We start from the raw sequence: 63163 nt of genomic DNA, 5'->3' as shown, positions 1-63163 counted from the left end.
AGGGCCAGCTCCGGCGGCAGAGATCGGATGGGTGCAGGTGAAGGTCGGCATGAAGAGAGGAGATGGAAAGAGATCGGTTAAAAAGCGCTGTTCTGTGAAAAGTGCTGTTCTGTGAAAAGCAGTGACACCATTCACAAGAGTCACAAGTTAGTGACACAAGTGACTTCATTGTTGTAGTTAGTTTGGCAGCGCTTCAGCACAATAAAAGTTCACCTAAAGCTCATGAATACTGCAACACAATAACGCATTACTCAATTAAAATGACAAATGAATCATTAATAAGAACTTTGGCGAATAGCACGTCATTATATCTTTTCTAAATGTAAATAGATGTAAAGATAAACCCACACACTCCTCCTCCAGAGGCTTGAACTATTTATCCATTTACAGAACTATGTAATTTAGCTATTTCATCCATTTCTTACTTTTAAATAACCAATTCAAATATTTATTTACTTTAGATGACCATTTAAACCACTTATCTATCCGACCTTTAGCTAAACATTTAATCATTACTTTTAGCTCTCAGTTTTGAACGTTTTTCCATTTAAGCAAACAATTTCAATCATTTATGGATTAAATGGCTAACTTTTAGCCTTTAAATAGCTTTTAGATAACTATTTGCAGTATTTATTCATAACTCCCAGCTCCCTGTTCAGACTTCTCTCCACATTTAGCTTTCATGCGCTCTCAATTGCACCCTTTCGATTCCAGGAATATATTTTTTAATCAAATCATATTTTCTATTTTTCTAGTTGAGCTACTCCACGATCTTTCCACACACTAGTGTGCAACTGCAGAAGTACACAGGGTTACCAGGGAGTCACTTTCTTGACCTATTGCACTGCATATTATTTCCATTGTATGAATGAAACATTTGCAAGTTTTGTTTCTGTATGAGTGAGTTTTAAAGGAATTTATCAGGTCTCACTGTTTGCAGACCTGCAGCAACACAGAATGACAGTCAAGCTCCTTCAAGCAACAGTATTATATGAATTACACATTCTTATGAAATACATTCATTTAGTAACTTGTTTTACTCACTAGTTGTTAAGTATTGAATGCTCATTATACTGAAGATATATCCATATATTGAAAGTTAATGCACACACACACAAACACACACTTTGAATATACAAAATCCACAGCACCCCCTTTACAGCCCCTTGGTAATGTGTGTCTGGTGTATTCGCTAAGCTGCACAGAACATTACATTACACAATCTCATACCACCGTGTGACAGCGAGCCTCCTCTGCCCTCTTCTGCCTTTCCCCCAGACACACCAACATCACATCTGTCACCTTTATGCTCTAGTCAACCACACATACGCGCACACACGAACACACACACAGATCAGAGGGGGCACAGTAAATATGCATTTTGTCAATAGCTGTCCACCACAGCAGAGGCTCAGTAGTAGCATTTTTGCTGATGTGCTGACTTCAGGAATCAGTGCTTCACTTTTGCTGAGATAAAGGATTTGAGCCTGTTAAATCTTATCATAGTCTGTTATGTGTGTGTGAGTTCATTCATGCAGCAATACATAAAAAGTAACAGTGTGCTTTGTCTTCAGAGGCTGCAGACAGTTTGGAAGGTGCTGCTATTTTCACCTGATATTACCTTTTCGTTCGGCAGATGGGGTTCACAAATTTGGACATGCAAACACACAGAAACACACACACACATGCACCCACACACACGCCTCCAGTGGAACAAAAGCACATTAGTGCTGTCGAGCACACTTCCTCTTTTATCAGGCTGAAGAAGCCTTTCTCGTACACTCACGCAGACACACAACCACCAGAATGTCCATTAATAGGACGTGACCTGTCTGTGGATCCAACCTTTGTCCTCTTCGGATAGATCAACCGACCCGAGTGAAGGTTTAAAAAGGGTTTTAATTGTTGTGTGTGCGTGCGTGCGTGTGTGTGTATACTTTCTCACACACACAAAAAGTCTACAAAAATTGTTTTTACAAAATCATGTTCATTTCATCTCACCAATAACACTCGCAGAACAAGCAATCATCAAATTTTAAACAGGACAAATCTGTGTCATCTGAATATGTGTTTCTTTAGCAGAGCACTCACACACACATCACTAGACCTCACATACACACGCACACACACACACACACACACACACACACACACACACACCACAGACAGCTGTTTGAGTCTTCTGGTGCCATTTGATCAAGAAAACAAGTTTGTGAAAAGTTCAAAAGAGTCCAGATGAAACAGATGTCAGAAATGACACGTAAGTGTCATTATACCAACTTTTGAAAAGAATAGAAATACTTATATCACTTTCTAACCCCGTCTGCCTCCTTCTGGGTATTTAACACCTCCTTTTTATCCCATGCTGGCAGGACTCAGCTGAGTCTTTTCACAATGTTATCTCCTCCACAAAAGCAATAAATGATTTCTCTTCCACTCATAGTTATTCCCTCTCCTCTCTCTGACTGAGAGAGCGATTCAACTACATTTACCATCAGAACTCCTGCTGTCGCTTTCTGTTCGGAGTCTGACCAGACAGCTGGATGTTTTTCCACACAGTCTCGCCCTCCGGTATAACAGGTAGACTAAGAGCTTCTGACCATGTAAACTGACAGTGCTGATGGTGACAGTTTGTGGTTATTTATCATCATCTGTGAGCCTGTGGAAAAATGTGCGAGATATTTATGCTAAAACGTCACATAAAATCTATTTATTTGAAGTCATTCTTAATTTCTAAATGTTGTTTTCTATTTTTTTTCTGTGGTGACACAAATAATTTGAGGCCTTTATGCACTCTGAAGTTTTTTTTAATATAAAGTTGCTCATAACTTTGGTGGTTTATGTGAATTTTTGCTTTTCCAAGTGTGACACATATTGCTCATTGCTTTAAGGATTACACTGACATTATTCATGTTTTATTATATACATTTCATATTTAAAGACCAAAACCAACAATGCACGAGTTTGTCTGTCTATCTTTTCTAACTTTCCCTGTCGGTGGAAGTCCACGTCCATTTTTTTGGACTGAGGTTGTAAATCTCTTAAACAGGTCACAGATGTAATTTTCTGAAAAAGCCCATAATGCTCTGAAACGGCTGGGCACTGTAAGTTTTATCACACGTTACTCAAAAAGGGATTTGTTGGGGACTGCTTTCAGCTGTGGATTGATACACATTTGGTGCACCAGTGTTATTTACAGCAGCAGGAGGGAGTTTGTGGGATTGAGTCAAAAGACGACAGTTGCCGTGCTCAAGGTTACAAAGGAACATCACCAGTGCTGCTCACTAATGTATTTTTAATAGCTTTAATAGACAACAATGGAGCTCTATGGAACAGAGGAATAAGATATATCAAGCTTTGGCTACACAGAAAATACTTGTTAGTAGGATCAATTCATTGTTGGTTTTAGTGGCTTCATGAGATTTATTGGCAATAAGAAAAACACAGAACATGTTTCATAATATAAAGCAGCTATATTCATGAGTTTAACCTTGACTCAAAGGACCATGCCACTGGTTTTTGATCTTGAACCACTGTCACTTACATTAGACTGACTGTGTCGGTCATTTCCCAAAGCATGCAGCCATATTTTAGCTCTTGTAACATTTTGCAGAGTTGTTTAAAACTACCAAATGAAATGTTCAGGCACTCCTTCAAAAGCTGCCGTGTGTTTGTTCCAGGGGTTGGTGATGTAGCGATGGTGTCCCTTCTTCTTCTAACTAGTTAACCATTTTGAGGCACTTACTGGACAATCAATTTTGTACCATAAGTACATCCAAAAGGGCACCGTTGCCGTATTGTTTTGAACATGGGGCACCAGGGGGGAGATAGGAAGAAAAATTGTAGCTGTGTTTGCATCCATTGGGTAATGGTTGTCAGCAAGTTGTAAACACACAGGATTTACTGGCTTCACTACACAAAACCACTGATATGGTCCTTTAAGAAAATAAATCCCAGACAAAATGTGAAGAAAACTGGGGAACATGTGACTAAGGGACCAGCACTGGCCAAACATATAAAATTCACAGCTTTTTATTCAACATGTAAGAGAATACAGTCAGTGTCATATTTATTCTTAATACTGATGTAAAGTGGTGCTGCTACAACCATGACACGATATGGCAAACATAAAAAGGAGAGAAAATAAAACACTAACCTAGCAAGTGTGAGAAAGACAGAAAGAGGAAGCAAGAGGACAGTGCACATTCTTCAAAATAAGACGAGGCATTAATAATTACAACACTGCTTGGAAGGTGGATGGTGGAGATGAGGCCCAAAGCTCTGAAGCAGAACAAGAGAAGGACGGAGCGAGAGAGGCGATGCATTAATATTTTTATGAAGAGAAAAGGTGGTTCGGACAAAGTGTCCTTCCATTGTTACAATAAAGTAGCTTGAGAAGGGTAGAGAAATGAGAAGTCATGGTCCATTGTACTGTGCCAACATGAACAATTGGTTTAATGTCTTAAAATGTCTTATTTTTCACATCAACAATGCTGCAGAGGAGAGCAGACATCATGGTCTTCTTGGAGCTGTAATGTGTAATGAACCATCATGCCTCCATTGCAAAGAGCTCCAACTGTTCCATCAGCAGCGCAGCCAGTCCAAAGTGAAACAAAGGCGACAAATTACCAGCATTTTTCACCAGCTCTGTGGTTTGTGGTTTTTCTTTACGTTGGGAAAGTTAAACGCTGGCAAAAAATAGTCTGCAACCGTGTTGTATGTTGTGTCAGAAACTGTGTGTGGGCATCATCTTGACTCTATGACAGTGTCATCTCGTTAGAAGAAGCATGTCAAGATTGCCTATGGTGATGGCGGAGCTCATAATCAGAAGCCATGCAGTAAGAAAAAGGAAAAGAAAGTGTTCCAGGATGATTCTGTCTTTGTTTAAAGTCCGCTGTGGCAAACACTACCAGCTGTCAGCATTGGTTAAGGCTGGTTATGTATCAGATCCAATCAAAAAAAGACAGATCAGAGCCAGACCTGGTGCAGCTTCTCGGCTGCACTTTCTATGAGAGACGCTTGTTCGACAGTTTTCTTTCTCATGTCACATAAATCCTAGAAATCTCCATACCTATGAAAAGAAAAGCACACAATAATAAATATATATATGAATACTATTTCAAACAAGCATTTCTCAAAGCTATTAGTATGAGCAGAAACACACTGACACAGAGCTGCTTCACAATTAAAGCTTTCTACTGGCCAGCAAAGCTTTTATTGTGACGCAGCTATAGCGTTGTGTAGCTTTAGGCACAGATCTTAGCGACTCCTCACTCTGGTGTGCATAAAAATAGGCCTCCATGATATAGACATTTTGCAGCGCTTTTTCTGCCAGCAGATTATTTAAATGGCATTTAAATGGCAGTTGTTGCCAAGCTAAGAGGTGTGCTGTGATATATTTGAATGTGTGCGTATATGACTCACTCTGTGTCATCAGCAGTGGGTGTGTTATAGCTCTGGAACAGCGGCTGCATGAAGAGGCCCAGAGTTCCCACCACACACACCAGGATGAAGATCCACAGGAACAAACGGTCTATCACCATGGCCACGTACTTCCAGTCCTCTATGATCTGCAACCAAACCAACAAGTTCAGATGATTACAGCTTGTTAAGACAGAACAAACCATGACTGTAAAGTATGTGTGTGTATAGGAGCAGACCTGCAGGGGAAAAAATCATGTTTTAATTCATAATAATTCATTCTAGGACTAACTTACACTTCAAGTAAGAGCAATGCTGCGACTGTTGGTGGTAATGGTGAGGATGCTGACATTACATCTGGGACATGTAGCTTTAACCTCAGTCTTTTAGCATGATATCATGCATGTAGCCACCAAGTGCATAAGACCTTTTATTATGTTCCTCTTTTTAGATACAAGTCAGCTGGAGACAGCACCCTCAGCCAATGCCTAACAAGCTCATGGAGCTTAATAAGCTAATGTTAGGTATCATTAGTAACCAGTGGCAGGACTAAGCGAAGAGTCAATTACACTCTTCTCAGAAAGCGTATTGGTGATCAGAAGCCGTGTTTTATTGACTGCTGCTGTAGCTATGAAGCTTCTAGGACACCTAATGCATACCAGGGTATAATTTTAACCGCAGTGCAGCCGGCAGTGTCGAGAGCACGAGAGGCAGCTTGATGAAAAATTTGCCATGAGCAATTACAGCTGCAAAACTTAATATACTACTGGAATATTTATTAGGTGTGGGAGTTTTGTGGAAGTTTAGAGGCCAAACCTGGGGTTAGGGCTAGTGCTGAGTTCAAAGTCTCAAAGTTTTCTGAGACTGTCTGATATCTTCAGAAAAAAGAGATGATTGACAGGTTGGAATAATGTCACAGAAGGACAAATAATGAAGGATTAGGCATGTTCCATTAGCCATCTGGCCCCGAGAACATCCTCATTTCTTTAACATATCTCCTCATTCTTCGCTGTTGCATCTTTGTCTACACACATCTCCATAATCCGCTTTACTTCCCTCAGCCTGTCTCGCTTTTCTTTTTTAAACCGTTGATCCTATCTCTTCCTGCTCGTCATCATTGTTCTGTTCATTTAACCCCGGCTCTGTCTCCTCACCCCTTCATCGTCGTCTTCTGTCTTCATGTGTTCAGCGATGTATTTCACCCCATCCACTGCCTCCTCCAGGTCTGCATCCCACTGGACAGCCAAACGCCTCCGGAAGTCTGAAAACCCGCCGCCCCCATCTGGGATGTCGCCCACCTTCCAGCAAAACTTGTGTGCCAAGTCCTCATTCACGTAGAAAGAGTCGGCGTCTGTTCGGATGCCACCGAGTCTGATGTTGGAGTACTGCTTCTTGTCTGTGCCGGTCTGGGAGTAGCTTTTCCCGACGGTACTCCGGTTGGCGTACTTCTGGCGGAGTTTATCGCGGACGCTGGACGAGCCTGGACGCCTCATGAGGAGGAAGGTGGGCAGGCGGACTAAGAAGAGGCGTTTGACCCAGTCGGGCATATGGTGGGTGGACGGGGAGCGGTGGTGCACGTTGAGGACGCAGACGGTGCTCACAATGGAGAACGTGACCAGCACCATGGTGAACATCAAGTATTTACCTTAGAAAGAGTGACAGAGCGACAGAAAGGGAAAAGACGAGACTCCACCATGAACAAATAAATGTTACTGCAGCCTGTAATCACACTGCTGTCAGTCAGGCTGTTGTTATGCACTATTGGACTCATGGCATCTAAAATAATAGCTGGCAGCTAAAAGTTAGTGATCACTAATTCCATCAGTACAACAACAGAACCTTGTCGAACTCACCAGCTTGCAGCTCTGAGGCTCCACTTTCAACAGAAATACTGTTTTCATAGACTAAGCAATTCCAGTGGCTTCTACTTTGCTGCAAAGTTGCTGTCAATAATAGTCAGCACTTCCTGCACATGTTTCACATTAAAAGCCTGCCTGGAAAAGATGGGATAATGCCCTTTCAGGAAGCGCTTAGTCTGATTGAACGCTATTTCTGTTAAAAAGAGAGCAACCGAGTAGCAAATGTGACATGAGTCTGTTGTAAGAATGGACGTGAGAGTTTAATCTAAGTCTCAGCTAGAAAGAATCATTATGTAAAACCTCAAGGGTTGAAAAAATCCTACCTAATTATGAATTATTACTTTTAATCCAGGTCATAACAATAGATTAACAGACTTAATTAATTTGAGCAAAATCTGTCTTAAGTATATGTTTATTTTGTTTGGTTTAACTTAAATAGTGTCTTTGATGAAGACATCAAAAGTTATGTATTATTTGTTCATTCAGAATTTTATTCAAACATGTCTTAAATTTGGTTTGTGCTTTTTCCACTTTATGTTATTGCTAATAAGTCATGACTCATCTGCTCACATCCCTAATTTTCTCAAGTCTACACACTGTTGCACGCAAACACACAAAACTACTGACCTATGAGCGGCACGGCAAGAGAGGTGGGCGGCACTATCTTCGATATCAGCAGCAGGAACACAGTGAGCGCCAGCAGCACTGAGATACACAGCGTCATCTTCTCCCCGCAGTCTGACGGCAGGTAGAACACCAGGATAGCCAGCGACGTGATCAGCACACACGGGATGATCAGATTAATGGTGTAAAACAGCGGCTTCCTCTGGATCACGAAGTCGTAGGTGATGTCCAGGTAGGTGATGTCATTGGGGTCCTCGTTTTTGCGTGCCGGGAGCGAGACGATGTCCCACTCCCCGCTGGGCGTGAAGTCATCGCGGCTGGCGAAGTCGCTTGTGAGGATGAGATCCACTTCCGTGTGGTCGTAGGTCCAAGAGCGGAACTTCAGAGTGCAGTTCTGCTGGTCGAAGGGGAAGTTCTGCACCTCGATGGCACAGGCCGACTTGTAGATGGCCGGGGGGAGCCAGAAGATGTCTCCTGTGTTGGAGACCACAGCGTTGCAATAGAAGGAAACCTCGTACACGCCGTCAGCACTGTGAGAGGTTGCGGGTGAGATGTAAGATTAGCGGGAGTATGGTTCCAGAGTTCATGCTTACAATCAACACTTAAAAAAAGACATAACTGAAGTCAGCTAACTCTTGAGGCAGCACTGCAGACCACGTTTCCCTTCATTGCAATGATGAGGAGGAGAAAGAGTGCAGATCAATTGAATTGAATGAACAATATACTGATTTTAAGACAGCATAATAGAACCAGATCCCCTAAATCAGACACTGAAAAACTGGTCCACTCTCTGGGAGGGTGACATGCACATACTTACTTGTTGTAGAGCACTATATCAGGCAGCCAGATGCGTTTGGATGGTATTCGCAGTTTCTTGATGCCTTCGTACTTTTCTGGGTCCCATCTCAGCCTGTAGTCATTCCACTCCTGCAGAAAGAGCGATTGTGAACTCCTTTAATGACAAACACACCCAGATACTGTAAATATTGTACACAGAAAGAGTGCATGGTACCTGAAACAGCCACAAATTGGTCGTCATTATCTGCTCTCTCTCATTCTGCAAGAAACAGTCGTAAACTCGTCACACTCTGAGCGTCATTTCCATAAAAGTTCAGTTTGCAATATAAATGGTTGAATTGTTATTACAATCTCCTGCTCACTGCTCTTTTGCATCACAACCAACATTCTGCAGGCAGTGGTGTAAGCAAGACACACATAAGGTCAAACCCTAATAACAAAGCACATCCAAGGTAGTGGACACATAACCAGAAACATTTGGGGGCTAAAAAAACCACACTTGAGATCCACACTTGAGATGAATGAGTGCCTGAATTGTGATGGCTGTTTCAAAACTCCTCTAACACTTTATATCTTGTACATCTTGTTTGAGGGCCACCAATTTGCCACAGCACAGCCTTTGAAAACCTTAGCTGAAGTAAATTAAAGCGTGTTAGTTCAGAATTTTCATGGCCCACAGTGCATAACAGTCTTCATTCAATAGACCCAAAACAAAGATAATCCTGAGATGGATTGCTTTTTTTTTTATTATTTTTAAACCAAATGTCTAAAATTATCCATCTTCTAAGTTGTTTTTCCTGTGCAGGGTTGAGGGTGGCCTGCAGCCAATCCCAGCATGCACTGGGCATGAGGTGGCGTACATCCTGGAATGGTCACCTGTCTATCACAGGTCTAATTCAAAGAGACAGACAAGCAGAGCCAGACTCATTCACACCTACAGGCAATTTAAAGTTGCCAGTTCACCTAACCTGCATGTCTCTGGACTGTGGCAGCATGATGTATTATAATATTTTTATTATAGCATGTATACTAATGTCAGGCCAAGTTACTGTCCTGAAGCAGTTACCAAGTTACCAAGGTGTAATCATAAAATCTTAAAGCAGAATTTTGCTGCTATTTGACCTTAAAATAACAGCTTCAAAATCATTTTAAGGACACTGACTTTTAATAGAGGCGATGCTGCCTCTGTCATTCCAACTCTGTGCCCCAAAAGCCTGTTTTCACACTACGTAACATGGGTTGAGTGGGTACGATCTTCTGCAAGAACACTTTCCAGCACTATATCACACCAGCTATCACTGACTTTGGTGAAAGTGGATCATATTTTATGTTTTCCCTCTGACATCCTCCGGCTGCTCTGCCTCAACCCTCATTTATTTATCCAGCTTCCTGGTGGACAGGTAGCTTTACTTGTTGCTAAAATAACTGGAAACAGATGTTAACTGTAGCTGCTGTTAGCAAGTTAGCTCAGTTAGCCGGGCAGCTAAATGACTGTCCAGCTACTGGGACCGGACAAGAGTGGATCTCAGACTGGCTTTGAGTTGTTGGCAAGAGCTTTGCATAATAAAAGTAAGTTATGTAAGTTATGTCTTGCATTGTTGCACTCGCTTAATGTTAGGCTGTACTAGCAAAGTTATCAACTCAGCATTTTTTAGTAACAAATGCATGTGTGCAGCTGTCCATATTTAGTGAATTGCAAGAAACTGTAGGGGCGCCCAATTGCAAATGACACCGATTCTTGAAAAATGTTGATTTAAGCAATTAAACACCTTAGTTGCAGTTTTTTGTTTTTTGTTTTTTTTGTTTTTGTTTTTTTGAAAGAGGACTTTGGACTGCTGATAGAGAAACAAGCGTGTTTTCAAATACTCTGACTGATGAGACAGGTTGAAATATCCTTTTTCACATAAGACATTTTGACATGTAACGGTAGAAAAAGCACAGGTGTAAATACTAAAATGAATGATGTCTGAATTCCATTTGGCAACTTCAGTTCGATGGTATTTGTGCACGTGTACAAACTACTTACTACACTGATGAGCTGAGACAGAGACACCTGTATGGAGATGGTGACCTGCTGGCTCTTATTGACAGCTGGTCTGATCAGTTTATTGTAGCGCTCTGGACCCAACAGGTAGTTCACCAGCCGCTCCTCTGCATTCTCTGCCCTGCTACCTGCAGACAATTCACAACACAGGGAGTGGGAAAACATTACATTTCCAAAGTGTACATTTTGAAAGCGCAATAAACCCTAGGAAGCATCTCCATCTAAAATCTTTGCTGTTAATAGGGGCAGTGTATCTCCCTTTTATGGCAATACTGAGTACATAAATGTCACCACATTGTGTGTGTGTGTGTGTGTGTGTGTGTGTGTGTGTGCACGTGTGTGCGTGTGGGCTGCAGTTCCAAGCATGAAATTGTCTCTATCACAGTCTGTTTTCAGTCCAGTGTCATCATGAATGATGAACAATAAACAAGCTGGCTGGAAGTGAACTGAATTTACCAAAAGGCAACACAGCTGAATCACGTGTTCTCTTTAATGTGTGTGTGTGTGTGTGTGTGTGTGTGTGTGTGTGTGTGTGTGCGGCTGTGCATCTTGCAGTCTCACGCTGTACTGCAGCATTTTAGAGCCAAAGAACAAACAAAAATCCAGTCATGCATCCATCCCTGTGCGAGGATCCCTGAAGCTTTGTGTTTCCTCAGCCCTAAATTATTGGTTATGTAAAAGTGATCGTATGAATAAGTCAGAAGCGAAATGCTTTGGACCCACTCTCCTGGCTTCCACAGCCGTTATGTCTACATTGTCAAACAAAGTGACAACATTGCGCAAAGCGTTTACTATCTGGAATGCTTCAGCCCCTCTGTGCCACATGAATTGTCTGTTTTTGTAAGATCCCATGCAGGGAAGGCTGAGTGAGCATGGATGTCCCTTTTTTCAGCAGCCCCCCGCTGTTTCAAGCTTTCATGTCACAGTGAGCGCCAGTGTTTTAAGCTGTTTCAAAGCAGCAGAGGTATGGGAACTTTTGGCAAGTTACAACTTAATGGAACCTCAGTCTACAGTTTATTTTGGCTTCAGACAATAAATTATTTGCCATCAAATAAGAACCGAAATAGTCTACTTGTGTGAGTGCAAGTTAAATTGGAATGATTTACAGAGTATATACAGGGTATCAATAAAATACTTACTGCAAACCAATACCAGGAAACAATGTGAATGTAAATGTGATGTTTTAAGTGACTTAAAAAAAGACAATTAAACAAAACACAAGATGAGCATATCTAGTGCATAATAAGAGGAAAAATGGGGAAGTGAAAGCAGGGCAAGTGTTGATGTTGAAGTGAAATTGTGACGGATATTTACAGTCGCTGCAGCAGAACCAGAGATATCACCTCTTTTGTTCCTGGAGCCCACATTACCCACAATGCAACGCAACCGCTTGTAGACCCCCTGTAGTGCAGTCAGAGGTTTGAGCGTGTTACGCTGGTTAACGCAGCCTCAAGCCGCTGGTCTCAAGCAGAGATGAGGTGAATTTTTTTTTTTTTTTTTTTTTTTTTTTTCAGACTTGGCGCTGTTTCAGGTGACATCACTTGATGTGTAAAATCCCTTTAAGCGACAGTACACTACCTTTGGGTCAAGGCACAGGAAATGTGGGACAAAGCTCACTGTAGCACAAGTGTGGAGTGGACTGTAAAATAAAGTAGTGGCTTGTCCACCGAGGACAGAGCAGCTTCCCGTCAGGATTTCACTGGCACCCCGTATGTAAATCACATTTACACCGTAATTTACAGGCTGTATTATTGATGTCTGAAAGAAACATGCTTGGAAAATTAAAATTATTGTTCACTATATTTGAACTGGTGTATTTTTTTTCTTTTTTTTAAATCTCCATGCTTTACGACAGCTTCAGTCAACACACGGATGCTGGACTGCAGGATGGTGCTGAACATCGTTGTGCAGTACGAGGCCGTCAAGTCTTCCGGCCTTCTGGGAAATAAAACACTCACAACAACATGCTGGAACACACGGAAGAAGTGCTATGTGCCTTCTTGGTGTATTACATCATTTGAATAATTTAAACCAAGATTCCAGGGTATCTTTGCCTTGATGGATGTTACAGAGTAGTGCTCGACTATTCTGCCTGTCATACCTGATCTTTGTCAGAGTCCAGTTGCTTTTGTGGAGCAGATGTGAACATTGATGGCATAGATATATTGTTTTTGTTTTTTAAAGGCCTACTGACAGATCAATCTAGGCTACGAGCTGAAGCTAAAGCCCACACAATAATCTAATTCATATTTCAGGGGCAAAAGACGTAAAAGACAGCAGTCCATAGAAGAAAAGCTGAATGAAGGTTGGTTAATAAAAGGAAGTTCTTCTTTTAGGACGGCGGAGGAGACACCCGAGTGTTCTGCCTAAAAGACAGGAGATGGTGCTTTCTTGGCGGCGGGTATAAAATAACCCTCTGTAAATTATTCAAAGAGCCCGTCTGCTCTTACTTACAAGTGTTTTAAGAGTATGAACACTACACACAGTTTTTACAACCCTGTCTCTGAGGGAAAAGTTGTTGCAAGGAGTGTTGTGGCTGCTTTTAACTCAAAAACTCGAAGACATGGCAAAGACATTCTGTATCCTCCCTGTCTGTGACGCACAGGAGTCCTCTGAGGTTTCGCCTCTGTCTTTAGTTTTAAAGGGCCCAGATTGATCATCAAATTCAGCACCGACAACGTACAGCAGGTGGCACAGAACACGAATGAAGGCAAGACAGATTGTGCAGGATGAGTTCCACAATGCTTTTCTAGGCAACATGAACTAAACCCGTGCACACATCAGAAACTGTATGTTGGTGCTACTCACACAGACATTACAATAAAAAACAATAAGTGCAAAGCATAGCTAAGCCTCGCTCCGGGCCGGAGCTGTTATTAAGTACACTGAGGTCATGTCCTCGATATTCTCGCCAGAAATTTGGGGATTTTAGCAGCCTGAAGTTATTTCTACAAATACACACAAACTGCACATGATGGCTTATTTAACACTGATTTTGACGTCCTTTGGCACTCACATTATATTTCATACTGTTGATGGTAATGATATTCAGGGCTTGTGGAGAACATTTCACCATCATAGAGAGATAAATGTGGACAAATGAATAATTAAATGTAAAAAGTAAAGAATAATTTTTTAACAACAGTCAAACACTTCGGAGAGAGGTTGGTCTCGCTGGCAGGGCTTCAAATCATGACTTCAGTCATTTTAAAGTCCAAAACCCCGGCCCGGCCCAGGTTGCACAACGACATGGTGAGATGTGTCTCTAGTAAAAGTGCAGAGAGCATGAGGTTAGTGCTCGTGCTTCAGAGTCCGTCAGACACTTCCTACAATTTAGTCCCTCTGCTTGTAGAACAGCGTAACTCTTTGACCCATACGGCCACATTGCACCCCCACCCGTTTATTTTAAGTAGCAGTAAGAGGAGGAGTATGAGAAGTGTTTGGAATAATAGCTCTGAATTTGATTAAAAGTCAGTATCAGGTTATCTCATGCCACCTTTAATGTGACGTGCACGATTATCTACAGGACGCCACATTCACTCAGCTCTGAGTAACTTTTACCCTCTAAAATTTATTCTGTGTGTGTGTGTGTGTGTGTGTGTGTGTGTGTGTGTGCGCGCGCGCGCGCGTGTGTGTGTGTGTGTGTGTGTGCGTGTGTGTGTGCAATCAATCAATAAAGTTTTTCAGGATCCTGGATTTGGAAAGTGAGAACCACTTTCAGACAGACTTTCAAAGAGCTGTGTGGGTTAAGGCTTGGTTTTAAGGGTGAGGTTAGAGTTAGGCTTAGGTTTAGGTTAGGGTTTGGCATTTAGCTGTGATGGCTAAGGTTTGAGTAAGGGGCTAGGGAATGCATCATATCAATAGGGGTCTTCACAAGGACAAAAGTACAAACGTGCGTGTGTGTGAGAGAGAGAGATACAGAGTTCATGTGTACCGTCATCTTAAAACATTTTTGCTTGGTGGCAAAGTTGAGCGCACACCAGCACCGTGCTCAGCGTCATGTTGTCTCAGCTGAAGCTGATGAAAGCTCACAGAAAAGGCTACAACTGCTCGCCTTGATAAAAGCACATCGAAACACCCGCTTAGACACACATCCGTGCTACAGGATGATCTGAGAGAACAGTAAAGAACTCACTTGTGAGAGAGAGAATGAAGAGCAGGAGAGCGGTGTTGGCAGTCATCTCCTCTCTGCTTCTGGACTAACTTACTACTTTCTTATGTTGCCCTTCCAGGAAAAGAAGCGCCTCGGAGGTGAGCAGCGGGAATACTCAGAGTTTGTATAACGTCGTGATACAGTAAGCCTTCTCTCTTACATCCCCCTTCTTCTCTGCGCTGGTTGGCACACACCTGCTCCGGCTGGTCCGGCCGGTTGGCACAAAAAGAAAAACTTTGGCTAATATGATAAACAGGTCATTTGAAGAAAATGTTTATTTGCCAAAGACAACATGTTGGTCCTTTGTTTTATAGCCTTCCGCTGGAGGAGCTGGGCTGCCCATTGTGCGCCGCCGCCTCAGCCACAAACCAGCCGCGCCGACATGTAAACCGCTCCCGACCCAGATCCAGATGTCCAAATGCGCGCAAGGCTGATGTCGCCGTCCAAAAACAAATAAATCCTCTTTTAACTTCTTCCTCCGTGTGTGAACGTGTGAACCAGCGCTCACCTGCATGAAGTTCGCTCTCCTCTGACGCGGCGCAGACAAGTTCTAGTGCGTCAAGAAACTGGCGCAGCTGCGGAAAGTGCGGGACGCGCAGCCGAGGCGCTTGTTGTACATCGGTTCCTCGGGGCAATTACTTGCAGTCGAAGTCCCCGAAGAGGCCGTGAAGGATTTTCCATGAAAGTCTGCGTTGCCCGGAGGAGAAGCGGGCGGGTGGAGGAGGGGGCCGGGCAGGGGAGGTGTGTCTGTGCGCGCGCTCCTCGAGCTTCGGACCGGAGTGGAAAAGATTCACGTCACGGCTTTAAGTGATGTTCAGCTGCCAGTCCGCTCTGGATGGCCTCTGTTCCGCCGGTGGTGCTTTCATAGCCTACTTTCCACGGCACTAAGTGAACCCAAACTTCAGCAGCACAGAAGAAAACCGAGGTCGTGCCCTCATCTGAGCTGTTCACACGTGCACATTTACATAAGAGCCATTACAAGACACATATGTTCTTTTAAGATGGTTGTTCGGCCATACGTTTACGCAAAGTGGGCTTACACTTTGAAGATTAGCCTTACCATCACTGGGATGTGTTTTTTTTTTAAATGGTATAAGCGGACAGTGATTGAGTGCCAGCTGTGAGCAGATGTTGCCAACGTGAGTGGAGGAGGGGTGGGGGAGGATTTCTGTCCGCTGCGCTGTGAATAAAGCGCTGAGAATCGACTAAAAGACAAAAACACCATGAAGGGCTGTTCTGTTTTTTCAGCTGAGCCAGTAAGAATCATGACATTTCCTGGATAACTGGATGCTCCGCGCCAGCATCATTCCCTGCCATAGTGTCGCTGAGCAAGACATCAGCATCTGTCAGCCCCAGAGGCGCTGCAAGTGGAAGCTGCATACTGGACCATGACTGGTTTTCAAACTGGTTGTGATGTCACAAAATCACCTTGTTCATACACGTCTTTAACTGAGATTTAAGTTGAACACTGGAAACTTTCCCTCTTCAGCAGATGAAGGTGAAAACAGCCTTTTAGTGCCAACCTCTGCACACACATCATTCTGTGCAGTGAAGGTCAAACATCACACTCACTAAACCAAAAGCAAAACATGAAAAACATGAAAACATGTGAATAGTGGAAATTGCGGCTACCAGCATTGCCAATCTTCTTTCACTCAGAGTAACACACTGCTCATTATTTTCATGCTTTAAAACTTATTGTATGGATTCTGTGATGAGGCACTCCTCTACAGAGGAGTTAATGTGTGCAGGTCGTCTTACCATCACAGCCACTATACAGACTGCTAAGCTATGTTGCATGTGCGCTTTAATACCCAAGCCAGGAGTATTTTTAACAGCTGGACTGGGTGCACATGGCTATGATTCGCCATCACACTAAGAGGAGAGGCATGTCGCGGGCCACTCAGCTGCAGAAGTCACAGTGCAAAGAGAGAAAGGTTTGGGTGTGAAAGCAATAAAGAGGAGAAGACACGACACAGCAGCGCCTCTTTCAGACATTTCTGCACATGAATAAACCATTCCAGATTCAGTGCAAGCGTGGGTTCCTCTTGGTCAGAGGGATTGAGAGGTTTTTCAAGTACAACACACAAGAAAGAAAGGCCCTATAAAAAAAAAACCACCAAACATATTTTCATAATTTTTTTCCATTCATTTCACATATTTTTGATGCAAATGCATGTGAATCCCCCTCACACACACACACACGCACAAGCATGTGCATCACCTGACCTCCTAAAACAGAAATAATAATGTCAAAACAAAAACTGACGAAGGATTTACTCCTGTGCTATTATTCATGAGGGCAGCGTGTGCATAAATCCCTCACAGGCCAGGCCATATAACTAACATATTACTCCCTTACATGGCCCATTGGAGATTTCAATCTGCCATAATGGAAGTGTGTGTCTGCTCCAGCCAAGTTAACTGGCACGAGCACGCCACAGCTCGCGGCAATTCATAACACCCTCCCTGTCTAACTCCAGTGCTCCATCACTGCCTTTCTCTCTCACACAGGCAGGCTCAGGCTGCCAAATAAAAGTGTCAAGATGATACCCGTCATATTAGGTATTTATAGTCAGGACACACCATGTTTGGTGGGACCAATATATCAACATATTACACTGCGGAGGAGTTACACTCTATACTTGTAGGTGTTTAATCTTTATTTATCCAGATAAGGTCTGCTGAGTGTGCATGTTGGAAAGGTTGCTGAGCCTGCAGCAAACAGCCTGCCCTCCCATTCATAAGCGCACGGACGTGTGCGCACGCGCGCGCACACACACACACACACACACCTGGGTGCTACTATTAGCCAACAGTTCCAGTGGAGGATTGTGATTATCTGTCAGGAAAAGTGAGACCAGCTGGACCAGCAGCAGCCTTGTCACAGAGAATCTTTACATTGGTTCCGTTTTTCTGATGCATTGTTTGCTTCACTGGAAAGACAGAAGAGACCTACTGACACGTCAGACAAGAGTGTACTGCAAGAAATATATGTTATATATATATTATAGCCAAATCCCTATGCAAAAATCTGTATTTCAAGTAAAAAAATGTAGCTAGTCGACTAAACGCCTGGACGGAAACTCTTCTCTAACCTAGTACGTTAAACAGAATATCATCTTAACAAATACCAACGTCAGCAGTTTATTATCACACTGCCTTAAATTTGTTGTACAGGCCAGAGACAGATTAAAAAATAATGGTTGCAGTGGAAGCAGCGGAGGCCGAGATATCCTGACTTTTAGGTCACTAGTAGGGGTAAAGCCACCAGGGATCCTACATTTCCCATAATGCATCATTTGTTTTGAAATCACTGTCTGCGAGAGTGCTACAGCCTTTAGGGTTTTGCCAGGCTTGGTAAAGTCAGCAGAAGGAGGTGGCGTTAGGTTAACTTTTAACTTGCTGGTGGGATCTTTTTCTCAAGAATGTGGTCGCGCTGCACAGAGCGCAGTCACACCTGGATGATCCCTGATCACAGTGTGAGCCTGACCACCTCCAAATGTGCTCTCTCTGATCCCATTGCACTTCGACCCCAATGCATTCTACACACACTTCACCTGCATTTTATTCCCTACCCAGGTTACATATCCAGACACAGGTCACATTTTAATGCCAGGTGTAAATGGGGTATATGACATCATCTCCTTCACAGTGCTCCTCACGACCATCTTTTTTTGGCATTTAGGATGAGCCTCCTGGTGGCAGGGATGGGGCGGCAGAGCAGCATAGAAATATGCAGCCCAATCAGAGGAGTGGGTGAGGCTGAGGGTGGATCTGATGCATGAGTACAGAAATAGAGCAGACAGCAAGGAGGCAGGGAACAAGCAAGGGTGGGCATTAAAGCATGACATGTAACAATGAGCCAGCAGAGAGACTCATAAGGGTCATACGGGGGAATGTCTTCCAACAGCGAGGCACTGCATGATGGTTTTCTAGAGTGTCACTAAGATCCTGAACAGAAGTCACTGTGGCTTCATGAGTGTTAGTGCAATGCAATCGTGTGCGGGGCGGACTGTTCTAGGTGTCACTTCATCTTCCTCAGAGTGAATCAGAGCTTGAGGTGGATGAGATATGTGTACATCTCAGCCTGAGGGCGTGAGGCTGGTGAAGAAGAATAGATCTGAGTCTCACTTGCATAGTAATGGTAGGTGTGGGATGTTTGTGATGGAGGAAATTAGCTGGAGTGAGAAAGATAGATGTTGGACTGAAGCCTGCAGGAATCCAGCGCTCTCCTCCACATGCCTGATAAGCATCGCAATGCAGATCAAACACAAAACATCAGACCCAAGGCCATCAGTTCACTACACCCTGCATCTGATGTTGTTTGTCAACAAAAAAACGTGCCAATCTGGCTCCTATTTTGTGTTGCAGGGTTCAGTTGCGGTTGATGAGCGTGAGGAAAAAATCACTGGTGTCCAGCCAAGCCTCTATATTCAAAACTCTGGTTTTATCATGCATCTCCAATTTTCTGTATTTCCAATTATTCACATCACTGCAGTTTGACCTAATTAAAAAAATTAAAAATAACATATGTAATAGACAAGTATTCTGAACTAAATGCAAATATCAGATAATTTTTTCTTGTAGCCACAGGTACTGTTGGTACACTTTTGTAATAACACAAGTCCAGTTAAAGAAGCAGATAAGTTGGCAAAGGCCCACACATTCTCTCTCTCTCACACACACACACACACACACACACACACACACACACACACACACACACACACACACACACAGGGGTAACAGGTGTGATATGTCACAGTCATCAAAGCCCCAGAGCTTTTACCCTGCAGTTAGTCCTCCTCCTGTGCTCTTACATCATCACATTAACCTAGGTTTTATTATGAGTGCATGTGCATCCAAATGTGATGCGTGTGTGTGTGTGTGAGAGAGAGAGAGAGAAAGAGAGTGAGTGAGTGCGTCTCACTGTCTGTGACCTTTTATGTGACTATTTTTGCAAAAAGTGCTTACTATAGTTTTAGGGTTGGAAAATAAAATGCTTTGTAATAGCTGAACAATTGTAAAATATAAAAAGACACAAATTCTTTACAAGCAGTATGTTCAACATAAATTTGTTTTATTTACACTATATGTCATGAACATCATGTCATCCTGTTCACTCAGCATTGATCATTTTTTTACTCCAAGCTGAAAAACTGTATCTTTCTGGAGATGTACTTGCTTATAGCAATGCAACAAAAAGTACATTTGCATCTGATGAGATTTACAGTCATATATAATCTCTTTTCTTGACTGGCACGATTTCCTCAGTTAAACCGATCACATCTCATAATGCTTTGGAGGTGTTAACTGAGTTTGGGTGGATGAGCTGACTCTCAATGCAAACAACACACACCACTTTACCACTTTACCGATACATGATGACAGCAGCCTGGATCTGTTTCAAACAACCAGTCAAACAATTCTTTCGTTCTTTTTATGGCACAGCAGGTGGAATTTTACCCACACTTCCCCCTATGTCCAGGAAAATTACTTTTTGTATGCTTTGAAAAATAGTTCCCTCAATTTAAAGCTCAATAAAGCCAACTCAATCCTGAAAACATGATGAGAGAACTGGATGGATGGAGTTCATCTGGTCGTCTGTGTACTGTATTATATTCACCACTAGAGGGCAACAACGAGCTAAAGAGTTGAACACATATTAATGTTGTATCCCCACAGTCTGAGTTCAGATCATGATTTGACGTGACAAACAAAGGAACAATTATGAAACACTCTCAGTGGAAGCTCATCGCCAGATCAACCAATCACTCTGTGCACTGTGTACACCAATGCTAAACTGGATTATTACATGGCGCCAGGTTCATTGTGTGGTAAATAACTTGAAATAGATAAACATAAGCAAGCACAGTATCAAGAAATAAGAAATTAAGTTTTTTTTAACTATGTTTGGAAACAAAGGCCACATCCCATTTCCACACAAAGTATTTCATCTCACAGGATTCATTCAATTCACCTTCGACTCAGTCGTCGCACCCTACCCATCTCAAACCCCTTCCTCTTTTCCTCTCTCCCTTGTCTCTTGTTCGAATACTTCAAGAGAGTCATATGCTAGCAAGTTAACATTAGCTTCACCTGGCAGTTACGGGCTGTAAATATTATAATAAGAACTAGTTTTTGTGGTGCAACCTGTGTCAATTTAGAGATGTGTAAATCTCTGCTTAGTAAACACGTGCTTTTTAACATGATATGTTTGAACTCATGAAGAGCTGGTGGAACAACTTTCTTGGCCAGTTGGGTCACTAAGGGGCCCACAGGTCTGTGAATCAGTCCAGAAACTGAGATTCCAGTGAGATCCTGTAAAGTAGCGCAACAGTACTTTGCTCCCCCTGCTGGAGGCCTCTGGTAACTACCACCAATCTGACCACTGCTGCTTTCACAATAACACTTTCAACTACAACATGGACATTCTCATATATCACAATGAGAAGGCTTCCATAAAAGGTCAGTAAGTGTCAGCGTGCTACTTGCTGTGATTTGCTGATAATGCACATTATTCCATCCGTCACACCTTCAAATACAACGGTGGTACAGAGCAGTACAGCAATATGTTTGATATCCAGTACATTGAAGATATCACTTGTTGGGGAAGGCAGACACCAGAAAGTGTCAGAGGGGAGACGAAAACATGGCAAGTGAAACAGTGTCTTGAAAGGCCAGAAGTGAATACTGATGGGAAACGGCCTTTGATTGAATCTTCACGTTAGGAGGAGTTAGAAGTGTGAATAATGGGTGTGATTTCTGTTTCTGATTGATTCTGTTGACTGCTGGTAATTACTAAAGTGTTTCAGAGTAACGTGAACTCATCAGGCCCAGGCTTGGGTCTGTATCCCCACACTGGTGCAGCCGGTTCCAGGGACAGTTGTCTTCTTTGGTAATCCAGTTGTGTGAAAGTTACACCGATAACAGGGCCGGAGGTTAAGAGAGCTTTGAATTCCCAACAATCAGGCGACGCACCATGCCCAGATGGCTAATATCAGCCTTAGTTTTAAAAAGGGGGAGGTTGAGGATGATTGTGCTTCCTACAGGCCAATAAAAACCTGCTGAGGACAGGTTGTAAATTGCTTTCAAGACCCTTGCTTTGTGTTTAGAAACAGTCCTTCCCTTCTTTATCAATAACGATCAAACAGGATTTGTTACTGGCAGATATTCATGCAGTAATATGAGGAGGCTTCTCAGTGAGATTCTGCTTTCTCAGTGTGGCAAAGTAGACTGTGTCGTTGTTAGTCTGGACCCAGAAAAAGCTTTGATTGGGTCGAATGGCCCCATCTCTTTGCCTCTCTGGGGGTACTGGGATTTTCTTACTAATCCTCCAGAGGTCCTAATACTGGCAGGTCTAGATCCGATTAGTTGCTTCAGTCAATTTTTGGGATACAAAATACATTTTTCTAAGTGAGAATCTCTTCCTTTAGGTGGTCTCTGTGAAGTTCAAAACAAGATCAAAACTTTGATTGGTGACAAAATGATCATAAATTCAACTATTAAAGCCTGGTGGGATATAAGAAGTTTGGAAGGACTAGTATGGGGTAACATAGACTTTTATCCTGCGACCACAGACAGGAGTTTTGACTTATGGGACAGTAAAGTTACTATTGGGCATTCAAATGAAAAGGAATCACTCCTTTCATTTGACCAATTATGGAAGAAATATACCACAAAAAGAGTGTTTAGATATCTCCAGATACAAAGTTTTTTGAATGACTTGTATATTTATTGATGAATACTGGAAAAATATAGTGGATGCCTAATTCTTGACCTTAAACTGAAAAAGGAAACTATATGTCCATGCACAGAGTAGAGTATATACAAGTGCTTAAATGTTAGTGATGCTGTACAGGAATGCAACACTTGGTTGCTGTCTCAGATAGGGGTTTTGGATTTTTATGTTTGCATATTAGAAAGTTCAATAAAGATATTGACCAAAAACAAACAAACAAGCAAAAACCCATAAATACTGACAGTGATGTCAAAGAATCCCAGATATACAGGCAGAGACCTGCAGAGCACTTCAGTGTTTCAACCCAAAACACACACAGACTCAAAGTAAACACAGAAACTTTTTGTCATTTCATTCAGATTTCAACGTTCACATCAATTTAGCTTGAAACACATCCATTTCACTGAGGAACATGTCAGGTAAGATGAGAAAAGAAAAGCCAGATATACTGAACTGTAAACGACTGAGGAGCACAGAAAACTCTTCAAGTCTGTTCATGAATTTATGCAAATGTATGTGGTAAAGTAAAACTAAGAGTTTCCCTCTTTCTCCCTCTTCTTCCTGAGGGCCAATCCAAAAATAATGGACCAGACGATCAGGCCCAAAGTATTGAGACCATATACATGTTCACCCACTGGATGCACTTCTGTGCTCTTCTGAAACAATGTGAGAAAATCAACGAGAACATCAGTCTGATGGCAAGATCGTGTATCACTGATCATCTCTGTGAATGCAAACCACACAAAAGAATGTCCAGAAAGACAATGAGAAAAATGTTTATCGTTTCCAGGCTAGACTTTTGATTGTCTGCTTCAGTTTCATACTCCACCCTACATTTTTGAATATTACATTGTCTCCATCATGGGTTGTATATCTGAGTAATAAAACATACCTGCTGAAAGTTTGCCAGAGCCAGATTTTGTGGCACCAGGTTCCTATAAAGAAAAACCAAACACATCTACCATTATGAAAGTGTTGACTAAAAGTATTTGTGTGCTTGTAAATCGACACATCTGAAAAAAAATCTAAGACATAATGTGAACTTTTGCATGACGTTTACCGAGCTCTATACAGCATACATACATTCATTATTTCTGCTTGAGAAAACAATGATCGATGCAATTCTAAAGGAATAGGAGTGATTTGAATTCTCTGAATATACACTTTCTTCTTACCTTATTAGATCCAACAAGGCATCGTCTGTGGAGACTTCATCATCATCTGTTGCAGCATTATGACCAACCCCAGGCTTGATCAACAGCACCACTACTAATCCTACAACACATAATCGAAGGCTGAGCACAGGGAGGAAAGACATATATTCTATAGCTGTTCTGAATGTACTGAATACAGTACAATACAAGATTTTCAGCTATTAGGTGGCTAAACAAACACTCATTTTAAATCAATAAAATATGTTTTAATCAGTATTTTGAGTCACACTATTGAATGCTTTAGAAGTAAGCCGTGTTCTAAGCGGGATAACGTATAGTGAGCAGTTTCCTACGGAGAAGCGTCGCGTCGGGCTTCTATGTCATCCTGAAGGAAGATACATGATCCCTTACTTAGACTTATCTATGTAAACAAACTGAAGAAGGGCAGTCCATAGTAAGCGAAGAACCATCACGTCCATGATTAAATCTTCAATAACCTGAGCCCGTGGGTCATCTTTGGCAAATTTCTTGGACTTTTCGAAAGCCTCGCCGTCGCGTAAGTCCCGGTGGCTTCTTTGCGGCTGGCTTGCTAACGTGAGTGTCTTTAGCAGGCCGGCCGTCCTCATACACTTTCCAAACTCCGTCAAAGCGGTGGTTATGTTTCAGGTGACTGATCAGGTATTAAAGCTCGTGCAATTTCTCGCTCCTAGTGGAACTCGCTTGGATCATTTGTTACGAATAACCAGCCAACAATCTTCTTCGAAAACTTTGAAAGAAGTCTGAACTCTGTTTTCATAAGCACGCTGTGCCGCATGCTGCATTCAAGGTGTAACGTACATCCCCCCGTTCCCTCGTTTGCCAGTCGTTCTTTTGGCCTATTTAAGTTCATGTTTCTATTTTTTGTGTGTAACATGTGAAAAAATACTGCGAATATTTCTGGCATGAGGGGGTATTCTTGATTTTTCCCAGTGAGAGAGTTTTTCTCATTATTCCAACGTCACTTGAACACAGCATTCACTGCAGGCCATTCGGGTCTCATAGTGGGAGCGAGGCACTGCCGTGCTGACAAAAACATATATGTTATCGGGGCTATTCGTGATGACATCGGACTTATCGGAATGACGTCATAATTTCTTGTTATCGGCCCGATAATTATCGTGCATCCCTACAAACGATGATTTTAATATCTCAGAATGATATAATTAGAAATGACCATCACAGTGACATCACACGGTGACATCAAACTGTGACATCACACACTGACATCACACACTGACATCAGAGATCACACAGTGACGTCACACAGGGACGTCACAGTGACGTCGTGTGATGTCAGTGACGTCACGCGGTGACGTCACGCGGTGACATGACATCACACGCTGACATCACACACTGACATCACACTGTGACATCACATCACACGCTGACATCACACGGTGACATCACACACTGACATCACACACTTACATCACACTGTGACAGCTGGCCAAAACAACAACAAACGGCTGCGCATCCACAAGTAGACGGCAACTGGTTGTGTTCTTGTGGACAATGTTCATCAATGACAACAGAGGAGGAATGCGTCTGTTGCTCAGAGTGGGACTTGCGGCCAGGAGATACGGGTTTGTTGTTGTTTGGCCAGCTGTTCTTCTCTCTGCCTCCACATCCTCCTTTCAACGAGCTCCTCGTCCGTGTACTCTGGCTCAAAACGGTAAGGACGTCCATCGTAAACAAAGTCATCATCCACCACCTCAGAGTCGGAAAAATATTCATCCATTTTGTGAAAAATAACAGTCGCAAACTACAGCTAAACTAGCCGACCACCGCAGAGTTAGCCGGCTGTGGCTGGTTGCTCACAGCGCGCAGTGCTCAAAAATGACATCATCCACGTCAGAAGTAGTTAGACGCTGGATGTTGATAACATGCCACCACGGGCTCAGAGGGGAATAGCACCAGCATATCATAACAAAATATTGGAATATGAACGAGTTTCGCCGCAGATTATGCGTTTATAGAGGCTACGCACGGGTGCCCCATTACTCGCATTATACGGATATATGCGCCGCTCCTCTGGGGCTAATTTCTTCAAAACAACTCCAAATGCCACCAAAGTTGTCTGGGTGTCTAAATGGTCGTATTTAATGCTACAAATAAAGTCCAAGTTGTAAAAAACGAAAGTTATAATTTAAGTTTATGTTTCTATTTTTTGTGTGTAGCATGTGAAAAAATACTGCGAATGTTAATTCAAGTCAGCAACTAGCAAAATTATAACCAAGTTAACGAGTTGTTTTCTGGCATGAGGGGGTATTCTTGATTTTTCCCAGTGAGAAGGAGTTTTTCTGATTATGCTAACGTCACTTGAACGCAGCATTCACTGCAGGCCATTCGGGTCTCATAGTAGGAGCGAGGCACTGCCATGCTGACAAAAACACATAAGGACTTATTGGATGAGCACAAGTAAAGCATAATGTAACAACATGACAAAACTAACCTGAATGTCAAACTAAAGTGCAATAGGCTACAAAATATAGTAACAGACTAATGCATACATTTATGCTGATGAACATATGAACAGCACTATAACGTCTTTGCATGCACAATATCATCTCATGGTTACATTTTAGGTGAGTGCATACTGCTCTTTTTATACCATAGCACAGGTAAGCAGTACCGCGGGATATTCAGTAACACCTGAGCAGCCTGACCTTAATAGCGACTTGCTTTTGTCAGGTCCAAATAACAAAGATATTCAGTTTATGATGACATAAAGACAAAGAAAAGTGTCAATCTTAAAGTTTTGTGTCTGATGAAGGAATGCTTGACTTTGGGATAGACATGATCTTCTATGATCTTTTGAACCCGATTATAACATCGATCACGGCTGACATGTGGGTCATTTAATGTGTTTCCTCCGTTGGATCAAATGCAATGGTATGAACTGTCCACTGGATGGTGCTGTTTGACCTGGTGTAATTAGGCACAGTTATCTATCTTTGAGTTACCCGCGCGCCATATTCAAGTGTGCAGGAAAGAAAACATAGCTAAAGTGGTTGCCCTGACAACAGGATGTATTTTCAATCATCACTATACAGAACATGGCCTCAGACGTACATTTCTCTATGCTGTGAATGAAATATTTGTGATTTATCTTGAAAAGAACAGGAAATTTTAGTCAGGACTGGAACATTAAGTTAGATTAATATCACCTACGAACTCTAGCCAATACATTCGCATCTTCTAAATACACCACAGTTAACCTGCTGACAGTTTCTATTTGTTTGTATTAACTCATTAACAAAGTGTTTGTGTCCTTTAAATATATTTTTATAGTGTGTTAACATTTAGCTAATGTTCGTTCTTATTCAGTTACAAACAATATGGAGAAATGAGTCTACAGAGATAAATATGGCGTTAAAGCTGCCCAGTCAGTTCGAGCAGGTAGCTAGCCTTAATTACCTTCAGACAAAGCTATCATCACTTACCCAGAGCAACAGCAGTCGGCCTCCATAAGGTCAACATATTCATATGTGGATACAGTAAGGTGCACTGCTGCCACAGTCTTTGGTGAAATCCTTAATTTCCATGCCTAAAAGGCAAATGGCTACACCGGCTAACGTTGCTAGCTATCGAATATTACTAAAACACTTAGCTTAACAGCTACCATGACCAATTATTCAATTAACTAAGCACTGGCTACATTTGAACAGAACATATGCAGAGTAAACAGATTATTTTGAGTCAGTAGTCACAGAGATAGATCAGCCCGGGTCTCTGTGCTCCTGTTTTGGTTCAAAGTCAGTCGACAGTTGGTGATAGGGCATATGTCGTGCGACTTACAACAATAAGCACAATATCGGATGTATGAAAATAAATGAATAATAGTCGGTGTGGGACACATGTTACAACTGTATTGGAGTTCACAGAAGTGGTGTTTTACTGGGCAAAGATGACTAAAAGACTCGGCAAGCAGGGTAGTTTCGAAGTGAAAGTAGCACAGACAGACCGGTGTGAGGCGGGCAGGGCAGCTCCAGCAGCACTCTGCTCACCTCAATCATTCAGCCACGGAGTCATTGACTTCAAAACCTTCTGCTGCCCCTCTGATTATCATGTGTCCTGCTCTCAGACCCGTGACACACAAACAGTGAGCATTTAAAGTCCTCAAGGTTTGAAAAATATCCTACAATATCAGCCTCCCCTGGTGTTATTTTTTTTTACTTATTATTTTATTTTTATTTTTTATGTACAGCACTTTGGAAACCTTGAGTTTATTTAAACTGTGCTTTATAAATAAAGATGGATTGGATTGGATTTCTGTGCACTTGTAGGGTAGTGAGCTGAGTATGACCCTGCAGTCGTGCCCATCCTGTAGATCAAGTATCTAAATCTCATTAAAATCAAACACAAATGTATAAAAAATATACTGCGTTGTCAGAGGAAGGCTGAGAAGTAAATGAAGGATTTTGTCAGTGTGAATAAACGCCATGTGAGCTGGTGCATGTGTTAAGAGTGCGCCTCTTAGATAACAGAACTACACTGCCACCTAGTGGACTTTCCAAAAACACATGACTCACCTGCGGCCCTGTGGAGGGAAAACAATGGTTGATGATGGTGAGGATTCCTCAAAGATGAGAAAGAATAACTGGAAAACACAATGTTTTAGAAGAGGATGTTATACATTTATTATTGAACCAGCTTTTGAAATCCAAAAGACGGGGTAAGGGATTAAAAAAATCATTGCACTACTTAATAAAGTATTACTAGTAATAACTCTCATACAAAATGTACAAATGTTTGTTAAAAATTTCATTATCATCATAACAGGCCTTCAAATGATTTTGGTTACAGATATAGTACATAATGAAACTACTATGACACCATTTTAATGACAGAGTTTCATAGAGTTTAAAGGAAAAGTATTCAAACAACCCAACAACTTGCATGGAAAAGATTAGCAAAATAAATTGATAAGCACTAATCATACTGGTTGCGCCATTTTCTGAAAAGACATAAATAATGGGACTGAGGTAATTGCTAGTGTACCAAGCAACAACAACAAAAAAAACTGCCCAACATAAAACAATCCTAAGACAAAAAATGGATGCATAGTCACAAATATGACCTTTCACCCCAAAGGAAAAAAGATGACAGAAAACATAATTTCCTCCATTCCCATGGATATAACATGACTTTACACACTGACAACGCTAAAGAAGGGTTTTACAAAATGATGAGATAATCTTCTGGACGCTGATACACGGTTGGTTTTGCAAAACTCAGGTTTGAACAAATGTATTGGTCTGATGTGGTGCCACTGGTTAGAGACTGGTTGTACTTCCATGGAGAAAATGAAGGTTTATAGAAGGCATCTCAGATGTAAGACACTGCAGGTGCCCGGCAGAACTTTCGTCTCAGCAATCTCTATAAGGCCTATGTTAGGTTGTACTCTTGACACAAAACACCAACTGTGATAAATAGTGATAAATTACATAAGAAAGTCTACTCTGTGCATGAGGTGAACATCTCTGAGTTACATTATCACATACTGACATAGGCCTTACAGAGATAAAGTATTACCATGAAACAGAGCCCCAAAACCTCTAGAAATAAACAGATGTGCAGTGAGAAGAATATAAAGGAATCGGCACATTGGGAGACATACTGTAGGTACTGGAAGTTGAGGTGGAGAACATATATATTTTTAATGCATTTAAATGTTTGTTCTCATACACACATGGACTGTGGGAAATGGATCAGTGGTTTGTTCAGAATGAAAAGAGCGTGTAGGTCTAAAAGTCTACGTATTAAAGTGCTCAAGTGTCAAATCCACTGTCTGGTGAAACAGTAGATTTAGCTGTGACCTTTTAAGTCTCCTCAAACTTGTTCCTTGTCAATAATGGACAAACTGAAGCATCTATACCTGCCAGCAGCTACAGAGAGCTGCTTGGGTAGCAAAACAGATCAAGACACGTTTTCAAAAGAAAGTTAGTACATTGAGCATGTATGAATGTATTGGTGACAATTGTAATGGATGTTTGCATCCACCTTGTGAGCTCTGTAAGACCTAACTGTATTCACCATGAGCCTCGGAGGAGAGCTTAGCAGATATGTTGAGAAACATAAATAGTCCTGATCTGTTTTGCTTTACACACTGCATCACAAAAAATGTATTCCAAAAGCCTCCAGCCATTACTAGTTTCAGACGAGAACAATGCAGAAGGGTAGACACGGAGTGACGGAGTCAAAGTTGTAGAGCGTGATCATGACATAACAAGCATTGTTAACTTCCCTCGAGGTGTTACTGGTCCAACACTTTGATTTTAAACTTTTGATTTTTGAACAAATCTTGGCTATAAAAGTTCTGAAGATACCCTCAACCTCCAGTGAGTCTAAATCTATGTGAAGTGGAATGAAACAAACACGGATTAAGGAAGTCAATGCACTGTACCACATGACCTGTATAAATACCACGGGAGGAGGAAGACACACACCTCTGCACTCAAACAAGCACAAGGACATACGCACACACACTTGCACACGGACACACGTGTAGAGAAAATAAAGTATATTTTTCACTGTTTCAAAGCAGCTCACTCTTTGTCACACAGTGTACAGTATCTTTGTTGCACCTCATACAGACTGCTCTCACGCTGAGGAATGCAAGAATACACACAGAAATTAAGATGGACTGACACTGCTCAACTGCAGTTATAATGAGTCAAGTAAAAATGTCTCTGCAGGCCAACACGTGGATGCTTAACTATAACCAGAATAATAACAATGACATTATCATAATCTTTGGACTGCCAATTCTCCCTAAATATTTGTTAGTACAACTATACAGAAGTCTTTTTCTCTGTCCATCACCTGGACGACTGAACAGGTCGCATCAGTTTGGAACGGCTCATGAGTTTAAAAAAATACACTTATATATATCCACCTGCACATGACACTGTGTGTATGTGTTTCAAAGGCCATTCATAGTAAGGAGTAACCATGAGCAGAAGGCAGAGTAGTAGGGGCGTAATAGTACAAAACAGAAGGCCTAGGAAGTCCAGCGGTAAAGTGAACATGAGTCAGTAGAACGTTGCTGATCCCAGGTGAGAAGTATGTTCAGTGTCCTGGGGGATTAAAGAGTGAAGGAATAAGGAGCACTGGTCCCAGTTATGTGGCTGAATGTGTGAGCGGAGGCGTATGATAGAAGGAGAGGAGTTCACTGTTCGGTCGGTGCATCCGAAAGGGATTGGGGGTGTTGGGTGTTGAATTGAGGTCACTCAGAATCTCGCTGGACCTCAGAGGCATCCGCTCGACAGATAGGACAGGTACGGTTAGCCTGGAAAGAACGAAAAGTAAAGAGATGAAGGTTAAACGGGCCAAATCTATACCTAAAAGATCAATACACATATACACTTATTGAAGTCATTTAGAAATACATTCAGAGAGCTATCGTGACAGAATAGCACTAACATGTTCCAGGCTGGCTAGCGTGTTAGCCATTTGCACATTTACAGTAGTTCTCCTGTGAGTAGTCACTGTGTCACCAAGTTTCCAGAAGCAAATATTTTGTGAAGAGGTGTGAATGAATTCTGATGTGACCGGACTTCAAGGGTGCAAAACAAAGTTATATTCATGCAAATTGCGGAATGTCTTTACTCACCTTGAGCCACTTGTCTACACACTTGGCGTGGAACTCGTGATTACAGGGCAAGACCCTCAGGAGCTGGCGAGACTCGAAGTCACACATACACACCACACACCTGTAAGACAAAGCAAGTTTGGCACCAATTAAAACATCTTGAACAAATGTATATCTCATCAAACCTACAGTCACCCACAGGGACAAATTCCTTACAAAACATAGCTTTTTAAAGGCAGAACGGGACTCACAGTGTTTGTTCAGACTGATGGTTGTTGGGGTTGAATCTGTATGATGGAAGCTGTTCTATATCGGCTTTAGTTAGACCACGGGGCTTGGCCTCTCCCAGGCGTTCTGCAAGGTTTAACAGGGCCTGAAGGTTTCACACAGAAAGGCAAAGTTTAGAGGACAAACTTCACAATGGAAACAGAGTATGAGACAAATGGTAGTATTAATTAACTGTTGTGTGGAGAGTTTTTTTAACAAGTCTAAATTAATTAAATCTTCATGTGAATCACATTACATGATAACATTCTTGGCTGAATGTTGCAGTAGCAGTTTGGCCTACCTCATAGTTCTCCACCTCTCCATCGTCCACATCCAGCTCTAGACTGATAGTGGGGGCCACATTTGGGGGCACAGGAAGCATGGACCTGTAGATGGTTAAGACAAGATACATAAAGTTTAGGAGACTGCATTTGAGGCAAACCGACACATGAATTTGCATCTATTGCAAATTCACCTTTTTAGTTCCAACTAAGGGTGGGCAGTATACTGGTTTCATCACCATCACTGGTGTCATGTTCTCCTACAACATGGATTTTGCAATGCTGTCACTACAGTGATGAAGTTTTAGAATATTAACAATGATGAGCTTTACTTCGCTGTGATAACATAAAGGCAGAGGGCTACACAGGTGCTCATAGAACTGTAGTTAGATCCACTAGCTACTATTTTCCTCGCTATAACGCAGACCCCCAAAATACTAGATGTGAAGGTAACGTTATGAGCAACGCATGCTAATTTCTTTGTTGTTGGCTGCAAGAACCAATGCAAAAGTCTTCATCTACTCCCACCAACCCAGAAAGTGTGAACCAAGTGAATTAAGTTGAAAGAAACGTCCCCACAACAACAACAACTGGAAAACTCTTAACAATTTAATGTTACGTGTGCGCTAATCATTACACTTTGGACTGTTTAGAGGGTCAATGCAAAGCAGGATTCGGTTGACACATGAAGCTCAAGAATGAATTGATACTGACTTCAAACTGAGAACCTCTAAGTTTGGACATTTTTATTTGCTTTGCTCTTTATTTTGCTGAATTTGGCATTAGCACATTCCAGTGCTTATGTGGCTTCTAGCATCTTTTGAAGACCCACACACCAGAGCAATGTTGGAGTATTTAAAACTGAGAGACAGTCAAGGGAAGTTTTAGATTGGATGTGGGAAACTGTTTCTTCACCTAGCTTTTTGTGTTGTCTCACATAGCTAGACCAAATATTATCTCCACACTTATACTGCAACACCAGCTCAGCTGGTTTAGTTGTCACAGGAAAGCCTCCTCTCATGTGTGCCACGTCGGTTTGTGTGTCTGCTGCTGCTGTATGTAAATGTACTTGATAGACATGCCCATGGTACACTGACTGTTGTACTTATATAATATACTTTGGGTTTTCTTACAAATAAATGCTAATGAGATGCCTAATCCTACCCTTTGTCTAAATGAATCACATTACATTTAATAATTAACCTAAATTATGGAGCAGGTTACACCTTCCAACACACATGAAGGCTATAACCTCATTTTCATTCCTATTTGAAGCCAATAAACATACATTTTTAAACATTTGTTGATAGAGTGAAAGAGGTAGAATCATGTTTTGAGTTGAGTATGCCTTTTATTTTTGTAGTACCATGATATAATAGCATGATCATAAAGAACAAAACCAAAAAAAAGTGATTTTAATTTTAGGGCACATCGCCCACCCCTAGTTCCAACATAAATTTGAGGAAGTGAAAAAAAACTTACAGGAAGTAAGGCAGGAAGCTGGGGTGGTAGGGTGATGGGGGTACAGCCTGCTGAGAGCGGTAACGTCGGCTTGTGAATCGGCGAGGCATAAAGTGGGGATAGGGCTGTGAGAGATGGGAAAAAGAAGAAAAAAGTTAATTATTCCACCGAATCTAAAAGCATTATGTCACCATAATTGTATATTACAATCAAAACAAATGATGATGATGTCAGGTAATGAATGCACTCACCACTGTAAAGAGCTCCTGCGACAGTGGGTCGTGGTGTGAGAGGAACTGGAGTGGTGTGGAGGGCGGCAGAGTGGAGGGAGGCTGGTGGTGATGGTGGTGGTGATGGTGGGCATAGCTGAAGCCTCCACCTACAGACAGCTGCTCTCCCAGAAGCTCAACCTCATTTTCGATCCTCTGTAAGGGCTAAGAAGAAACACACTCAGTTATCAAACGTAGAGTGGGGAAAAAAAACTGGACCAACAATGTTTACAAGTAGATTTGTAGGACACTTCCACAAAATCAGGAAGACAGAATTTGAGAGTGAGATCCATTGCATGTTAGGTGACTTCATTTTTGTCATTGGTTTAATGGTGCAATTAATGTTTTATGTTGCAATTACTAGGAAATCAATTGCAAATGCTGAAAGATTTATGGTCCACACTGTGATGACAACTTAACTTAACACTTAACAGGAGAGGTATTTACAGTTAATTTCACTCTGTCAGGACAGAACAGTGAGACGGCTTTTACAACCAGGAAGAACTCATTTGATCCATCTTTTGTTGTACTGTATAATTTAAAAAAAGAGTATGAACAATTTACACTATAACTTCTATTATTTGAATGTGCATGATACAGAGTAGACTCTCGCACTCTCTTTGTCTTTGTACGCTTTTTTTAATGCTTTTGTCTGCTGATCGTGTGACCAAGTTTCCCCCCTTGAGCGTTATGTTAATTGACTATAAATGTTACATCTGGGCAGACGACATCCCCCTGTCATCTGACTAGAAATACTTTTTAAGTCTATAAAAAACTACTACTACTAAACTAACTACAACTTCACGAGCATTAATGTTTTTCTTTTAGGCATACTAAAGTCCTTGTCTTGCCATTATTTTTAGCACAGAATTATGGAATTAATGGAGTTAATATGGATAAGAACTAGACAAATGAAAACATCAATCATTCACATACCGATCGTGGCTGTTGCGTCTGGAAAGGCAGGAACTGTCCTGGCGTGGGAAGGTGGGGCGGGTGGTGAGAGAGGTGGGGTGGATGGGGAAGCAGGAACTGAGGGTCACTGGACAGCAGCGAGGGAAAGGCATAGGGCACTGGCAAATGTTGCATTGAACATGCCTGTAGCATCTGCAAAAGGGTGATAAGAAGAGAGAGAAAAGAAAATCCTTAAATGCATGTTTTCTCACGCTGGTGATTGTGATGTGCCAAGTCTTGCCACAGGGTGGCAGCCAAGACCTGGAAGATTAAGGAGCCGCATCACGCAGGGAAATATTATGCAGGTTTTTGCCACTTTTTACCCACTTTTCTTTTTAATATTTTCCTTTTTATTTGGTTGAGCAGTTGAGCCATAGGAGAGGCTGTACAGCACAAAGCATTTTTTTTACGACAAACAAACCCACGCACTCCTACAAACTGCACACTGCTGTGTTCTTCTCACCGGGTGGTAGTGTTGTCCAGTGCTGAAGACCACGCTGCAGGCGGGTACTTGTTGTTGTGAGGAACAGGTAGGGGGAAGGTGCTGGCCACTACACAAAGGTGCTGCGAGACCGTGTGGAGGGACTGGGGTCACTGTGTAGGAGACTGGTACACTGGCCTGCTGCAGCTGGAGAGAAAACACACTACAGTTAATATGCAGACTCACATGCAATGCCTGGCGGTCTTGTGTGTCAATTATTTGAAGACTAACCTGTTCATGCAAGTCCATGACCATGGCTCCTTGTTGCTGCTGCGTCGCATGATGCTGCTGCTGATGGCTATGGTGATGGTGGTGGTGGTGAGCAGCCGGGTGCAGTAGTCGTGGTGACAAGGTGGGGGGGTGGAAAGCTCGGGGCTCCTCCAAACCTGTCCCCCCACCTCCAGCTGTGGGAGGCTGGCCATAGGCGCTGGGTGTGTGTGTTGGGTATGTCTGGTGTGTGGAAGGATGGGGGTTGCGGTGGTAGTTTTCATCCTGGAGCTCTGATGGTGACAGGCGAGGTGTGGGGCCTTGCGTGGAGGGGTGGTGATGGGGAGGCACGTGACGAGCAGGTCTGGAGAGACGGCCGCGCTGACGCCTTGCTGGTGGACTGGAGGTGGGAAGATAGAGAAGGTTTTAAATTTGGGGCCCTCAATTAACTTATCACAGGGGAACTAAGTTGTAAAAATCAAGAAATCAACATACCTGCGTCTGTTTCTAGCAGGAGTGAGGCACCTCTCCTGATGGTAGTGTGCGTGGGGGTGAGGTTGTCTCCGACTTGGGGGTGCTGACTCCCACGGCCGGATGGGGGGAGATGGGGTGGATGGTGGGGGAGCGGATGAGGTTAGCTGTTCCAAGACAGACTGACTGGACAGCCTCTGGCGCTTTGGACTGGGGCTTTCCTCACTCTGCAGAGGGAGGGGTGGAAAATGGAGGAGGAAAAAGAGGAAAGAAAAGGAGAGCGGGAGAGTGGATGGGTATTGTGGTTAGTGACCCATAGCACTCGGATCAAATCAATTTCACCATGCTTTACAGTCCCTCTGGCTTACAATCCATACTACTGCATAGACACCAAGTTCCTTTGTGACTCATGGCATTTCCTGTATGATCCAGTGCGTCTGTGTGCATGTGCGTGTGTGTGTGTCTGCTTATTTGCATCTGTGTGTGTGTCTGTGTGTGTGAAAGAGAGCATATTACACCACCAGCACTCTAAGGCCCTGAGGGTTCTAAGTCACTTCCTCTTGGAGTGAGGAAATGCAAAAGCAAGACAAGCACTCACAGGCCCATGTGCGAGTCATACGTACACACCCTGAACTGGATAGCTTGACAAATACTCTCGCTCAAAAACAAAAAAAAAAAAAGGCCACTGACACACACAAAAACAGTGACATAGCTGAACATGTAGTCATCAAGATTAAGACCGACTAAAGAGTTATCATATACTCAACTCATCTGTGAGTCACTTCACTTACAGTCAAAGAGTGACTCTCACACTTTGGCACTTGGTGAGGCAAGAACACACACGCTCATGTGTCAGTTCTTAGTCATTCTCCCTGACGCAGACCTTAGCTGTGCTCTGAAGAACACACCGTTTCTTTAAGAGACACCGTGCACGCACAAACACACACACACGCATTAACTTCCTTATAGTTACCATCTCAACACTTTTTTCCTCTACTAACTTGATCCCTGCTTCTACCTCCCCTCTTCGTGGGAGAGACACGTTGTTATAGTGTGATAAAAATGACTCAGCGGCTGTGACTTTTAACACACACGCACACGTACATGCACAGACACACACGTATACACACACACACAGCTCAGCAACCTTGAGAGCAGTGTGATAGCTAACAGGAAACAGCTGGAGAGCAGGCTGCAGAAACACACACACAGTTATGGAAACGCCTGCAGACATGCGCAAATTCATATTCACACATGGGCAGCTGCCACTGTTTGAGTTCTACAGCCTATAAAGACGAATACCTTCTGAAGCTCTTTGGAGGCAGACTCTGCTGTTGTTACAAACCTGAACAAAATATATTTTGACTGTGGGGCCAGATGCCCTGTACGGGCACGGCTCTATCGCTCACTAGCACTGGACGTGACCTGAGCTGGACAAGCTTATGGGAAAGACAAACAATGACAATGACTTCATTTAGTCTTGACCAGAGTGGACTACATGACAGGAGAGGGCTGGGAAGGAAGGGGCAATGGAAGGAAAAGCGAAGAAGAGATAGAATGAGTGCACGAGACAGGGAGAGATGAAAGAGAGTAGAAGCTTGGTGGAGCCTGAGGGCGCACCAGACCCTAAATGACAGAACAAATTTAGGTCGTAGCGAGGGTTACACACCATGATTTTGAGTGCGTCTGTCTGCCTGTATTTTTTATAAGCCGTGTGAATTACCATACCTGAACATTTAGGTCCAAGACAACTGGTGCATCTGCAAGCCTGCCACAACCCCTTCAAAGCTATTATATCTCAAGGCATCCTCACCTGCCCTTTCCATCATCCAAAGTATATTTTTGTTCTCTTGCTCGCTCTGGAAGTAATGGTATAATTTCTTTGACAGCCAGCTTTTGAATTGTGCAGTGGCAAAGGGGTTGGAATGACCCAAAAATGCTCAAATAACAGACAAAGCTATCCATTTTTTACATTTCTTATTCATACTGTATGTGCTTAAACACATTTCCAGTTCATTCCCACAAGACGCAGTCTTTACTTGCTTGGTGTACTCTTAAGGGTGATCAATGCTGATATTCAAGATGGTTACTGACTCATTTTCACTTTTAGAAAGTGAATTTTCTGCCAAATATGAAAACTTTCTCTTGTCAAACAAGGGTACTTAATACCCATTTTCTAATGCCAATGTTTGGGGTAGTATTTATGCCAAGAAGTGACGGTAAGGACTCTATACAAAACAAAATTACTTTGTCTATTTCAAGTCTGTAATTTTCAATTTGATCCTCTTACATTTCAGAATACATTTACATATAAAGACACACTTATAGAGCTCTACACATTTCTTCAGGTAAATTAAACAAAAAAAGTAATATCAGCAAGTAACGCTATTATACACAAGTTCTGCAATGCACTGCAAGTGTCACTTTGTTAAAAAGGAAGGAAACTGAACTTTTTTTATGGGTTATTTTATTAAAAGTGATATGGAAGGCACACTCTATCTATGCCCATTTCTACACAGGATGGAGGGCACCAGCAATCTAACCCCACCCCCAAACCTCTCCGTTCCTCTCAATAACAACCCCCTCTCTTCCGACCTGACACCCCAAAACCTCTCTACCAGCCTAGCCTCAGCACCCTAGGGACATCTACTGTGCCCATTTTCATATCTAAGCCAGCCTTCTCCATCCCGAGCCTGACATATTCCCTCCTCACACACTCCTCATGCTCCTCAACAACGCCCCCCCCCCCCCCCCCCCCCCCCCCCCCCCCATCAGATAAGCTGAACCCCTCTACAGTCCCCTCTTCCTCTTGCTCCCTGCCCCCCTTTTCCTCTGTCTGTCTGTCTGTCTGTCTGTCTGTCTGTCTGTCTGTCCTGGCCGAGACCCCGCCCTGAAATCTGAGGTGACAAGACAAGAAGTTCTTAGACAGGACACACGCACACACAAACACACACAAACACATACACTCTGTCTTAACACATGCAGACTATTGTCCATTAGTATGAAAGTTTGATGGGCCTGTCTACCCACATTAGTGGGAGGGGAGCAGTGTCAGACAAAGGAGTGTGTGTGCGTGTGTGTCCTTAAGCAATATGCCTTAACATGGCCTTGTGTGCTAATAGAGTGCTTGTAGTGTACATATACACGCACGTCTGGTCCACATGTTTCCTCTGAAGCAAAAAAAAATAGAGAAAAAAAGCATGCTGACTTTCAAAGGCTCAAAAACACACACATAGACGGACAAACAGACACACACACACAGTGACATCCCAGCACGGCCCAGAAACATTGTGAACTGCTCTGTGTCTGATATTACAGCACATTCTGCAGTGCTCACATTGTAGGGACCACACACACATACACACCCTCCATTCCTTTCACTCTGTCCACATTCAGCATGTGCACACACCAACACACATCATCCTGAAGCACGAGTACAGACACACCCATCCACGTTCTATTTCACCATGTCCACATTTGGGATATGCATGCGTCCGCACACACGCACACGCACGCGCACACACACACACACAGAGTAACTGTGGCCGGCAGCTGTTGTGGCTTCACTGTCACTGCTGAGAACCAAAATAAAGAGAGGCCCACTGAGTGCATGTAAACACACACACGCCTAAGAAATACAACAGAGCGTAGGTCTCTCTTTTCCAGCATTCATGTGCTATTAATGGTCCGTGAATGTGCACACTGAGCAAATATGGTCATTTGCTTTTACAGATTCATTAATATTTGCAGACATGCTTCCACTAACACTCAAACACTTCTCCCTCCCCCACTTATTTTCTTTCCATCAACAAGATTTCAAAGCCCATTTTGTTTCCTCTGCCACTGTTCCTCCCTTCCTCCCCCCCTCACTCGCTCCTTCCCCTCCTTTCCCTTCTCTCGCTCCAACCAAGTCCCACAGCTGGAGGTGAAATCATTAGCAATACCCCCTCCCTGTTTTTGGCCTACCCTCCCTTCCGTCTCTCCCTCCTAGCTTTCTGCAACACCTTCCTCAGCATCCTGCCTCCCATCTCCTCCTTCTCCCCTGTTTTTTGCTTCATCTGCTTGCTTTTTGTACAGGCCGCCCTTGTGACGATGACTATCATTTACTGTAGTACACTTTAAATTATGCTTATATGAACTACAAGAGTGTTTTTACAATACTGCCATCACAATTATCAGTAATACTATGGTGAAAATGACATGCAAATGGATGTATCGTCTTGAACTCAACTGATAAAACAAAAAGTTTCCACAACTGGACATCAGCTGAGTACTTAAAAACAGCTCCTATAATGTCATTTCAATCAAGTGAAAAGAAAGACAAACAAAAACACCTGGAGCAGTGTGAGCATGATAAGGTATGTGCTTCAACAACAGACAAGCATGCTTTGCATTTCTCCATCTTTGGGGTCATACGTGCCAAAGGCTTATATTGCTGAAGGCTCTCTAAACTTGTATAATGTGTAGAATGTATACAGTGAAAATGTACTTCAGCATATGTGAAACATTAAGCAGAGTTGTGATTCGTAAACCATGCTGTGTTTGACTTTCTCAAGGAGGTACAACTGTTAAAAGTGTATACAAAAGAAACAAGATTAACAGTCTGCGAGCACGACATAGTGGACAACATCAAGTGTTTCTCAGAGCCAAAGCTTCAACCAAAATAGCCCAAGGTCCATTATTGAAAAGGACGCAGAAAGACGTTATTTTTAATTTTTTCATTTAGTTATCTCAGCCCTTTCATGTGTTTATTCCAGAATAAAAGAACATAAATAAATTTCAATTAAACAAATTAATGTGTCACTTTTGCTTTATTTGTTTTAAGTTGTCAAAGGAGAAATATTTTAAATGACAAAACAGGAGAACATAGTCTGTGGATCAGATTGTATCTGCACGTCTTTATAACTAATTGGAAAGCAGTGTTTCAAAGTGGTGTGTCTATAGAAGACATGTAATTCCAGTCCTTTTTTTTTTGGACAAAATGTTATTAAGAATTATTCTTTTTTTTGACTGTGGATTTTCCACATCACAAAGAGTGCCACAAGATAAATAAATCCAGTCATCCAGTGTAGTTTACTTACTACAACATTCACAACTCCTATTCTCTAAGACAACATGAGACTCAAGCATTGCACTTTGTATAAACATCATGTATGGCACGCACACATGCACGCATGCACACAATGTCTGTCTTGGTAACATAACCTGTATTGGTTATGTTGGTATGAACATAAGCATGTTAAAAGGGGCGTAGCTTACCTTATCACTCTCCTCTCCATACGCAAGGTCTGGGTGGCAGTGGTAGGATCCACCAGAAGCTCCTACACAGAGAGGAGCAGAATACAAGGTCAGACAGTGAGACATCATATGCCTAAATCTGTGAAGCTCAGCACTTATTACATACACATTCATATAAAGTGTTGCCTAGATATTGTACATGTTCTTCATTTTGTCATTGTAACATCTGATTTTCATTAATAAACTGATTTAAAGATTTCTTTTGTAGTGTCAAATACACCAAAATATTATGTAAAATGATTAGTTGCAGTGCATCTCTAATGCAAGCAGAGCAACAGCTCATTTTCCTGATATTTCTAAATGATACAGTGAGGCATTCTGAACTTCAGCAATATTCCCCAAATAATACTGAGAATATTGGAATTTTCATAGTGGCCTATTCTCCACCAGATACAACATTTCATATGATAATTCAACAGTGTAATAAAGTGTATAGTCTGTTTAAGAATGTTATATACAAAACATGTCGGTAATACCTTTTGTTGAAACTGATAGCACCATTATACCCTGGCATTGTGAGGAGACCCTGTTAATCTACGTACAGTACATTTAATCCTGTTGTTGATATTCTCGTACAATTTAGATTTAAGACACAACAGCAAAGAACAACGAAAACATGTTTGTGAGAAGGAGTGTTGACCGTGCGTACAGCACAAAAGTGACTGAAACCCATATGGTATACTGTTGTCTCAGATCATAGGCAGTAGATGTAAGCACACACACACACACACACACACACACACACACACACACACACACACACACACACACACACACACACACACACACACACACACACACACACACACACACACACACACACACACACACACACACACAATAAACACAGTAATCCTGGATTAGAGAAGCTTTCTGATGATACCGCCGCTTGCATCATGGCTAAGACTTTTACTCTTTTGTTTTTCAACAATCCTTTCATCTTTTTATTGTCTTTTGTATTTATTCTGGCTTTTGTTTTGCCCTTTGTTCATGGACACGTCTTTAGCTGGGGCCGTCCTCACCACAGATGGTAGCAGTGGTATATACACCAAGGGTAAGCACTCCCAAGGGCACTCCAGAAGAGGCTACCTTTGCGATAGAGAGGAAGAAAGCTTAAGTAGAAGGGTATAGATGCAAAAAAGGCCTTTTAAAAAGAGCATTTTTCACCTCACGGCTGTTTGTTTGTGGGATTCTTTCCTGCTCACAACCTCCTTCTTTGAAGAAAAGCTGTGATTGACAACAAAGAAGAGAGGGGAGGGAGAAAGAGAAAGAAGAGGCAAACAGAGTGAGGTTTTCACAACTGAATTCCTCAATCCTTAAAAAGTATTTCCTCTAATACTCCAATCCCCAGAGCAGGCAAAATAAATGGACTGAAAAAGGTTGAGGTAAGTAAAGCTTGCATTAGCGGAGTGAAAACCTGCTAAAAGGCTATTTTCATCGAGATGATTTGGGACAGAGTACTGTTGAAGCATTCATGGGACTCGCCGGCTGCATAGCGCTCTTCTGTACGACACTCATTCACCGATCACAATAGGCAAAAATCCAGCTCCCTCCCTGAATATGGTCTCACTTGCACATTGTCAGAGAGTGGTAAATTGAGTCAGAGACGAGTCATTCAGTTGAAGTCACTCCACAGAGCACAATACAGAAGCTACAGAACAGGTTTAAAATGTTTCGATGACATCATGTCCACTGTTGGGACTAACACACTGCACACAGCTCAGTACACACAATTTAGTTTACACACTTATGGCCTCAAGGAAACCTGAATAGTACTACTGCAGTATGGCTATCAATGCACATGAGGACACAGTTCTTCTCCTACATGTAGTAAGTTTTTACAAACGCTAATACAGGCGATTTAATGAATATAAACTTAGGACTTCATTTGTACAGTAAGGGATTCTGCACAGCATGAGGTCTTTGTGTGTGTAATATATACAGTATATGAGTCACCACTCGTCTGCTGAGACAGAGTCAATGGTGAGATTTATATGTAATATTGATTTGTGTGTTTGTATGGTCTTAGTCTAATGCTAGAGTAAAGAGAAAAAAGGCTGGATCCTGAGACAGCACAGCTCAAGAAGCAGACCATACACAGCGGATCACATCAGTGAGACTTGAAGACAAGAACCAGTGAACAATTGTCTGCATGAACAATTTGCAACCAGTAGCACAGTACAGACCATAGAGCAGGACTGTCAACAAATCTTCTAAATTCGAATATATATATTCGATTTGGAAAAGCAAGAAAAAGCAGCAACGCCACAGCACTGACTGCACAGCATGATGAACAGGAGTCACAAAATCAGTTGCTGTTAACGTTTTTGTTTTGTTATTTTCAGACAAAAGTCACACAAATTTAAACTGCTCCTGTCATAATGTAAGTTGCAAATAATAACATAACAATAACACAATAATAAAATTAAGTTAAAGTTGGATGTAAAAATATTCTGGTTCTACAGGTCGTTTTTGTTGCTTCTATGATGTCCACCCTCTCTCTCGTTCCTCTCCGGATTTGTTGAATTCAGAATTTATTTCAACATATTCAGAGTTAGTGATGGTTGTTAGAACAGAGAAAAGATAGACCAAGAAGGTTTTGTTGAGTTTTATTTTGTTTTTGTTGTGTTTGAATAAAGTCTTTTACGATGACAAAATTACTGTTTCTGTGAATGGAGTCTGGTGGCTTTGGTGAGAGCGATATGACGACTGTTTCTGGTTAATCAAAACGGATCATACTATAACACAAAGGGCTGTCTCTGTTGGGATCCTTTCCAAACTTTGTCAGATGCTTAGAAAAACAATCTGAGCCTGTAAGGGCCCAAACCAGACACTTTTAGTGGACATACACTGATGGTGCACAAATGGCTGGAGGGATTACATTGCAGTCCGTTGCATGGCTACAGGCTGGAATACTGGAAATACTGGAAAAACTTCAAAAATTGTTGTCCCCATTAGCCACTTAGACACAAAAACATGCGAAAATAGGGTCCATGATCAGATAATTCCTTCCCTTTGTCCGGGACATTGAAATCTTCCAGGATATGTGAACTGGCACCAATTGAAAACTCAGCACACAGCATCACTTTAATTGATTGAAAATGTAATGTAGGTCATGCTGATACCGGTGAATAATTCAGCAACACAGCATAGGACGTTATTTGTTATTTTGTAATGTGTGGTTATGTTAATGTAACTTAAAAGACATGTTTATGTTGAAATAACATACAAGTAATATGTCTCGCTTATTAGTTTTCCCCGTTATGGACATAACACATAGATATTGTTCGAACCTATGTGTTTTTCTTGTTTGTTTAAGAAGGAATAATCAAATTTTTTGGCCAATTCCGGCAGCCTTACCGACCACACGACCACATACATTAAGGAGACTTGTGCACACACAACTGACATTGTACAAGAGTCAAAGAAAAGTGGCTGGGTGGAGGAGAAAATTCAGGTTTTAAATTCAATGAAACATTAAGAATTGTCAATTTGAAGAAAATGGATTTAATGAAGGAATACCTGAACTTTTAGTTAAAGGTGCAGTGAGGGCAATTCGTAATACAGCATTCAAAGTTGGCCCCTCCTCCACGGCTCAACAGCTCCTCTTTGATGAGTGCTTACGATCTGGCACCTGGTTGCTACATTTTTATAGAGTACCACTGTCACACCATGCACACTGTTATTGAGTGGGGGCTACAGACCCACTGCCCAAAGGCTGATGCCCAGAAATGTCCTGAACACAGCAAAATAAGAAAATATAGGGAGTGGGCAGGGTCTCTGCAGATACAGACAAATCTTATTTTGTGTTTAACTACGTGGCACCATACTTTGAGCACTGCTTGAGTAATAAACGTCAACAGATGGCATCATGATGAAGATAACTATGAACTTAATTTCATCTTGTTTATTCTGCTGTGATAAGGACACAACATGAAATATTATGACTTAAAGTTATAAAAGTACAAGGGTACTTCTTTAAAAGCTGCACAAAAACAGGACACCACAATCCACTGTCGCAACTTTAAAAGTTTAATCCTCTACTGAAGTCTCAAATTTCAGCACAAAGTTTGAGCAAATAAATATCGGCAAGCAAACACAGAAAAATGTATTTCAGTGCTGCCCAATCAGCATTTCCTGCTGTGTGAGTTTAAATGTGAAAAGGTGGAGCATGATAATGATACAAATGTATTTTTGCACCCGACCACACCTTTCCGACCGCTCCAGAAAAATTACCATCTACATCAGGCGTGTGTTTTGGCAAGTTAACAAAATGGATGTCCATGACCCCTGTTGTTCCATCTAAAGCATACCAGCAGCCTGACGGAGACAAGGGGATGTATTGGAAAGAGGCTGAAAGACGAGGCCAGCACCACAGTGATGGGAGGTGAAGATAAAGAGGGAGCGTGAAGGAGGAAAATGACCAGGGAAGAGAATGTGGGGGACAAGACGATGGCAAAGTGGTGGTACAGAAGAAGAGGACAAGGTTGGAAATGCACATGAAAGGGTGAGAGCACTGAGGAGGAAAGGGAGGTGGGAGTGGAGGAAACACACAGGGAAGACAACTGGAGGAGGAGAGAGCAGTAGAGGGTGAGACAGCAGCCAGAGAGGGAGAGAGCAGGGTGGGGGTTGTGGCTTCCCCTCTTGACTGCTATTGATTTTCTGTAAGCCTCAGAGTGCATCAGCTATTTCTATCCATTTCCTCCACCTCTCCCTTTCTCATCCCCCCGCCACACTCAGCTCAGACACCCTCCTCACACATCCTCCTCCTCCTCACACTCTCCATCACTTCATCACCATCCCTCCCTGCCACCGATCTATTTCCCTATCTGCCGGCCTGTCTCTCTCCCATATATTCCTGCTGCTTTATCTCACAGCATCCACATTTGCTCGCTTCCCCTATCGCATCATCTTGGTCCATGATCTCCATCACCTTCTCTCTTGCAGTCTTTCTCTATTAAACTACCTCTTCCTTTCTCATGTCAAAATGGAAAAAACACATGAGAAAGTGGGTAGTAGAAAGGGTGGTTGGATAGATAAGATGATAGATAAGTGGCAGGCTTACTAAAAAACTCAACAGCGCAAAAGAAACCTTGTTGGCTGTTGCAGAACTTGTACCAATTTGCATAACATATAGAGGAAGTAAAGACAATTTCAGCCCTACATATGTGTAATAAGAACACACGCACACACATACAGACACACATATATACGCACCTCTCACATCACCCCGCCTCCTGAACACATGTCACAGCACACTTCACACCCTCGCGCAAAGCAGAGTCGAGTAACAAGCTGGCATACAGGCTGAAAATAGGCAGGCATGTAACGCCTGCCTAGCCATTACCTGCCTAACACTGCCTCACACAGGCCTTATGGCAAGTGTGTGTGTGTGTGTGTGTGTACGTATAGAAATGGGAATGATTCTACCTCTCTCCCACTTCACTGTCCTCCTCCATCTATTTATTGTTCTTTCCTTCCTCATTACCTTTCTCATTATCTTCCTCTCTGTTCTGTTACTGCTACAGTCCTTGAGGTTGCGCCTCCATCCTGCACTTGCTCTCAGGTCAGAAAACTGTTTCGGCATTCCACAGAACATATGCAGGTTTTCGCTCTCAACATACTTGATCATCAAGTTCTTCTGTGTAAAGGCAGCAGCATTGCATCGGACAGAATGAGAATGCAGTGGAAACAAACAAAACCTGTTTTCAATAAGCATATAAAATGAATAAGACAATAAATGCTGTGCTATTGCATCCTTCCAATCTAACCAATCACAGCCGGCTTGACACACACAACACTGCAATTGCACATGATGCACAGCTGAATTTCTGAATGTGAGCATGGTTTATATTTCACATGCTTACATGAGCCACAGCTACCCAGAAACTTTCTATGCATCCCTTTGCAAGGACATTTTTATAATTTTTGCTCAAGTATGTTTTTTAATGTGGTTAACAACTGTGTTTTAGGGGCCCGTACCGGTCATCAAGCTAATGTCAGTAGGATCAGGTAATCAGATACAAATCATTGACTTGCTCCCACCCAAGAGACCCTGCAAAAAGACATGGTTCTCCTTTCTTTCAACGTAACTCACTTCCTCAAGTCCCCCCCTCATTGAAACTGGATTTTTTTTTGCTTATTGTGACTTTACTTGGATGATTGAGCTTCACTCTACAGAATGATGTGCAGAATTTGACACTAGAAGACCATTTTCACATTCATCTGCTGAAGGAGAAAATTTTTGTCTCACCTTAGATCTGAGTTTAAGACGTGTGCGTACAAGATGATTTTGTGAGATCACAACTAGTTTAAAAACCAACTGTGGTCAAGCATGCATCTTATACAAGTGTGATGTGGAAAACAGACACCCCCAGTGCACATGCACCAAGAGCGGACTTTCAGTGGAATAAGAGACATGTTGTGTCCAGCGGCAAACCTATTTGAATATTCTTAGATTCAGGGGATCTTTAATATTCATCTTTTCACTTTAAGGAGCATATCGGTGCAAGATTACTTCTTTTGATTATTTCTTTTTGAGACTTATAGTGGAAGTATAAGGACTTTTTTGGGGCCTCCTAAAATGAACGTATCACATCTTGTGATCCTGTTGTTAGAGTTTCACAAAACTGTGAAGCTGTGCAGCAAGAGACAGTTGCTAAATCTAACCCTTAAACTGTAGGCATACAAAGCACTGTCATGTCAAAAAATAATCCTCCAAGTTGTTTTCATTTAGCTACCAGTATGTTATCTGGGTGCTACCCAGTGCTCGATGAACACTATAGAAGCTTAAGGACAATATCTGCCTGACTACAATGTGATTCCCATACAGTCTCACTGCCAATAACAGTTCCACACTGAATGGTCTATTCGTCAATTAGAGTATTCCTGCTGGCTGATATTTCAGCTAGCTGTCCTTACTAAACATTCTTTTTTGCCATCTACCTTTGTTCTCTTGCTTTCATTTCTATTAACTTCTTCTTAGAGCAGTGAAGTTTCTACAGTGACATCATTGTGCATGTATGCATGTTTCTGACAGTCCTGTTCCAACTCCCAGCCCACCCACAGGCAGCAACTAAACAGGACATGTGCACATACGCACACAGCCAGCAGAGGTACATGAACATACAGAGAGCTAACCACTCCTTCACGGTCCTTACACTTTCTCACACTCCTCCTTTCATCGCAATCTCCCTCTCCTCTTTATCCCACAATGAAAGACAGAAACTAGCTGAGAGAGGGAGTGTTAGGGCAAAGAAAGTAATAGACAAAAAGGCAGAAACTGGTGACAGTCTTAATTCTCCTCTTCCATCATAAATACCGACAGTATCACCACAAACTGGGCAATCAACTCATTGAAACAACATTCTGAGGAGCTAAATGGAAATGGCTTGTAAGAAATGTACTTAATTCTGTGTCTTTAGGGCAACAACTGCACAGTTTAAAAGGCCACACCACAGAGACTGCACTATATGGCTGCATGATGCTGATAATAAAAGGTAGGTGTCATTTTATTTAGATGAAGGAAATACCACAGTGACCACACGTAAACATACACACACATTTACTGTGGTTTTTACAGCTTACACAACCAGCACATGTGGACTGTCTGACAAGGCTTGCTCAAATCAGGATATTTAAAAACAAGAAAAGACAGATGTCCCACTAAGTAATGCACACTAGCACGTTGACATTTGTTGACAAATTTGATTTCTTGGGTGCAACTAACATATATCTATATAGCAGGCGATGATACCGCAGTAAAACATACAAGCTCCACATAGAATATCGTACAGCTGATTTGAAATGCAAAAAGCTTAGGATACTTCATAAGCTGAGAGGTGTCAGTCTACTGATCTAAATAGACCTAAAATGAGTGGCTAAATAAGTACACTCATTCCACTTGTTTAAATACAAATTAACATTGCAAAAACCTTTCAAAATATAATATAAAATAAAATTTGACCTTTGAGTATCAATTACTCTAGGTGGCTGTTAAAACTAAAACAGAAAACTGTGTCACAGTAGAAACTTATTGTTCATATAAATATCTTACTGAAACTTCTTAAAGCATTCCTGCAGCATGTTCTACCTCTCTGCTGCCTTGTCTATATTGCCAGTATGCCCCAAAACAATTGTTGTTTTGCCAAAATACGACCAACAAAGGCTGTTTTCTTACAATTGTAAGTCTACAAAACAACCATAACAAACACATTTACTGCTTAAGTCAACATCTACACAGGCTTGCAGTGGGGTGCTAGCCATGTGTGCAGCACCAACTTACTTTGAATAACAGTTACAGCAGAGGCAGAAAGAGGACAACAAGAGGTATAAGAGGGAAGAAGACAGACAGGGGTAGGTTAAAATGAAAAAAGCTGAAGGTGCTAAGAAACTGTTGAGACATAGAACTGCTCCAAAAGCAACAAGGGTGGAATTGTTGGTATATGTGGGTCATCTTTCAAATTCAAAACTCGTCTGTTCAGACTAGCTACTCCATCTGACCACCACCATTGTCCAATTTTCTCTCTTTATTTTCTCTTGAATCTTTTTATTTGTATTATTGCTTTTCTTATTTGTTTCTTAAACTATGCGTTTGTTTTTATGATACAAGATGACCTTGAGTGTCCAGAAAGGCACCTATGAATTATTATTTTTATTATTTAAACTGGACTTGATTAAAGGAGTTACCAGCAGATACCTACGGCGTACGTTTTGACATGAAGATAATATGTAGTTTCCAGTCCAGTCGGTGAGAGAGTTAGCAACAAAACAACAAAAATCTATCTGCCTGAAGACATACTCCTTCTGAACTACATCCAGTGGACTTTGGAACCACAGATTTGCACCCATGACACCACCAAGCCACATCCGTTGGACATTCCCAGTTATATCAACAGGGACAGGAGGCTAACATGCAAACAGCAGGAGCAAACAACCTCCCCCTCATCTCCTTAAATCACTCAACATTCATTCATGCCTTCCTCACACATACCTTTACCTACATTCACAAACTTACTGCCTCTGGTCTGGGCCTCAACCTTCTCTCCTACCCTCTACCATGCCTCAAACCTGCTCCCAGCCAATCATTTTCATCTTTACTGTTCCAGTTACTGTATCCACACCTCCTCCCAGGTTGTACACTCAACTGCTGTCTGAAGCATGCTTCCTCTATGTTCTTTGCTTACAACAATACTTATGACATCCTGTGTGCCCGCCACAGTCCGCCCTATTCAATGACACTTGTTCACATCCTCCTTTTACCATTTCTCCTCTGCTTCGGTCTAATCATCTCTTCCTGTCCTTCCTCATTTCCCCTCTGCACCTGACCCTCCTAAACCTCCTGTTCTGCACTTCCTACATCAACTCCAGTAACTCCTTGATCCAACCCATGACTTCTTTTAACACTGACTCTCCTCTTCCTCTCTTTTCTAGTTCAGTGTTTACACTTTCTGTCGCCATCTTCCATTCTCTCTGTGATGACCTTACTAAGGGCTTTTCAGTGACCTTTGGCATTCTCTCTCCAACTCCCTCAAATACATTTATTTTTCTAAGCCCCTCCCTTGGATTTCAAGCTCATTTGAAGTCTCCATCCACTACCCCAGGATCTTCTCTTGCTGACCAAAGTTAACACTTTGTTGTTTATTTGGAGTGACGGAATAGCAGGGAACCCCTGCTACTTGGTCAATCCAAGTGAAAGAGTTTCTCTTCAAACCAGAGGGGGTTGCCTGGGCGACAAGACAAAGGAAAGAAAAAAAAACAGAGTGCATGTTTCCACTTCTGTTGCAGACAGAAAGATGGAGAGGAGAGGATAGGAGTGGAGTGGTGGGGTAAAGGTAGAGTGGCAGGAGCGTCTGCCCCTCTGCTGCTTTGGGCAGTCCATTAAAACGATGCCTCCATTAGACAAATGTGGAGGAGGAGGCCAGGGAAAATGGACTGGAGGGGTACAGAAAGGGTTGACTGATCCAAAGGAGAGGGAGAAATGAATGTGACTAAGAGGGGACAGGCTGTGACAGAGGTGGGTCAAAATCAGGATAGGATATCAACTGCCACAGAGGATGTTTTTATCCACTTGGACCAATTTGGCAGCAGTTTTAAGCATTCAGTGGGCACTTTAGCTGAAGCACTTCTACATTTTCTGCTTCTCTTTTGCACTGTGAGTCTCAATTTTGCAGACTTTTGCTTCAGAACACCTTAATTTTCTGGGCAAAGTCATGTGAACAGTATATGGGATAGAATGTCAAAAAGAGTAAAAGAGAAAAAAATGTGAGCACTAAAAAATTGTATAACAAGCATGAAAGAACAAGGCATGGGGGAGTGGGGGTGGGGGGGGCTAAAAGATTTAGAATAGACAACAAGGAGAAGGGAGAGAGGGAGGGATTGAAGAGTACAGGATATCATTAGCTTTCATGCCCAATGCAGGTGACTAGCATGGGAAGAATGGACTGAGTATACCTCCCTACTCTCTCACTCTCTCCCAACAAACAGGACCCATTCTGGGAATGGAAAGAGGGTCTAATAAAAGGTGTGTAGTGTTAGGAAACGTCCAGCTAGCCAGCTGCTTCAATTGTTTATGAGAATATTCAAGTATAAATTATCCCTAGGGCGTCCTCTAGCTAAGTTAACAATGTAAATTACCCCGAAGAATAAAAAAATTTGTTTTCATTTCAAAATGAAGCAACCGTTTTACATTTGAAGCGCTTCACAGCTACTAAATGAAGAATAACCTTTTTTGTTTTTGCACTGTTGCTGCAGTCAGATTATTATTTTTGATGCTTACACAGAGTACAAAAACAAATGTGTACACACATCCACACACCTGTATTCTTTCTGGTCTTTTGTGTGCTATGCATTTCAGGTCTAATTGAAATTAATCCAGATAATGAGTGAGTGTCTACAGAATTTCTAGCCAGTGCCTCCTCCTCCAGATCGAAATCCATTTGGATGGAAATACAATACACTCATTCTATCCATTGATTTGTGCTATCCTATACGTCACAGCCAAGCTAGTATGGCAGAATATGGGTTGCAGCTCACATTAAAGTGATTAACTTTGACGATGACTAGTTTACCTTCTGTGGGGAGGCATTGAGACTTGGCACAATGACCTGTATTTTTATTCATTTTCTAATACTTCTCGTCTCAGTTCCTTGTCTCTATCACAAATATACAAACAAATCTCGACTCCATCTAACACAGCAAGCCCATGTAAACCTGGATGTACAGTATAAAACTCACATAACCTATAACACAGAGTCCAGGAGGTCTTTGTTTGGGAATTACCACATAGAAAATGTTCCCCAAAGCAACACAGGAGACAGCTACTAACCAAGCATTTTCCTAACCTGATAAGTATGTTCGTGTGCTGAAAGAAAAGCTTTGCCATAGCCTTGCTGAATGTGAAACTCTAGCTGTGCTGTTTCCATGTTGTGTGGTTCACTGCAGTGGATTTGCTGTGTGAGAGTGCCCTCACATGTATTCTACACCCAGCACACCATGCACACTCTAAGTTTTGCTTTGCAGTGAAGAACAAATATCAAAGCATGGCTTACGCTGATAGTTACCCCTCAGCAACTGAAACAGAATATGGCCATTCTCACTCTTGGTTTGTTCTTACAGAGACCATGGCCAACTTAACTTATCCTTAAAGTACTTCATCGGGGTGAGCATTTAAGTACTATGATTTTATTCTGTGAATGTCAAAACAACTCTGCATCTTCTCCAGTTACTGCCATCTACCCCATTTACAAGACTACATAAAATAAACATGAGCTTCACTAGAGAAATGAATGAGGAGTTCCTGATTTTTGTCTTATTTCTTGTTAAGAACTTCACAGTTGCAGGCCACAAAGCCAAACCCCTTGGTTATCTAAGCATCATGTGTACCCAATGTACTTGTGAGAGTCTTTGAAAAAGAATATCATGCGTATTTCAGACAAAGATCTGCCTGTACACACTGTGAGGCTTGTTACCTAGCTACATCAATATTTGTGTAGTTGACTAAAAGTGGATATGCCACAGTGCCTTAAGAAACACAGTCTGGGTAACTTAACTATGCACAGCGATTCAATAAGCTTGAGGCGACCCCAGTCCACACCACAGACTGCTGTTGTTCATTTACCTACTGTATGTGCTAACTGTGCAGCACATCCACACTGCAGCTCTGTGGCAAGCACATAAAACACCCCGTCTAATTAGAACACAACAAATGCGTTAACATACAATTTTGTTATGGACACGAGCCTCCTTCTCTCAATTTCTCTGTAAAAATCTCCCTAAGGTATTAAGCACATCGATTTCTATCACTTCAACTTGCTTGCAACGTGCTCGTATAAAAGTCCAATAAAACATGTAATTCTTCTCCCTCTCTTGGTCGAGGGTACACTACCACATACACAATCAGTGAAAATCACAATTGGGGACATTTACCTGCCGCCGGGATGCGGTGCGCTCCGGGAAGCGAAGAAAGTCTCTGAATGCCGGGAGAGGCGTTACTTCCCGGGGCTCGCAGCTGGTTCTCCGAGTGGTTGCTGTGAGCTCCAAGTGGTGCGCAAGCGGCACCGTGCTGCTGCTGTGGATGTAGCTGCTGTTGCTGATGGTGGTGGTGGTGGTGGTGATGGTTAGATCCCATGACTCCGCTGCTGGTAATTCCGTTGCCATTCCCACCACCATACTGCTGGTAATATCCAGACCGAGAACGCGATCGAGTCCTTGGGGGCTCCATGGCCATTTGGTGGGGGTGAAGGGGATGGAATAGAAAAGAGGAGGACGCGGCTGGGGACTGCGGCGGAGAGCCGTTGATGGATCCGGGCTGTACAAAGCCCCTAGCGCCGCTCTGGCTGTAACTATAGCCCCCGAGTCCTCTGCCCCCCTCCACGCCCCCGTACTCTGTTCGCTCCGCCGACTCCGCCGCCCCCGCCTCGTCGAATAAATCAGCCCCTTTAGGGACAGGCTCCGGGGTGGAGGGCAGTCGGGGGCAAACTCTAGGCTCCTGAGTCGTTGGCTGTCCAGCGGCTGCGATTGGCATTTCCTTTCGGGGGATTTCCTCTGTTTCTTTTTTTCTGCGTTTTTTCTCTCGTTTCCTCTCACAGAAGAAGCTTTTAGTCACTGTTGAAAAATACAAAGTTTGAGAGTGGTAAACAGTTAAACTGGGATGTGGGGCACTCTGTGAGGCTGTTTACACAAACACTTAATGTTAGCCGCCACTGCTTATTTTGACAAGCATGTGTGTGTTGTAGCTACTTCCCTCAAGTTGGTCTAAGTAATGTTACTAAACACAGCGTGATTCCCCAAACTGGTTCAACAACTAAACAACGTTGTCTATTCGAGATAGCGTCGATAACTCGTGTTTTTAAGCAAACTTAACTGTGGCCAGGTGTCGGCAACTTGGGTCTAAAAACGTATATATACATGAAGCATCTTTCACAAAACACTAACGCCAAAAATCTGGGCTCACCGGCGACATTTAGTTCATAACAACCGAGCAGTTAGTACGACCATGGCTCGCTAGCTCATAGGAGGCTAACGTTGGGGGACATGCTAACGTTCGTGCGCATAGCATGCGGTGGTAAATACGCTTATTCTAATCGTACGACATCCATATTAGCATATTCACTCGCTTTCTCATAACCACATTTACCCCCGAACTGAGTTTAAGGCAACTTTGTTCACTTTAACAACCATTTAAACTTGTTTAGCTGGTCTGCGTAACGTCGTTCGCTAGCTTGGCAAGCCATACCAACCCCTCCTCCTCCACCGACCAACACAGAGAAAAATCCCGTAGCTAGCCACCCACGCCTCGAATCCCTTTAAATTGCTTAGTTAATAGTAACATAACAAAAACGCATTTTAAAAACTTATTTGTGGTGATTCCATTGAGTTCGAGTGACCCGGTAATGTTTTCCCAACTGGAAAGGGGCAAACAGTAAAGCGCACAGAGAAAGATAAAAAGTGGTCAACCTAAAATTACAAAGAAAGAACCACGGCTAAAATTAACACGATCTTATGGAATGACCCCGCCTCTGAGTCTACCACTGAAAACCGGTCTAATTTTCATGCCCTGAGTAGTTTTCTACAACAACTTACCTTCAGTGTGCTCTCCTCGACTGTACTCCTGACTCGGATCTGTCGATAATATGGTGAGCCCTGCGTGTGAGTGTATGTGGATGTGTGTATGCGCCCAGTGTTCGCTTAGTGTCAGCGTGAAATGTGACAGACCGTCAACGCTCAAGTCGGATTTCACCAGGCCCGCCCAATCGATACCGGAAAACAGAAAGCGTTTGTACTTGCATTCAGCATACCCCTTTTCCACACATTCACACGGAACAAAAGAACACGAAACAATATGTATGAGTATACAATATTGTTTGTTTTCAGTCGCTTTGCTTTAGAACCACGAGTTTACTGGTAATACGAACGTGTTTGAGAATCGGTAATCGATTATGTCTCCTGTCAAATCAGAAGCTGTGGATAGCAGAGAGGCAGGCAAAAGGGGGCTTTAAATTATTTATTTACAAATACCAAGCCTACCCATTGCAGCTGTTTCCTCTGGAGCTATAAGTTCGCTTTAAATATAAGTATTCGCTGTGTTTGCAAAAGTTGCATACCAGTTTACAGTGGCTAGAAAACAAGACAGGAAGACAGAAAGAGTGACAAAAAATTTAGCCCCCGTGTGAAATAAATGAACCTAATTCATTCTTGATTATCAGTCTGCTTGTCTGACCTGAGCCACATTTCTCATTGATGGAACATGTGTGTGCATGTGTCTTTATCCCAGTACATATGAAATGAGGTCCAAATGTTCTTACAATAGTGAAATCTGTTGGAGTATGCCAATTTTCATAGTTTTCCAGCAATTAGCAAAGCTAGAGAGGGCATAACACTTTCCCATGGACACATCTGAGGGCTGTCATGTCAAAGGTCAAATATATGCCCTTTATATTATATATATGAAACATTTCTTACATGAATAGGTGTAATTCATGGGTTGTTAAAGTTCTATGCATGTGTGTGGGGGGGTAGGGTGGAGGAGGTGATCGATGGCATGTTGGTAAAACATGTATGTGATCTCTGTCTGTCTGTCTGTCTGTCTGTCCTCTCTCTCATTCTCTCTCTCTCTGTGTCTCACACACACACCTACGCCCATCTCAGTCCATCTCACCTCCCATACCCTATTCCCTTGGTCTTGTCTCTCATTTCACACACACTCAACCCCAACCCATCAACACCACTCCTAATACACACATACACCCAACACACACACACACCACACACACACACACATTCTCTCCTCATTACACTCCCTTTCCCTACTTTGATGATATGCAAATATCCCTCCCACCCTCCTCCCCTCCCTCCCTCTCTCCCCCAAGCAGAAAGCCTCCACACACACACACATCACACACACTCACACACAGGCTAATGCGCTGTGGCAGCGTCCACAGACAGGCGGGGAGGATCAATTTTTCACCCAGTGTGCTACCGATATTCATAAGATAAGGCCACAGAATAGAGAGGAGAGAGAGGGAGGGCAGAGAAAGGTGGGGGTAGGAAGGAGAGCGGCAGAGATGGGGATAAGAAAAATGGCGAGTGGGTGTAATGAAGGGGAGTGAGTTTGGAGAAAGGGTGTCCAGGAAAAAGGGTGAGTGGGAAGCAGAGTGAGAGGAAAGGGGGAAGGAGACTAGGGAGCAGTTACTAGGGAGGGTGAGCACGGGTGAGAAAGTAGAGAGGGTGGGGAAGTCTCGTGGGTGTGTGGGAGGGTGGAGGCAGGATGAGTAAGTGGGTTAGGGGTGGTAGGAAAGGGGGATGGGGTGTAGAGAGGGCTCTGGGGGATGGGGTTGGGAATGGATGGGGTGGTAAGGGAAAACGAGGGATGCTGTGTGTGTGTGGAGGGGGGGTTATTTTGCTGACGTGCTCTCTTATTGGCTTGTTCAAACGCGGGGGAGGGGCAGCCACAAACCATACTCTCACCAGCTGTAGGGAAGAGCAGAGAAACAAAGAGAGAGAGGAGGGAGGGGGGCAGATATGTGTTTTAATGTTGATATTCTGGTCTAATTAGATTCCTGTCTAAGTGGCGGAATGAATGGTGCTGATCAGATAGAAAAGGGCGTACTAAAAGACGGAGCAGGCTTTGTTTGAGTTGGAGAATTCTGTTTTTAGTGCACACAAGGGGTTTTTAATCCATAATTCAATTTCACTTGAGAGACAGAGAGGAGCAATTTGCCAACAATGTCTCTTATGGATACATGCAAACTCACATTTATTGGTATTTTGTAGAAAAACAGTGTCTTCTAAGGAGCAGATGAATTTGAGATGACACGTCATTGCTTTAATGCCTCCTGTGTTCCCTAGTCATTATGCAATATGTTTATGGAGGGTATATGTGACAAAAGGACCCTTCAAATTATCCAAGTGGTTGAAATTGTTAGGCTAAATACAAAGTTCACTACAAAAAAAGAAACACATATGGCTGTGTACAGTATGATGTCTGCCTCATCCATATGTATGCATCTAAAAAGATTGAACTTTCTTTTAACAAGTCCATATAATGAAAAGAAGATTAAGCAGAAAGCATGAACAGCATAGAGAAAGAAATACCATTCCAGCACACACAAGAAGGCAGATTGAGAGCCATGTGTTTGTGGAGCCCAGCTGAACCCCGCCTGCTAAACCAGTCCGCTGGCTGTGACAGACTGACAGGCAGGGAAATAGACAGGGTGGTGTGTATGCCTGTTTGTTTGAAGAGAAAAAGAGAAAAAGAGAGGAGAAATTGAGACAAAGAGACAGACTGACCAATGCAGACAGACACAAAAAAGTAAAACAGAAAGCAGGGAGACAAACAGGAAAGATATGGCGAGAAGCATACAAAGAGAGAGAGAGAGAGAGAGAGAGTGAGGGACGCATACTGTAGTCATACATGGAGAATGAGAGAGCAGGGAGAAGAGGAAGCCAAGCTTTCTGTGGCTTAGCCAGACTGGAGCGGTGGGACTTGGCTGGCTGTGGACCCTTGGCTTCACTATTAAAGCAAGGGAGAAAAAAAATCACAGTCAAAAAAATGAAAAGGGCAAAGAGCTATGCCAAGAATGCACAGGCAAGAAGCAACACATTAGGTTCTTTCCTTCTGCCTGCCTTTCTGTTTCCCCAAGCAGATCTAAACAATAGGTGGGACCAGCCTCAAGAACCAAGCGCTATACACTCAGAACCCTGCTGAGTGACTGAGGTCGACTCTGGAAGTTTGAAACTGTGTATAATGAGCGTATCATCCCCTTAATACACAGTTTAAACCTTTTTTGTTTCTTCTTAAGTAGCTTTAAGGTTGTTAAAATGATCTCATTCCACACAGTCTGACTGTTTCATAGACTGTAGTGTGTATTCTGTTATCAGCTCCTTCCAACTCTTCGTTGAATATATATGATGTTTACACTGAGTGAAATATTTAAACTGCCCAATTTTTTTCTGTTTTTTTTTTTTTTTTCTGGCTGCATCACTTAATCAAATAGACATATCTCAAAATGTCTTGTGCATCGTTTTATACACATTTTCACCAAATTCATTGTAACATATTCTGGTCCTTTGAAAATGTAACAGTCTATTCACATTTAATGTACAGTTCCATGGGATGGATCAGTAATTCAGGTTTAAGCTTGTAACGACTGGCCATCCAACAGGCCCACAGTGTTACCAAAAAACATGCTACAACATGCTAAGTCTGTAGCCAAGCTAGCAGCTCTGTGAGGCTGTACCCAGGGACTGGGATGTTGCATGCTAACAATAACAACACGAACATGCAGGTGTTTATTAGATATAGAGTTGACTGTATTCACTGTCTTATTCTATTGTGTTAGCATGCTAACTGATTAGCACTAAACAGAGACTGCAGCTGAGGCTGACTGGCACTAGTTTGCAGGCTTTTAGTCATAAAGTACAGCACATTTTAGAAACTTGACTCAGTGATGGAGATAGAGGAGCATTCTGGAAATCTCCAAATGTATGCTATTGGACATCATCCTAATGAAGACAAGAACGTCTCTACCAAAATTTGTGCCAATCCATCAGGTAGATGATGAGATATTTCACTAACTCAGTCGAAATCGTGACAAGTAGATTTCATGGCAATCTGCTGAATAGTTGTTGAGATGGTTCACTAAAAGCTATGGTGGACACTGGAGGAAAAAGCCTGGAGAAGTTAGTGGGATTCATCCTTTGGGGACCATGAATGTACAGACAAAAGGCAATGGCCATCCATCCAGTAGCTGTGGAGATATTTCTGTCTGGGACTGACTGACCGGCTTGCCTTTAGCTGGGCTCAGAATGCATTAAAAATCTCAACTTGGCCTTTCTTGTGTTTACTCGCTTTTGGTAAGCAGCTCTTGAAGTTAATGGCATCGCAACAACGCATGCATGCCAGAAGTGTGTGTGTGTGAAACAGAGAGAGAGAGAGAGAGAGAGAGAGAGAGAGTGTTTGTGTATTTCAAGTGCTAAGCTAGGCATTTGGAGGACTGGCATTGTATATCAGCCCTATAGAGAACCGAGAGCCAGATTGGGATCAACACCTGTGTAATGTATGTTACTGGCACACACACACAAACAAAAACATCCCTCCATTAGTTTTTGCACAGACCATACAAAACAACGAATATCCCATAATGCCACCTGACCGACCCAGCCACTCACAGCTACTAATCATGTCGTAATAGTCACCATGCCATAATCATATCACTACGTAGAGGCATGAGAGGACTTATAGGCTTTGCCAGATTAATAGTGAAAAACAAGGACTTATTTTGCTGACTTTTCCATGCGCTGATACCCTAAGTAGAGGATTATAGCCTTTAGATCGTCCAACTCCAGAAAGGCCGTCACAGAGGGGGATATTTTTGGAAAACACACCCCAGAAATGGCTCACCATGGTGCACAGCACACCAAAAAATCCAACTGGCGGTGCCAAATGAGCACCAGAATGGCTTTGAAACAGTGATGGGTGAGAGACATACATACATATTTTTTAGTTTGGTTAGAAAACCTTAAGCTGTTTCCCTTCCGTTGACAGTGTGATAATTTAAAAGAAGCAAGGAAAAGTCATCCAGACAACTAACAATTTCACCTCGACAAATGACAATATCAGAGGAAAGCAAAAAAGTTCCTTCTCTGTAGCCCACCTCAAACAGGTACCACAGAGGAAGTCACCATGTGGTCCTTTGGTTATCTTCATCCGTCAAATGTTTGAAATGCTGCTTGATTTTGTTTGCCATATGTCTTGTACCGCAAAGCTGATTGTGTGTATGCAGCTGAGATGCAACCCCAAAGCCATGTCATATTCTGGGCTTGGAGGAGAAAGGAGGATGCCAAGAACTGAAACGTGATGACGAGTGGGTGTGTGAGAGCGAGTGGGGGAAAAGAGAGCCTTCCAAATGCTCGTTTTGCTGCATGTGTGTGTGTCTATGTGTGTGAGCGTACTTTCATGTGTACGCACATGTGATCAAGAGTGCATTTATGTGTGGGAAGAAGGAATCCTTCCAGCCGTTTTCTTTCCTGAGCCTCTTCCTGTGTCCCCCCCACCCCCCGGCCCCGCACACAATTCTCAAAGCCGGCGTCGGAGGGTTTGGCCTCGGCAAGATATCCAACCCACCAGAGGAGACGGAGGAGAGGAGCCAGTGTTTCTCTCCCTCTCTCCTCCCTCCTGCGAGCTGTTACTATAAATCCTGTTCACGCACACACAAATATTCCCACATCTCTCCATCCAGGATGTGTTGGTGTATCTCCTATGACTTGGCAGAAGTGAACCATGCATATGTGCATGCCAGTGCGGGAATGTGTGTGTTAAGAGTTTTGGCAGTTTTCTCAATGCAGCCTAACCAAAAGATCCTCTGGGAAATGTGGTTTTAACGCCCCCTCTCTTTCTCTCCTCTTGTTTCCTTTCTCTCTCCATTTCACAATTACATTGCCTCTGTCTCTCCATGCTCCGCTCCCTCTTTCTTTTTAATTTCCTTTACATTTTCCTCTAATTCAACCTGTGGAAATCCTCCCTGCTTCTCCTTCTAACTATTCCTTCTCGCTCTAATGACTCCAATCTCTGCTTTGTGTGTGTGTGTGTGTGTGTGTGTGTGTGTGTGTGCATATTCACTATTTCCTCTCTATTAAAATCATGACATCATCATTTGCATAAAAAACACTGTAAGACGCAAATGCATATAGGCCTCAGATTCAGGATGTAACTCTCCAAGCGCTGTCCACACACAATGAATGCAGATGGAGAGACATGATAGGTTATCCTGAAGGGAAGGCTGGTCAGATGAAAAAGCTACTTGGTATTCCATCCCTCTGCAAAGCGTGACACACAGGAGAGGGATGCTGGCAAATATGCAAATGATGAAATACTTCATATATTTCATAGCCCTCTGAAGTTCATCAGCAACAGAAATGAGACACAAATGATTTGGTGATGCATAAGGGATGAGAAAAGGCAATTAAAGACATCACAAATGTTGTAAGATACATGAAGTATGAAGTAAAAAGTAAAAAAAAATTGATCTGATTCATACGATACTAATGCAATAATGTCATTCTGCATTCATTCATGTTTCGTATTTGCCGTTTTAAACATGCATTTAAACTTGTTCACAGAAATACAATGACTTTAAACATTAGTTGTGACCCTGTGCAAACGAATATTCTGTTGGTTTTCATCAGTTTTGAGAAACTTTTGTGCACTTTCAGGTGCGTTTTTGACCTGATTTGTGCTCTTTCACCTCTCAAGTCTCATTCTAGATAAATTGTGGGTTCTTGATAAGTAGTTTTAGTTGTAGCTTACAACTCTCAACTCTTATAGCTCTTACTTTCACGCCGCAAATAATGTATGGAAGCTTGATCTAAGCTCATCTTTCATAACAAGCAATTTTATTTTTGATATTTTAAGGACATTGGGTGCTAATACTTCTGAACTTTTACTTCCTAAAAAAATTATATTTTTGTATATATATATATATATATATTTTGAGTTTTACTTTGAGGTTTTGTTGCTTCAGTCAAAGATCTGTACACGTCTTCCATCGCTGCATTTTAATGCCTGCTAACATGCTGTTGTGTGTCTCTTTTGTCATCTATAAGAAGAAACAAGCCCCAGTGACGGCGATAGGGATCGAACCACACAGAAGTTTGCCTGTCTTCCACACTGCCTTCAGTGGCCCCGTTCCGCTCTGCAAAGTTCATCAGAGTTCACCTTCTTTGTCCCTGCTGAGCTGAGGCCGGCCACTGTCTCCATCCTTGTCTCGCTCATCTCTCCTCACCCCCGTCCCTCCCCAGGTCTGCTTCCATCACCTATCCTTAGGGGATAACTGCCTCCACACACACACACACACACACACACACACACACACACACACACACACACACACACACACCCCTCCCCCTCGTCTGTCCCTCAACCAACCCGACCTCACCCTGCCTCTCCCTCCACTCTACTCTTTGGCTGCAGCCTCTTCATGTGATGTCACTGAGAAGAAGTGCAGCCCTTTTGCTGTGTGTGTGTGTGTGTGTGTGTGTGTGTGTGTGTGTGAGTATAGATGGGTGTATGGTGTGTGTCTGTGTGAGTCAGGGAGCGGGGGCGTGCATGTGTGTGAGTATGTGACAGGGAAAGAGAGGAGCGGGGGATCGACAGGGAGAAGGAGAGAAAGGCACAAGTGTCAGGTTTCTCTTTTCAATTGAAAGGATCAACTCCTTGTTTTTAATCTAGAAAAGAGGGTGAAAACAACAGGAAAGGGGAGAAGATAGCTGGGAATTTGAGCTGCTGACAGCTGTTTTTGTCCCTTTCTCCTCACACGTCCTTCTTTCTTTCTGTCTTTACAGTGTCATTGCTGAGTACCCAAAGCATTTGTATAAACATATATACAGTCGACTATGAAATCCTGCCTATTTGCATGCCTTGATATCTGCTATCATATAGAGAAGAAGTGATTAGAGATGCTGTCTGTCTCGTTTTTCTACTGATGATAGTATTTACTTCTCAAATCACATTTTTCTCTCCTCCTATGACGTCTCACTGACCACATC

At 42.5% G+C, this 63163-nt stretch overlaps 2 protein-coding genes across 2 annotated transcripts; both read right to left on the bottom strand.

Annotated features, from left to right (window-relative positions):
• Positions 1-4936: 4936 nt before the first annotated feature.
• On the bottom strand, positions 4937-14927 carry chrnb5a (cholinergic receptor, nicotinic, beta 5a). The gene is made up of 8 exons (XM_041964377.1): positions 14882-14927; positions 10729-10874; positions 8917-8961; positions 8722-8831; positions 7908-8434; positions 6576-7066; positions 5425-5570; positions 4937-5071 (listed from the first exon to the last, which is right to left on the bottom strand). Exons 1-8 carry the CDS (start codon positions 14925-14927, stop codon positions 5056-5058), a joined length of 1527 nt encoding a protein of 508 aa, XP_041820311.1. The 3' UTR covers positions 4937-5055.
• A 13530-nt stretch (positions 14928-28457) lies between these two features.
• Positions 28458-55301, bottom strand: rnf38 (ring finger protein 38). Its single transcript, XM_041933139.1, has 13 exons — positions 55202-55301; positions 53546-54223; positions 41081-41142; positions 35846-36048; positions 35375-35750; positions 35126-35290; positions 34645-34815; positions 33691-33873; positions 33461-33564; positions 31999-32083; positions 31682-31803; positions 31452-31551; positions 28458-31127 (listed from the first exon to the last, which is right to left on the bottom strand). The coding sequence occupies exons 2-13, from the start codon at positions 54141-54143 to the stop codon at positions 31065-31067; spliced, it is 2232 nt and encodes a 743-aa protein (XP_041789073.1). The 5' UTR covers positions 54144-54223; positions 55202-55301; the 3' UTR covers positions 28458-31064.
• Between the last annotated feature and the right edge of the window lie 7862 nt (positions 55302-63163).

Source organism: Chelmon rostratus, chromosome 3 (assembly GCF_017976325.1).
Source record: "Chelmon rostratus isolate fCheRos1 chromosome 3, fCheRos1.pri, whole genome shotgun sequence".
In the NCBI taxonomy this organism is placed as follows: Eukaryota; Metazoa; Chordata; class Actinopteri; order Chaetodontiformes; family Chaetodontidae; genus Chelmon; species Chelmon rostratus.
Note: the sequence above shows the minus strand (reverse complement) of the source record. Positions and strands in the feature narration are given on the sequence as shown.

Excerpts from the sequence above, each read along its gene's own strand:
- rnf38 (XM_041933139.1), bottom strand. The coding sequence starts at position 54,143 with ATGCCAATCGCAGCCGCTGGACAGCCAACGACTCAGGAGCCTAGAGTT. Across the intron at positions 31,804-31,998 it reads GAGAGGTGGAGAACTATGAG|GCCCTGTTAAACCTTGCAGA; the intron begins GTAGGCCAAACT and ends TGAAACCTTCAG. Across the intron at positions 31,552-31,681 it reads CATCAGTCTGAACAAACACT|GTGTGTGGTGTGTATGTGTG; the intron begins GTGAGTCCCGTT and ends TTTGTCTTACAG.
- chrnb5a (XM_041964377.1), bottom strand. The coding sequence starts at position 14,927 with ATGACTGCCAACACCGCTCTCCTGCTCTTCATTCTCTCTCTCACAA. Across the intron at positions 8,962-10,728 it reads TGTCTCAGCTCATCAGTGTA|AATGAGAGAGAGCAGATAAT; the intron begins GTAAGTAGTTTG and ends TGTTTCTTGCAG. Across the intron at positions 7,067-7,907 it reads TCTTGCCGTGCCGCTCATAG|GTAAATACTTGATGTTCACC; the intron begins GTCAGTAGTTTT and ends ACTCTTTCTAAG.